Raw genomic sequence first — 72,089 nt, forward strand, 5'->3', positions numbered from 1 at the left:
ACACACTGTCTCAACACAACAAACCAGTCATATTGCCAGTCAAACATTAGCATACACCAAACATACACAGTCACAATATCATCACGTGCACATCGACAACCAGATACACCAGTAGACGACATGTACACCACGTTCATGATGACTCTTCATGATGACTGTTCATGATGACTAGTGAGTGGAAAAGTGCAATGACTAATTGACTGACAATGCGGATTTCCATTGGACTCCAGTTGTGAACAAGCAATCTGGTGATCAGACAGACATTGGATTCAGTTGTATGTGTTGATTGATGTTGCCTGATATCTATCTGTTGGCTGTGTGACTGATGAATGAGTGATACAGACTGGAGTGGATTTGATCAGTGTATGTGGTCGGTGCATTGAATGGATATGTGGAGCAGTTAGTGGTAGTTGTTGTGACAATTGTCAGTGTGACTGACTGTGGTAATTTGTGTAGTTTGAGTGATTGAGTGAATGACTAGTGATTGGGGATGTTGACGAGTAGTAGTGAGTATTTGATTAGTATGTGTGAGTGTGTGTTTTGTTGATGTGTCGTTTGAGTGGTGGTGTAGTTGGCGGCGACCATACCACGTTGAAAGCACCGGTTCTCGTCCGATCACCGCAGTTAAGCAACGTTGGACCCGGTCAGTACTTGCATGGGTGACCGGCTGGGAATACCGGGTGTCGCCGGCTTTTAACAACCCACACACACAATCTATTTCTCAATCGTCAACAACAACAACTACTACATCGATCAATCCCAATGACCGAAACTACCGCCACTACAATTATACACATTGTTCCCATTCACATCTAATTAATATTATTATTTTCATTACTATTCTGGCCACACTGTCTCACACACACACACTTGATCAACTCGCATCACAACTATCCAACACACTGTCAGTCTATTTCACCTCACCTCTACACCATACAACCAGTCCACATGAAACACATCCAACCACACACTGTCTCAACACAACAAACCAGTCATATTGCCAGTCAAACATTAGCATACACCAAACATACACAGTCACAATATCATCACGTGCACATCGACAACCAGATACACCAGTAGACGACATGTACACCACGTTCATGATGACTCTTCATGATGACTGTTCATGATGACTAGTGAGTGGAAAAGTGCAATGACTAATTGACTGACAATGCGGATTTCCATTGGACTCCAGTTGTGAACAAGCAATCTGGTGATCAGACAGACATTGGATTCAGTTGTATGTGTTGATTGATGTTGCCTGATATCTATCTGTTGGCTGTGTGACTGATGAATGAGTGATACAGACTGGAGTGGATTTGATCAGTGTATGTGGTCGGTGCATTGAATGGATATGTGGAGCAGTTAGTGGTAGTTGTTGTGACAATTGTCAGTGTGACTGACTGTGGTAATTTGTGTAGTTTGAGTGATTGAGTGAATGACTAGTGATTGGGGATGTTGACGAGTAGTAGTGAGTATTTGATTAGTATGTGTGAGTGTGTGTTTTGTTGATGTGTCGTTTGAGTGGTGGTGTAGTTGGCGGCGACCATACCACGTTGAAAGCACCGGTTCTCGTCCGATCACCGCAGTTAAGCAACGTTGGACCCGGTCAGTACTTGCATGGGTGACCGGCTGGGAATACCGGGTGTCGCCGGCTTTTAACAACCCACACACACAATCTATTTCTCAATCGTCAACAACAACAACTACTACATCGATCAATCCCAATGACCGAAACTACCGCCACTACAATTATACACATTGTTCCCATTCACATCTAATTAATATTATTATTTTCATTACTATTCTGGCCACACTGTCTCACACACACACACTTGATCAACTCGCATCACAACTATCCAACACACTGTCAGTCTATTTCACCTCACCTCTACACCATACAACCAGTCCACATGAAACACATCCAACCACACACTGTCTCAACACAACAAACCAGTCATATTGCCAGTCAAACATTAGCATACACCAAACATACACAGTCACAATATCATCACGTGCACATCGACAACCAGATACACCAGTAGACGACATGTACACCACGTTCATGATGACTCTTCATGATGACTGTTCATGATGACTAGTGAGTGGAAAAGTGCAATGACTAATTGACTGACAATGCGGATTTCCATTGGACTCCAGTTGTGAACAAGCAATCTGGTGATCAGACAGACATTGGATTCAGTTGTATGTGTTGATTGATGTTGCCTGATATCTATCTGTTGGCTGTGTGACTGATGAATGAGTGATACAGACTGGAGTGGATTTGATCAGTGTATGTGGTCGGTGCATTGAATGGATATGTGGAGCAGTTAGTGGTAGTTGTTGTGACAATTGTCAGTGTGACTGACTGTGGTAATTTGTGTAGTTTGAGTGATTGAGTGAATGACTAGTGATTGGGGATGTTGACGAGTAGTAGTGAGTATTTGATTAGTATGTGTGAGTGTGTGTTTTGTTGATGTGTCGTTTGAGTGGTGGTGTAGTTGGCGGCGACCATACCACGTTGAAAGCACCGGTTCTCGTCCGATCACCGCAGTTAAGCAACGTTGGACCCGGTCAGTACTTGCATGGGTGACCGGCTGGGAATACCGGGTGTCGCCGGCTTTTAACAACCCACACACACAATCTATTTCTCAATCGTCAACAACAACAACTACTACATCGATCAATCCCAATGACCGAAACTACCGCCACTACAATTATACACATTGTTCCCATTCACATCTAATTAATATTATTATTTTCATTACTATTCTGGCCACACTGTCTCACACACACACACTTGATCAACTCGCATCACAACTATCCAACACACTGTCAGTCTATTTCACCTCACCTCTACACCATACAACCAGTCCACATGAAACACATCCAACCACACACTGTCTCAACACAACAAACCAGTCATATTGCCAGTCAAACATTAGCATACACCAAACATACACAGTCACAATATCATCACGTGCACATCGACAACCAGATACACCAGTAGACGACATGTACACCACGTTCATGATGACTCTTCATGATGACTGTTCATGATGACTAGTGAGTGGAAAAGTGCAATGACTAATTGACTGACAATGCGGATTTCCATTGGACTCCAGTTGTGAACAAGCAATCTGGTGATCAGACAGACATTGGATTCAGTTGTATGTGTTGATTGATGTTGCCTGATATCTATCTGTTGGCTGTGTGACTGATGAATGAGTGATACAGACTGGAGTGGATTTGATCAGTGTATGTGGTCGGTGCATTGAATGGATATGTGGAGCAGTTAGTGGTAGTTGTTGTGACAATTGTCAGTGTGACTGACTGTGGTAATTTGTGTAGTTTGAGTGATTGAGTGAATGACTAGTGATTGGGGATGTTGACGAGTAGTAGTGAGTATTTGATTAGTATGTGTGAGTGTGTGTTTTGTTGATGTGTCGTTTGAGTGGTGGTGTAGTTGGCGGCGACCATACCACGTTGAAAGCACCGGTTCTCGTCCGATCACCGCAGTTAAGCAACGTTGGACCCGGTCAGTACTTGCATGGGTGACCGGCTGGGAATACCGGATGTCGCCGGCTTTTAACAACCCACACACACAATCTATTTCTCAATCGTCAACAACAACAACTACTACATCGATCAATCCCAATGACCGAAACTACCGCCACTACAATTATACACATTGTTCCCATTCACATCTAATTAATATTATTATTTTCATTACTATTCTGGCCACACTGTCTCACACACACACACTTGATCAACTCGCATCACAACTATCCAACACACTGTCAGTCTATTTCACCTCACCTCTACACCATACAACCAGTCCACATGAAACACATCCAACCACACACTGTCTCAACACAACAAACCAGTCATATTGCCAGTCAAACATTAGCATACACCAAACATACACAGTCACAATATCATCACGTGAACATCGACAACCAGATACACCAGTAGACGACATGTACACCACGTTCATGATGACTCTTCATGATGACTGTTCATGATGACTAGTGAGTGGAAAAGTGCAATGACTAATTGACTGACAATGCGGATTTCCATTGGACTCCAGTTGTGAACAAGCAATCTGGTGATCAGACAGACATTGGATTCAGTTGTATGTGTTGATTGATGTTGCCTGATATCTATCTGTTGGCTGTGTGACTGATGAATGAGTGATACAGACTGGAGTGGATTTGATCAGTGTATGTGGTCGGTGCATTGAATGGATATGTGGAGCAGTTAGTGGTAGTTGTTGTGACAATTGTCAGTGTGACTGACTGTGGTAATTTGTGTAGTTTGAGTGATTGAGTGAATGACTAGTGATTGGGGATGTTGACGAGTAGTAGTGAGTATTTGATTAGTATGTGTGAGTGTGTGTTTTGTTGATGTGTCGTTTGAGTGGTGGTGTAGTTGGCGGCGACCATACCACGTTGAAAGCACCGGTTCTCGTCCGATCACCGCAGTTAAGCAACGTTGGGCCCGGTCAGTACTTGCATGGGTGACCGGCTGGGAATACCGGGTGTCGCCGGCTTTTAACAACCCACACACACAATCTATTTCTCAATCGTCAACAACAACAACTACTACATCGATCAATCCCAATGACCGAAACTACCGCCACTACAATTATACACATTGTTCCCATTCACATCTAATTAATATTATTATTTTCATTACTATTCTGGCCACACTGTCTCACACACACACACTTGATCAACTCGCATCACAACTATCCAACACACTGTCAGTCTATTTCACCTCACCTCTACACCATACAACCAGTCCACATGAAACACATCCAACCACACACTGTCTCAACACAACAAACCAGTCATATTGCCAGTCAAACATTAGCATACACCAAACATACACAGTCACAATATCATCACGTGCACATCGACAACCAGATACACCAGTAGACGACATGTACACCACGTTCATGATGACTCTTCATGATGACTGTTCATGATGACTAGTGAGTGGAAAAGTGCAATGACTAATTGACTGACAATGCGGATTTCCATTGGACTCCAGTTGTGAACAAGCAATCTGGTGATCAGACAGACATTGGATTCAGTTGTATGTGTTGATTGATGTTGCCTGATATCTATCTGTTGGCTGTGTGACTGATGAATGAGTGATACAGACTGGAGTGGATTTGATCAGTGTATGTGGTCGGTGCATTGAATGGATATGTGGAGCAGTTAGTGGTAGTTGTTGTGACAATTGTCAGTGTGACTGACTGTGGTAATTTGTGTAGTTTGAGTGATTGAGTGAATGACTAGTGATTGGGGATGTTGACGAGTAGTAGTGAGTATTTGATTAGTATGTGTGAGTGTGTGTTTTGTTGATGTGTCGTTTGAGTGGTGGTGTAGTTGGCGGCGACCATACCACGTTGAAAGCACCGGTTCTCGTCCGATCACCGCAGTTAAGCAACGTTGGACCCGGTCAGTACTTGCATGGGTGACCGGCTGGGAATACCGGATGTCGCCGGCTTTTAACAACCCACACACACAATCTATTTCTCAATCGTCAACAACAACAACTACTACATCGATCAATCCCAATGACCGAAACTACCGCCACTACAATTATACACATTGTTCCCATTCACATCTAATTAATATTATTATTTTCATTACTATTCTGGCCACACTGTCTCACACACACACACTTGATCAACTCGCATCACAACTATCCAACACACTGTCAGTCTATTTCACCTCACCTCTACACCATACAACCAGTCCACATGAAACACATCCAACCACACACTGTCTCAACACAACAAACCAGTCATATTGCCAGTCAAACATTAGCATACACCAAACATACACAGTCACAATATCATCACGTGAACATCGACAACCAGATACACCAGTAGACGACATGTACACCACGTTCATGATGACTCTTCATGATGACTGTTCATGATGACTAGTGAGTGGAAAAGTGCAATGACTAATTGACTGACAATGCGGATTTCCATTGGACTCCAGTTGTGAACAAGCAATCTGGTGATCAGACAGACATTGGATTCAGTTGTATGTGTTGATTGATGTTGCCTGATATCTATCTGTTGGCTGTGTGACTGATGAATGAGTGATACAGACTGGAGTGGATTTGATCAGTGTATGTGGTCGGTGCATTGAATGGATATGTGGAGCAGTTAGTGGTAGTTGTTGTGACAATTGTCAGTGTGACTGACTGTGGTAATTTGTGTAGTTTGAGTGATTGAGTGAATGACTAGTGATTGGGGATGTTGACGAGTAGTAGTGAGTATTTGATTAGTATGTGTGTGTGTGTTTTGTTGATGTGTCGTTTGAGTGGTGGTGTAGTTGAAAGCACGTTGAAAGCACCCTTTCTCGCCATATCGCTGTGGTTGTTGTTCGTTTACCTATCATTATTCTTTAGACATATTTGCAATTTTAAAATAGTAATGAGTTTTTTACATGGTAGAATGACAATCCAGTTCTATGTGTGTTATCGAATTGTTTACTGCTTTATATGGTGCATCGTTTCTTTCGTTTGGTTTTTTGGTTTTCCGGTTTTTTGTGTCTCTCCATATGCTCTTGTGCAAATTTGTTTTATTTTCTGTGAATTGTTTCAGTAATGTTTTTATTCCATTTCAATCGGATTGTTTTATCGCTCGTGTAAATTGACGTTAAATTTCTAATTTATCATTGTAATTTGTTCACAGTATAGTGTGCGATCAATGTGTTTGTTTCATGGTTTTTCTGCGGACCTCGACTGATTGATTTCGATAGAGGTTTTTAAAAAATAATTATTTTACTGTTTTGCAATTCAGTTAACCGTAGCAGTAAGTTGGTTAATTTTTATTTTTCTTAGCAACTATAGTCATAATAAAACAGAACCAGATAACCTTTTTGATGGTTTACGTTGTCGTTTTTATTGAAACAGCGGTTGATATTTTCAGCCTAAATAATTCTGAAGTCAATCATGCTTCTGAGTTAGCTATTGTTAATGTCGACTGTTCAACTAAGTGATATCATTTTTACCTTCATGCTATAACCGACAGTTATGTTTGGATTCACCAACTAGACAATGTTAAAACACTTGGATACCAAATAATAGATGATTCAACAATATGAAATATCTGACTTAGTAAGCCTTTAGTTTAATTCATTCTTCAATTCGTCACCTGTTAAATTACTTATAGCACTAGTCCTTTTATGACCGCCCAACGCATATTATTACTGTGTGAATCATGAATACTCCACGCACACACAAATACATACACACTTTATTCCACTAGTTCACTGTGTGTACAGTTTATTTTCTTGTTATAATAAATATCAACTGTTTACTTCACTTTTATAGGCATTATTCATTAAGTACACGTTTCACTATTATAGTAATGCCAATGGTTGAGATTATGAATCACTTGAAGCTAGACCATCATGGAAATCCTGGAAGAACTGGACGGTCGTTTCGTCCTGTTGTGGGACTCCTCAGAAGTGCTCATCCACGATCCCGTCTCCCGTGAGATTCAAACCCAGGACCTATCAGTCTCGTGTGCGAACATTTAAACTTTAGACCACTGAGCCGGCACCCAGTAGCGTTAGTGTCTAACTTCAAGTAATCCACGAAATTGAGTAACACATGAACCACCATTATCTTCAGTGAGTTACTATCTCACAATAGACCCGGTTGAACTCCATTGGTCAGTGCTCCTCACTAGAACTCCAGGAAATACATATTGAAGCCAGTCACTAGCGAGCATATGTTGATTAGTAAGAGAATAATAAAATAAAAAAGAACAAGACTGTCTATCATCATTCCTTGAAAGGTAACATTTTGTAGACAAATAACATCTAGTGCGTCTCATTTGTACTGGTTGTTCGAATCTTCCCATTCATGTTTAAAAGTGAAATTGATCAATCTCTAACTGGCATATGTGCATCCTGTGAGGATTGCCTTAAATCACAAATATTATAAGCAGAGATGGACAGTGGCTAGCAATGAAATCTAGGACACGGGTTACGTTCTATTTAATACTCGTCAACTGAACTTACCTGCATTCCGGAGTCAGTATGCACCCCGGAACTCGAACCCAGAACCATTCACTTCTAATGCCATTGCGTTATCTACTGAATTCAGATAGCTACTAGTTTGTGCAATGCCGTAAAGTTTTGATTCATTTTTGTATTGATTGTTTGGATCTACTCATTAATATTTAAGACTGTAATTGATCAATCTCTTACTAGCATATGTGCATCCTGTAAGGATTACCTCGATATTACTAACAAATTACAAGCATTTTATAGTCATAGATGAATAGTGGCTAGCAGTAGAATAAAGGATGTGCGTTTCGTCCTATGTAGGACACATCAGTTGGATGTATCTGCATATATACATATACACCAATGGTATATTGATTTCATCTTAAAAATTAATCTGAGGAATAGAATCTCAATGATCAATGCTAATTTAAAGAAAACCACAAGGTTTTCATAGCTGATGCAGATGTGAAGGCGCGGATCGGCAAAGCAAGAATAGCATATCTACAATTCAGGAACTGAAAACAACTGTCTGTCAACCAACACCAAAGTCAGAATTTTCAATACAAATATCAAGACAGTTTCAGTGTATAGGGCGGAAACTTAGGGAACTACGCAAGTCATCATCCAGAAGATATAAGTGTTTAATAACGGTTGTCTACGCAAAATACTTCGGATCCATTGGCCAGACAGTATCAACAACAATCTACTATGGAAGAGAACAAATCATATTCTAACGAAGAAAATCAGGAAGAAGTGCATTGAGGAAAGCACCCAATTACATCACAAGACAAGCCCACATCACTTGAAATCCTCAAGGTCAAAAGAGAAGAGGAAGACCAAAGAACGCAAGAAATATAGACAGATATGAAAAGAATGAACAACAATGAGATAGAACTAAAAAAGAGTGGGTTGAAGGATGACGATCGGCGGCCTATGCTCCATTGGGAGTAATCTGGAGAACAATAAAAAGTGAGGCTGATCATCTGGATCTTCAAGCTGACCTAGACGATTTAGTTAGATGGGCTCGAGAGTGTGGCTTAGAAATAAATTATAGGAAGTGTGTGCTAATGCACATCGGTCATGATAATAGTTACCGTTATACTATTGAGGGTAAACCTCTTCTATGTGCTCAAGAACATAAAGACTTAGTAGTAATAAGTCATGATTTAAAAACAACTACGCATTGCAAAGCAGCCGCTGTTAAAGGTTTTCGTGAGTTATGGTAAATTCGCCGAGCGTTCAAATCTTTTGACGAGGAAACGTTCCGAATTTTATATCCTATGTATGTAAGACCACATTTAGAGTACTGTATCCAATCAGCTAGCCTGTGTCTGGTAAAAGATACTAACTCCCTTGAACGTGTCCAGCGTGTGGGAACGAAATTAGTGAAAGGTCTTTCTAGACTCCCTTACAATGAGCGTTTAAAACGCCTAAACCTTTTCCCCTTGTCATATCGTAGGACACGAGGTGACCTTATACTGGCATTTCGTATCTTTAATTATGATTTGGGTGTTAATATGTCTTGTCTTTTTTTCTCCCTCCAGCACTAATAATCTCCGAGGTCATAGCAAGAAGGTTCATAAACCACGATCTAATAAACTTAAAGTGAGGTCCCGTTTTTCTCATCGAGTAGTAAATGATTGGAACGCCTTACCTGAACAAATGATATCGGCCCCATCAGTGAATATTTTCAAGGAGAAGCTGGACCTTCATTGGAAAGCAATGTGTCAGGATTAATACAGGTTCATCAACCTACTATTCTTATTACTGAAGAATAATAGGTGTAATTAAGTACAAAGTATTTTTCCGTAAAATGGGTTTCATTTAATACAGTAAAATAATAAAATGAACAAGTCATTGTGTTTTTATTTTGTTGAAAGTTTATGTTATATCAAAATCACAAACAATAAATTATCCTTTGAAAAAAATATATAAACAAATAAAAGTCTGGACGGGGGGGGTTGTGTGTGTGTGTGTGTGTATGTGTAGATATTCTAAGAAAACATTAGATGTACATTGTTGAAGAATCCCATGATGGGACAAAACAATTATCCAATATACTTTTTAATAAGGTTTTCCATAATGATCTCAATTCAATGGACTCATAATTAAAATTTAAAAAATCTGTATTGATTTTCTTTCTTTTTTGTTGTTGTTATTGATAAATATTGACAACTAAATAACAATTTCTGATGATAAAGAAATAAGTGGACAAAACAAAAAGAAAAAAGAAAAAAGAAGAAAAGGGGTCATTGAAAATATAAAAAAAAGAAAAGAAAAACAGCGACGACGACGACAACAACAACAACAAAAGAAAACTCACATGATTCATAAGCATTCTATGTACAACAAAATTTTCTTTTTGTTGATTGTTTTAATTCTGGTTCTGGAACTGGTAAATTATTTGTTGGTATAATATTAGTTTCATTAGAATTGAATGATGGATGTTTACTAATAAGTTGATATATATCTTTATTACAAAAAATTGAAATAAAAATAAAAACGATTAATATTGAAATTGTAATATTTTTATTAAAATTAAAAGTGAACTTAATGAGTGGATCTGACCCCCTAAATGCCCTGGTATGGCCAAGAGTGTAGAGAGAGAGTCCGCTCAACTTCTCGAAATGCTCTCACATGACCATGCGTATATAGGCCTCTGCCTACTCACTGCCTTCTCGTGGCAGGGGTGTTCTTTACGAAAATGAGAGGACGAAAAACGAATGTTCGGCGCTTTAACCGGATTCCAAACCAATGGTGCACATGGGCTCCGGTATCCTGAGGGAACAAATGGCGTATGAACCAATCGTTGGTCACCAGCTTCCATGTGACTGCATCTCCTTACGATGCTCCACAGCCTTGTGGATCAGACATTCAGGTCGAAGGCTCGGGGAGTGGCCCCGGGCAGTATCACAGCCCTCACACATATCGAGTGGGATTTGTGTGGCGCATATGTATTTGGTAACTCCTTGTACCAATATCTATGTGTTAAAATAAATAAATAAAGGCCTCTGTCAGGGAAGTCCTACTCACTGCCTTCTTGCACCACGGTATTGTTTACGAAATTGAGAGCATAAAAAGTGAATGTCCGGCGTGTTAACCGGGTTTGTGGATATGAAGGGTCAATCTAGGGGAGATGGAAAACCCTAATTCCAAGCCAATGGTGCACATGAGCTCGAGTATCCTGAGGGAACAGATGGAGTATGAACCAATCGTTGGTTACCGGCTACCATGGGACTACATCTCCTTACGTTGCTCCACTGCTTTGTGGATCAGACCTTTAGTTCGAAGGCTCTGTGTGTGACCGCCTAAGAAAATCACCTGCTTCGATTTGGGCACCCGGCCAGTATCACAGCCCTCACACAAATCGAGTGACTTGTGTGGCGCACATGTATTTGATGCCTCTTTGTACCAATATCTATGTGCTTAAATAAATAAATAACCGATAAAAATTAAACTGTCAATAACAGGTTGTGAAAATTGTTAAATTTCACTAAAATCATGAACCGATCTAAGTAAGGCCACTATTGAAAATCTGAAAGTACTCAATAAAAGTTTCGTCCTAGCGTAGGACTCCTTAGCAGTGCACGGTCCATGATCTCACAAGTGGCCATCCAGTGCTTCCGCCGCATGATCTTACTTAGATCAATTCATGATTTCTATGAAAAAAAAATTATACTACTGTGAAAAATTCAATTGAATTTCATTTACTTTTTATTGTTTGATTAAATGCTTCTTCAACATTAATTGAATCTAATGCTGATGTTTCCATAAATGATATACCTTGTTGTTTAGCATATCGAGTAGCATCTTCTGTTAATACACAACGTAAATGTTTTAGATCACATTTATTTCCAACTAACATAATTACAACATCATCTGATGCATATTCTCTTAATTCTTCTAACCATTTGTCTAAATTTAAAAATGTATGCGGTTTTGATATGTCATAAACTAGAATAGCACCAACAGCACCACGATAATAACTAAGAAATAGATGGAAAATAAAAACATCATTTTAGTATATTCATTTAAACAGACCATTGATAGTTAGTAAATAAAGATATTCAATTTGTAATAAGAACAAAAGGAATATAAGATACCGACCTGGTTGAATATCTGACCTACTTGTTCCTGCCAACTAGATATTTGAACATATAAACATTGATACAAAAGGGCACCGAAAACATATGCGCCATATAAATCATTCGACTTGTGTGAGAGATGGGATACTGGCCGGGTGCCCTGGCCGAAGGTGATTATCTTAGGGGGCCACATTCGGAGCCTTCGACCTAAAGGTCTGATCCACAAGACAGTGGAACAACGTTAGGAGATGCAGTCCTATGGTAGCCGGTGACCAACGATTGGTTCATACGCCTTTTGTTCCCTGAGGATTCTGAAGCCCATGAAGACTATTGGTTTGGAATCAGGGTTTTTCAATTCCCTTAGGTGGATCCTTCATATCCACCAACGCGGTTAAAGCGCCAGACATTCACTTTTCGTCCGCTCCATTTTGTAAATAACAATAATGCCGCGAGAAGACAGTGATTGTATGCATGTGGCCATATGAGATGGAGACAGAGAGCTGACTTTGCCCACCCTCGGTCGTACTAGATCATAACCTGCTCAAGAGCGTTTATGAGAAAAGTTTACAACTTTTCACTGTACAACTTACAAAAATGTACAACCAGAGACATCGTGATGGCTGGCGATATGCATTGAAAAGAATATACATTATTCAGATGTCGATTCCTGAACTACTTACATCTAACTGGCAACCACTAATTGCTTATCGTCAGGATCGATCAAGAAATAAGAAACGGAAACTTGTTGAATTACTTTGTGCCGAGAATTCTATATTATACCAAAAGTATAATATTGAATAATGATGATGATAATAATAAAGATACGTTGAATTCCTTAATCTAATTGATCTAGTACTGAAGACCTCCATGTCATTCTGAATAAAATATGGTCAGTAAAAGTTTTCTTTAAATTAATCTTCTCTGTTAATCAATATATATATGTATATATATATATATATATATATATATATATATATATATCAAGCTATAGTTCCGCCTGGGGCCTCCCTAGGGCTACTGCCGGTCCCAAGCCCGAATAAACCGGGAGGGTTGGGCATCAGTCAGTCAGTAACAACGTAGAACTTCGTACGTACGTACATCAGTTCGAGTTGCCACATCACATTAGCACAGAAATGCTGTAGTCGATTCAAATCCCGTAGTGGTAGAGGTAGCAAGAGTATAAGCAGTAATCGGGAAAATTCGTGTTTGGAGATGTTATTTAAAGAGTATAATCCAGTGAAATAAATTTGGAAACAGGAAAAAAGGGACATGGAGAATTCAGAAGATTAGAATTTGGGAGAACACATAGAGTGGATGCACCTGCGCCATTGCAAACGATTTTGAGCCATGTCATTCAGGGTCTCTAACCATCGGTTGCTATCATCTCGCGGTCCCCAACCAGGTGGTCTACACCTACCAACATGACTCAGTCCACTTGTCAGTGACTTCATGGATTTGTGCCATGTTTTGGTCTGGCCGCTCCTAGCTTTCTTCCAACCTACTCCTATACCATTGAACATCGCACGTCGAGGCAGTCGGTCGTTGGGAATACGTAACACGTGTCCCAGCCATCTCAACTGATGAAGTTTCACTACTTCATTAATTGATTTGCCCCATTCCGTAGAAAACTAACTCGCTAAAAAAACGCTAACCAGAAAAAAAAGCTCAGTCAGTGGTGTATAAACTGCAGACCTAATAACTGAATATTTGATAATCAAAATAAAAAACTGAACAGTTAGCTTATGTTTGTAACATAAAATCATGAAAAAGATTACTGACAACTTGGCTAAGTTTTTATTATGATCAACCATCAAAGTAAATGTTATAACTCCCTCTTATTACGACCCAGCTATTCCTAGTGTTTAGTATTCTTGGACATTAATTCATTCGATAAGTCCCCCTAATCAGAACATGATTGAACAGGAAGGAAATTATATTTTAAATAATAAAGGTAGATGGAAGTAGGAATTACAATGCGAAAAACGTTAGTATATTTATGGTTTTTACACGAGAAGATTCTACAGTCTTCTCCAAGTATCCGCTAGCGCTAATTGGTTAAGAAATAGCCAATCAACGTACACCAACACAGTCGTACACGGAACGTGCATTATTTCAATCTATGCCCCCCCCCCTCTAACAGTAACATTAAACTGACTACATCAATAATTTTAAGAATGTTCCAAAACAACAACATCAAAGGTTGAAATGCAGTTAATTTTAACTGAAGTAAGAAGTTTCAGCGAATAATCTGTGCTATGTTTGAAGAGATTATGAGGTTACTTAAATCGGCGAACAGAACGAAGACTCTGCGATACAATGACAAGATAAGTCAACTATTACGATGTATCCCAGCCCCGTTATCTAGAGGGAGACGTCCAGGTACAGAAGAGGGGAAGTATCTTCCACAAGCATCCAGAAACACGGACAGCAACAAGCATACAACTCAAGCGGAAAAATATACAGCATAAAAATATCCTTGAGAAATGTCACAAAATAGAATCTTAAAAGAGATAACGAACCAATGACATTTAAGGTCCTGCCAAGTGGAAAATACAATCTGAAGGTAAAAACTGGAGCAAGAAATTCAAAAATCTAAAATAAGATATCTGCCAACTGAGTTCTGGAGATCTAGCATATTGAACGGTTTATCTTAAAGGATAAAATGTTTTGCCAAGGAAGTTACAAATAAACTAAATCTTGTAAAAACGAATCCAATATTACATTTCAGTCAGTCAGTTAGCCAGCTACAACGTGAGATTAGGCACATAGATGCATCGGTTCAGGTTGCCAGACCTCATTCATTACAACACAACAAGATGATCACTAAATTCATAGAAGTAATTACACTTCAATAGTAGTAATATATAAAATAAAGATTTTGTATAAGGATTAGTTCGTAGAAAGAAAGGCAATAAAATAAGTTTAATATCAAAGTTTAAGAGAAGACAGAAAGTGTATACACGTATGACATTGTGATTGATTCTGAGCAATGTCACATAGAGTCATCAACCACTGGTTACGATAGTCACACTGATCCTAAACAAGTAATCTGCATGTACCAACATGGCTCAGAGTAGAAGTTAGTGACTTCAAGGACTGATGCCATGTTTTCGTTTGGCCGCCTCTCACTTTCATCCAACCATCCGCTATACTAGTCAGCGTTGTGCGTCGTGGTAATCGGTGTTCAGGCATAGAGTAGCAAGTGGTCCAACTAGCTCAGTCGACGAAGATTTACTTGACAGAAATATATAATTTGAATAAATGAGGATGAAGTATTTTAGTATCAATAAAATGAAACACTTTAGCTACATTTCAACAGGGTTATATTGTGCGATCGTCTAAGTATAATGTGGTACGTGCTACTGATATCGATAGATATAAGTAGTATGTATCATCAATCGAAAGTGAAATATTTGGCGGCAGACGTTTAAGACAACGAGAACAGAGAATAGTTGTTGTGGAAAGGAAGGAACAACAAAGTTTGAAACGATTGATTGACATTTTGAAAACGAAGTATCAACTGTATAATTCTGAGATTTGACTAAGATGTTCTGTACTATTGTATTCAAATATATTCGATTATGCCCATTTGTATTCTCGTTCACTACAGTAATATGTAAACCTTCTATACATAAGCCAAAAACTAGTGACTTGAATAAGTAGAAAGAGTTTTATTGAATAAAAAACAATAAAGAACACATATGTACATTTATTTTCAAATACATATATATGCACTTCTACCCTAGAAACAAAGTCACCATTTCAACCAGTGACATGTATCTTCTTCCTTAGGAAATGATGCTAAATCTTGAACCATTGATGTGAATTTATCTTTGAATACATATCTAATTGATCCCATGTATCAGATTGTTGTATCCTGATAAGAATAAATGAATGGTAATTTTTGGGTTCCATTTATGGACCAATATTATGAGTATATTTTTATCATATAATTGTTATGTAACCATCTGTTCATATTCATGCCCCTCTTATTATGAGCTTTATTTTGACCTATGAACTATTATTATACGATTGATCATTCATGAATTATTCCCTGTCTGTTAATCACTACCTCCCTCATTCACAGCCACATCTGGCTAATTCTTGTACAAATGTTGTTTCATATTTTATTGGTTCGTTGTGATCGGTTTGAGTGGTATATAAACTCAGTATGCTTGAAATAAAATGATTCACATCTCAGAGGCTGAGACTTGCGTTCTGGATTCAACTGGCTGGGCTAGTCGGAAAACAGGACCAATCAGGGCTCTAGGTTGTTCTCACGTGTTTACGCGTCTTTGCTCCGATCGATAATAAGCTACCGTCTAACCTGTAGTCACAGTTATAACACAGATATTGAATAACAATGAAATTCAGAAAATATTTTTCATTCTACTTGGAACTTATCAGTTGTCAATCTTTTCACTGAATCCAGTGTAGTGGACGAGAACATGAGTGGAAACAATTGAATATAATTGAACACACAAAATTACAGCATATCTAAGAATTATACAATAAATACTTCATTTGTAAAATATCAATCAATCTTCTCAGATTTCACTGTTCTTGCACATTTTCATACCAATTGCTTTCTGTTCCGGTTCTTTCCTTCTTCACCTTATGCTGTCAGACATTCTAATCCTCAATATCGTTATATACTACTTATGTCGATATATGTAGTACATACCACACCAGTACCATTGACATCGAACAAAGAAAAAACGTGTTCATCAATGATTGATTGAGTTCAAATAACCAAAAGCTTTTACAATGAGCATATATTTTAATTTTGCAGGTTTGTATTACTCTGTTGTTGATATTAAGAACTATAAATGACTAGTCATTATAGAAATGTTATACTGGTTGTTATTATATTGGATGCACACTGCTGATCTTAACCATTGAAATTAATATAACATCCACAAAAAACCTCTTCTGATATGAATCAACATATGCTCACTAGTGACTGGCTTCAAGAGGTATTTCCTGAAGTTCTTGTGAGATGCAGTGGCCAGTGGAGTTCAACCGAGTCTGTTCTGAAATGGTAACTCAATGAAGATAATGGAGGATGGTGGCGCTAAATTGCGTGGATTGGCTGAAGTTAGACATTAACACCATTGAATGCTGGCCGAGTCGATGGTCTAGAGGTTAAGCGCTCGCGTGCAAGACTGACAGGTCCTGGGTTTGAATCTCGCGGGAGGCGGGATCGTAGATGCGCACTGATGAGGAGTCCCACAGTAGGACGAAACGGCTTTCCATTGCTTTCAGGTTTTCTATGGTGATCTAGCTTCAATTGACTCGTGATCTCAACCATTGAAATTACTATAATATCCACAAAAACTCTTGAGTCATACAGATTTCCTTCAGTAAACACACACACACAGCTCTTGAGTACAATAAACGGAATGGTAGTCATTGTCATATATATTTTAAACCCAAAAATCAATTATTTTACGATATTTTATTAAGGGAGTTGTTTTAAAAGTGAACTAATCTGTCTTTAAGCCTATAAATTGTTTTTTATGTCCCTTTATCTGACTCTAGTAAGATCGGACAAATGATCATTATTGAATGATTGCTATCGGAATACTTACTTACGCCTGTTACTCCCAATAAAGCATAGGCCGCCAACCAGCATTCTCCAACCCAATATGTCCTGGGACTTCCTTTCCAGTTCCATCCTATTTTTGTTCATTTTTCTTATGTCTGTCACCACTTCTCGGCATAGATCCGCCTGGAACCCCTCTGGGGCTACTGCCGGTTCCAAGCCCGCATAAAAGAGGAGGGTTGAGCATGGGGTTAGCGATCCCACCCCGTAGAAAACTAACTCGCTAAAAAAAACGCTAACACTGTCGGAATACATCATCCTGACTATTCTTGTATATTATTATCAACTTAATCCATATTAGTGAATAACGGAATTGAATAAGTCGAATACGAGAAGAGGATTTTTGAATACCTATATTTTGTACACTCATTGATCTGGATAGGAAATGAAAGGGATGAAGCGAATAGAGGAGAATGAAGCGAATTGGCATGCGATGGAGAAAACATATGAGCCAACTCCCTTTCATCAAGCGATAATCGATATTTATAGCCGGATAAAAATAGGTTACAGATATATGTGATGAATAGAATAAGAAGTGTACACACACACACACACATACATACACTCATATAAAAACAATCAGGGTTTATAAGTGAATAATTAACAAGGTTAAAACGTAACTCAATAAGAATGGATAAATTGGCCTGTTCAACAAGTTAGAATCGAGTTATATGGGCTTAACATAGTAACACCGATACTACAATGTCAACATTTTCATTCAAACCACATAAGAACCTTAAAGATATCAATCAATATATAGAGGGTTAAAACATTTTGAGAAGAATTACTTTCGTTCTAAAAAAAATAAAGGTCTTTTGTTTAACTGTTAAAACAATTCATTCTTTCAACATATCCACGAAAAGAAAAAAAAGAGGCGAATAACTTCGGAAATTTAGAGAACAAAGAAGAATAAGTCAGTCAGTCAGTTAGCCAGCTACAACGTGAGATTAGGCACATAGATGCATCGGTTCAGGTTGCCAGACCTCATTCATTACAACACAACAAGATGATCACTAAATTCATAGAAGTAATTACACTTCAATAGTAGTAATATATAAAATAAAGATTTTGTATAAGGATTAGTTCGTAGAAAGGAAGGTAATAAAATAAGTTTAATATCAAAGTTCAGGAGATGACAGAAAGTGTATACACGTATGACATTGTGATTGATTCTGAGCCGTGTCACACAGAGTCACCAACCACTGATTACGATAGTCACACTGATCCTAAACAAGTAATCTCCATCTACTAACATGGCTCAGAGTAGAAGTTAGTGACTTCAAGGACTGATGCCATGTTTTCGTTTGGCCGCCTCTCACTTTCATCCAACCATCCGCTATACTAGTCAATATTGCGCGTCGTGGTAATCGGTGTTCAGGCATAAATGAAGATTCACATGAAGAATGAGGTAAACACTGAACTGAATTAATTTTAAGGGATATGTAAATTCAGTTGGATCTGTTGATCGTAGAATTAAATTAGAGTTGATAGGTGATAGCTAGCAATGGAGTCCAGGACGCGCGTTTCATCCTATTTGGGAGTCGTCGGCTAGATGTACCTACATCTCAAGGTTGACGTTCATTCCAGGACTCCACCTTTTTTATAATACCTATGATGTAAGGCGATTCGTACAGGATGCACATATGCCAATAACAGATTGATCAATTGCAGTTCTAAACATCAATGGAAAGATCCAAGTAAACAATACCAAGTGAGTGTAAACTTCACCCCATTGCACAAGAAAATTGGCTATCGGGACTCAGTAGCTAAATGGATAACTCGATGGTGTTTGAAGCGAACGGTACTGAGTTTGAGTCCCGGAGTGAACATCAACTCCGAAGTGCAGGTACATCCGGATAATGTGTCCTAAATAGGGTGAAACGAGCGTCCTGGATTCCACTATTAGCCACTATCCATCTTTGTATGTAATGCTTGTGAATTAAGGCTATATCAAGGCAATACGCACAGTATGCACATATGCCAGTAAGAGACTGATCAATTGCAGTCCCAAACATCAATGAGAAGATTCAAGGACGATATTTTGAAGATTGATTTTAAAAAAAAGATTCCAGGTGGATAAAAATACAGTGAAATCAGAGACAAGTGAACTTCTAAAAGAACTAAAGCCATTTATTAATGTTTCCCTATAGATTTACTTTTTATCCTAAATCTAACAGCATATCGCGATTCTATGGGATACCAAAAATCAAAAAACATGACATTTCTTTAAGACCTATAGTGGATTTCACAAATACTCCTACATATACTTTATCGAAATATCTAAGCAACATACTGAAGCCACTTCAACATAATCTAGTCAATGTCGTGAAGGATTTATATGGATTCAAATTAAAGATCTCGGAGTAATCCATCAACAAGAACCAAATAATGGTAAGCTATGATGTTGTAACTTTATACGCTAACATTCCAATTGGTAGATGCTTAGACGTCGTTAATGACTTACTAGATAATGATAAGACTCTATCTAGCAGATGTTCATTAAGCAACAGTCCCATCATGAAATCCCTCAAATTATGCTTAAATTTAACACTTTTCACTTTCAAAGGGACTTTATATAAACAAACGAATGGAGTAGCCATAGGATCTATAGTATCACCGATTGTTGTCCCACATTGAGTTGCTTATTTGTGTCAGTACTATTCTGGATCGGATATATAGATGATGCATTTGTCATTATTCAAAAAACTCTTAGAAATTTCTCCAAACACATAAACACTTTGGGAAAGGAAGATCAACATAATGATCCACCTTTCTTGGAATGTTTAACTAAAAGGAATTCTAATGGAAATCTAGATGTAGCCATATACCGAAAAATGACACATTCAAATCGGTATATTGATTTTTAACTCTGCACATTTTTTCAGTGCAAAAATTTCTTTAGCCCTATATCTTTTCAGAAGAGAAACCAAGATCATTACCTCAAACGAATAATTTTGGTAGAAATTACTATTAAAAGCATATTGAAACAAAACTGTCCTTCTGTAAATAACAATCTGAATGAAATATTTAGGATTGGTACTGTCGTTTTACCTTACCACTCAGGTACGACAGAAGAATTACAGCAGATATTGAAAATGTACAAAATTAAAGCTTTCTATAAGACAACTAATGTGGTGTGGGTTACTTATATCCACACAAGTAGTATATGACGGTGGTCAGGCATAGAATGTTTTTCAGTAGAAGTTCAATGAGGAAAGAACGGGAACGGAACACAATTGGTATGAAAACACATAAACAATGAAATCTGAGACAATAGATTGATGTTGGCAACAAGAACAGTCAAGTTTGAGATGATGAATTGATATTTTGCAAATTAACTGTTTTACTGTATGGTTCGCAGATTTTATTGAGATGCTCTCTAGTTTCGTGTCAAATACATTCGATTGTCTCCACTCGTATTCTTGTTCACTACACTAACACCAAGAAACGCCTTAGTTAGAATAAGAGATTATGTCTACAGATTGGATTGAGTTAATTATGTGTTATTTACTGAAGAGTCTTCCCGTGAAATGTCGACTCCTGTCAAAGAACACACAAGTTACACAAGAAGACTTCATAATAATCCAGTAGGATTGGAAAATTGACCGGTTAGATCAGCAATAACAGTACAAGTGTTTCACATAATGCTAAGGCCCTCTGCTCTCTATAAGAAAGAAGGCCTGAATATTCATTTTGACCTTATTTATTTTTCACATAATCTGCATACACACACAGTTTCAACCCCACTATTTTAGATTGCAAATGAGTACATTTTTTCATACCTACATTCTGATGCACAAATCAATACAGTGACAGTTTATACAAATTCACCTTGACCAATAATAACGTGAAATTGACATATTCAGACTTATTATGATTTTGTATTCTGCATTGTTTCCTTCGTACTATTTAAACTTGTATTAATTTAATGTCAGTCATTTATTTACTCTGAAGAAGTGGTTTACATTAAGTGACGAAACGTCAGAAACAAACTTTCTACTCATTGAGGTATAACAAAATATATATACTTAATATTATTCTGGAGAATCATTTAAAAGTTTTTAAACTATACATTGGTGCTTCAAAAACTACATCTCCACTAAATGATTCACGATAATACATCAAAATATGCCATCAATACATAGTACCATCGTCTGTTGAAGCAGTAATAAAAGTCCTGTGTTTTTTGTCTTGTTGTTCTCAGCAGTTTAAGAGACGCGGCACCAACCCATGAAGTTAGTGACTTTTGAATTGAGTCGATTGAATAGGCACGGACTAGCTGGTTGGAGACTGAGAGCTTATCGTAATAAATTATTTTAAGTTTGAATGACATGGTTTAAAATAGGTAACCATGTTGAAGCTGAATTCACTCTGTTTTTTTCTTAGACTTTGAGTTCTAAAATTGCTCCCAAATGCCCTGGTAAGGCCGAGAGTAGGGAGAGTCAGCTATCTCTCTCTCTTTCGAAATGCTCTCACATGGCCACGCGTATATAGCTTCTGTCAGGGAAGTTCTACTCACTGCCTTCTCGCGGCATTATTGTTGTTTACGAAATTGAGAGGATGAAAAGCGAATGTCCGACGCTTAAACCGGGTTGGTGGACATGAAGAGTCCATCTTGGGGAATCGGAAAACCTTGATTCCAAACCAATGATGCACATGAACCCCAGTATCTTGAAGGAACAAATGGCGTATGAACCAATCGTTGGTTACCGGCTACCATAGGACTGCATCTCCTTACGTTGCTCCACTGCCTTGTGGATCAGATGTTTAGGTCAAAGGCTGTGGGTGTAGGCCCCTAAGAAAGCCACCTACTTCGATTTGGGCACCCGGGCAGTATTACAGCCCTCACACATATCGAATGAGATTTGTGTGGCGCATATGTACTTGGTGCCTCCCTGTACCAATATCTATGTGTTAAAATAAATAAACAAAGTTCCAAAATTATTTTATACTCACTTTTATTCTGGAAATTTATAACTCCGTCACGTCTTATGGTATATGCGTAATGTTTTCTACTACAACTGATAATGAAACAGCATTTACATCTCTGGCATTTGTCTCCATAATCCTTATCTTGGTATGCCAATGTGATGTGACAATTTCAACCGATATATATTTATACCAGATTCTAAGCTGCTTATGACTGACTGAATCGATAGAGAACCCTGTTTGAAGTAGGTCTTTACTACTTGATACCAACCAACAAAGTGTTTTAGTATCGCTATCTCTCCAGGGATCTAATCTAAAGTATTCAGGTTATGGAGATAGGATGATAGATTTAGACCACTCATTCGGAATTCAGTGGAGTATGTTCTCAACTTTAGTCAATTTGTAAAATATCCATCACTAAGATTATTCACCGTCGTCACGGATACCTATCTTATTTCTGACATGGTTGAACTTTATCACATTACATGTTTTCTCATATATACTTGCGGAATTTATCTCAAATTGAAAAACTAGTTAGGATGGCAATATTGTTTATTTATTCAGGCATAAAGACACATTCCATGCAATTAATTGCTTTTATGAATCGAAATAAAGCCAGAACAAACATGGATGAAGAATAATATGAAGTCACTATAAATCATGGTTTCTTATCAACTGCTTACAGCCATATATGTATTGAAAGTTTACATTGAAACAATCGACATAGAAGAATGAAAAGAATTGGAATGACAAAGATTATCAGAAACAGGCCGGAGGTCATTTGATGTTGGAATCAAACAAAACATAAGGTGTGGGTGATGCATTAATTAAGTGAGGTTCAGAGGCACATAAGATAAATGATTTGATAATTTTATCCCGACCGTTGCTGCTACCTTGACATGGTAGTCGGGCTTACCTATTGTGAAGAACCGATCGAACTATACTGGCTGGAACAATCGTTCCTCAAAGTCCTACCATGTCAGACAGGTTGATTGAAGAGCGGTAAGACTAAAGGTAGCAGACTCAAGGTCCGAGGGCGAAGTCGTACTGCTGACTGTACAGTGGTGTGACGGTAGCAAGGTGTTCCTTTCGGACAACCACCATAATAGCGATGCTGCCTTCCCATAAAGGAAAGATGGAGTTAGAAAATGTCGACCCTAAAAATGCACACCTCGCCTTAATTCACAGATATCCGTCTCCGGTGGTAAGGTTTCAACAAATACGGAGCTAACACGAAAATTACTCATATAAAAGTTACTTATTTAAACACATAAACATTGGTACAAGGAGGCACCAAGTAGATATGCGTCGCATAAATCATTCGATTTATGCGAGAGCTGGGAGACTAGTTGGGTACCCAAACCGGAACAGGTGGTTTCGACCTAAAGGTCTGATCCACAAGACAGTGGAGCAATGTAGGGCGATGTAGTGCCGTGGTAGCCAATGGCCAACAATTGGTTTATTTGCCATTTTTTCTCTCAGGATCCTGGAAAACACCAGTCAGTCAGTAACAACGTAGAACTTCGTACGTATATACATCATACCACTTGAGCACAGAGATGCAGTTGTCGATTCAAATCCCGTAGTGGTAGAGGTAGTAAGAGTATAAACAGTAATCAGAAACATTAGGGTTTGAAGATGTTATTCAAGGAATATGGACAATTGGTTTGGAATGAGAGTTTTCCAACTCCCCTAGATGGATCCTTTGTATCCACCAACCCGGTTAGAGTGTCGGACATTCGCTTTTCATCCTCTCAATTTCGTAAAGAACACCGCCGCCACAAGAAGGTAGTGAGTATGACTTTCCTGGCAATGGTTGTATGCATGTGGACATGTGAGAGCATTTCGACAGGGAGAGTTGACTCTCCTCACCCTCGGCCGTACCAGGGCATTTGGGGATCAACATAAACTAATTTCCTTTTCAGGTACCTCCACAAGAACCCTTCCACGGTGTGAGCAATCACCAGGAAGTGATAACCGCTCTCATATCTCTAAAAGCACTCAAGATCACTATGATAATTTAAAAAGTTATGAAGGGTTTATATAAGATTCCTGAATTATATAGTAATTGAACAGGATTTGAAGAGTATATATAAGTGAAGAATATTGAATGAATAGAAACGATTACTTTATATTATTAACCTTTCAAATCTAAGTAATGTCATCAGTACTAATCAATAAATATGTGAATTAACATTACCCAAGTCATTGGTTATTAGTTGAACAATCAAACTCAACACGATCTCTTTTACAACATTCAATTGTTGTTGTTGTTCTTGTTTTTTCATATCAACACACAAACATACATAATAACACAATAATATTGATGGACAACAGTAGACGTTTACATTTTGCATTATTAGAGATCATGTGTCATTTAAATACATAAACTATTAGGCAAACATACCTGGTTACTATTCATTCATTATACATACAAACATATATACACTTATATAATAAGTAGTAAAGGATTGATCCGCTCATTAAAACCAAATTTGATCTACAATAATAATAATAATAATAATAATAATAATAATAATAATAATAATAATAATAATAAATGATGTAAGAAATTGGATCAAAATCATAACAGATGAGAAGAATAAATGACCTGAGTTCATATGATCAAAATAAAAACCTTGTTTAATGAATACTTAACAGGGTTTTTATTTCTTCGTATAGGTGATGATTATTATTAGTAGTTAGGCTTTAATATAGTCAATCAGTTAACTACAACATAGGATCAGGCACATATATACATATATATACATCGGTTCAAGTTGCCATATCTTATTGATTATAACACATGATCACCAAATTCATAGAAGTAATTACTTCAATGATAGTAATATATATATATATATATATATATATATATATATATATATATATATATAAGGATATAATACAGGGAAGAAAGAATTAGTTCATAGAAAGAAAGATAACAAAGTAATAGAAGGGATTTTGTGGATATTATAGTAATTTTAATAGTTGAGTCGATTGAAGCTGACTCAGTGGTTTAGTGATTAAGTCTTCGCTCACGGGAGCAATATGTCCTGGGTTTGAATCTCACGAGGTGAGATCGTGGATGCGCACTGCCATTGAGGAGTTTTTCACAATGGGATGAAACGGTCGTTCAGTTCTTCCAAATTTTCCATGGTGATCTAGCTTCAATTGACTCATGATCTTAACTATTAAAATTGTAATAAAAGCGGTATACACCTACATCATTATGATCGATTCTGAACCATGTTATACAAAGTCTCTAATGATTGGTTCATTGTTAACATATATATATATATATATATATATATATATATATATATATATATATAATTTATAAATCAATACTTGTGATATTATTAGTAGTATTTGTGTTCCTTGAGTTAATCAGTTTAATTAATTAGTTAGATAGATTTTGCTATCATTCCGGGTAACATCATAATCATCATCATTAAAGTTATGAATCTTTTTTTAAAAGTTGAGATCATAAGTCAATTGAAGTTAGACCAACATAGAAAACCTGGAAGCACTAAACGGCCGTTTCATCCTATTGTGGAACTCCTCAAAAGTACGAATACACTATTGAAATTACTACAGTATCCACAAAAACACCTGATACTAATCAACATATGCACGCTAGTGACTGTCTGGCCTCAAGAGCTATTTCCTGAAGTTCTAGTGAGATGCAGTGACCAGTGGAGTTCAACCGAGTCTTTTGTGAGGTGGTAACTCAATGAAGACAATCGAGGACGGTGACGCTAAATCTCGTGGATTGGTTGAAGTTAGGCATTTACAACGTTGGATGCCAGCTCAGTGGTCTAGAGGTTAAGCGCTCGCGTGCGAGACTGATAGGTCCTATGTTCGAATCTCGCGGGAGGCGGGATCGTGGATGCGCACTGCTGAGGTGTCCCATACTAAGACGAAATGACCGTCCAGTGCTTCCAGGTTTTCCATGGTGGTCTAGCTTCAATTGACTCATGATTTCAACTATTGAAACATATGGAATTATTAAACCAATCAAGGTAGTTTATGAGTCAATGATAACATTGGAATAGATCATATAAAGTACGAATTAATAGTGTGGTGACAGGTGTACTAGTTGTGATAAGACTAATAAGGGCTTGATTCAACGTTACATAATGGGAAATAGGTCAATGATTAGAAACATATAGACAGTGGGATAACATTTATAAAAATTACATTACATAATAAGATAATTGGACCGTGAAAGGTATATTTCAGAAGAAAAAAATGGTAGGAGGGGGTGAAGAAAAATAAACGATCAAAGAGTACGGAAAATAATAATAAATAAAATCATCTATTAAAGCCAAGGGAGAGATAAGGGTGTTACAAGTTTCTTATAAACACAGACTTGGATTGTTGGTTCGAATTCCTATCGCTCCTGCTATATGTAAGAGATGAGATCGAACCCCATAAGGAAAACTAATAGGAACACGACAAAGAACTTTAAATGACTTAATCCTGTCTACTACGTGATCGCTATCGATCAAGTGTGATAGGACCGAGCTACGTATTGTCTTGACAGTACCTTTTCCTAATCACGAAGGGAGGTGTTCACTAACTTTTTGGTTCAGTTGTTTGGTGGTGTGGCCAATATAGCTTTCTCCACAGGAGCAGATGAATTCGTAGATACACATAACTTATCCTTCAGTTGGGGAATCACCACAAATCGGGTCGAATACGATAGACAGAAGTTGGCTGCATTAAATGTTCTCTTCATTGCTCTGGTCAGTCTATCGCGTAGTACATCAACCAGCTACATCTCCATTGAATTGCAGTTTCAAGAAGACTCATCTAGGGGATTTGGAAAAAACTCATTCCAAACCAATGGGGCTCATGGTTGCAGGGTCCTAAGGAAACAAATGATGTATGAACCTAGGTTGGTTACCAGCTACCATGTGATTGCATCTCCTTATATTGCTCCACTGCCTTGTGGATTAGACCTTAAGGTTGAAGATTCTGTGTTTGGTCCCCCAAGAAAACCACCTACTTCGGTTTCGGCACCTGGGCAGTATCACAGTCCGCACACAAATCAAGCGAGTTTTGTGGCACATATGTATTCGGTGGCCCTTTGTACCAATATTTGTGTTTAAATAAATAAATAAATAAACCGATATAATTAACACGTGTTATTGTTTGACAAGTGGATATTTATAATACAGGGTATTGTGTGCAATATTTTCATTTTTAGGAAAAATTCATCATAAACCGACATTAGTCAGGATAGCATTTAAGATCAGACAATAGTTGACAATCATTTCGTTTCGGTAAGGTACCCCAAAGTAGTTCCTATTTCAAAAACTCCAAGGAGTCTATTAGACCTGAATTTGAAATAATCTATCACAATCTCTCTGTCACTTTCATCCATTGTTCATTGCATCAATGTTTACTTCTCCTTTGAAAATGTATTAGATGTTCTTACCACCTATAAGTGTATCTTATTTGACAAATGAGATTATAGAAACTTTATATGTTTAGCAACTTTTGCAACTGAATTCATTAAGTAAACCTACCTATCTGTTGTCACTTTACACTTACACCGTCTAAGGCAACCTTAATTAATTTGAGTAATAACCAACATGAACAGTATATTACTGAGTCATATGACACATGCATTATGGTAGAGCTGATTGGCATATTTTGATAATTATTGCTTTGTTATTCCATGCTTTCTGTTCTCATTTTACTTTCTCTAGTTATAGATGATTACAATAAATTCTTCATGGCGTAGATCAGTCAGTCAGCTACAAAGTAGGACCAGGCACAGATATACATCAGTCCAACTTGCCACACCTCATTAGCATATCAAGATGAACACCAGATTCATAGAAACAGTTACTTTAATGTTGGTAATATACAAAAGAAAGAATGCATATAAAGATATAGTGCAGTAAGAAAGAATTAGTTGGTAGAAAGGAAGCTATGATGCGATTTTAATCTCATTATTATTATTATTTGAACACATAGATATTGGTACAAGGAGGCACCAAATACATATGTGCCACACAAATCTCATTCGATATGTGTGAGGACTGTGATAATGACCGGGTGCCCAAATCGAAGCAGGTGGTTTTATTAAGGGGGCCACACTCTGAGCCTTCGAAATGAAGGTCTGATCCACAACACAGTGGAACAACGTAAGGAGATGCAGTCCCACAGTAGCCGGTAACCAACGATTGGTTCATGTGCCATTTATCCCCTCAGGACACTGGAGCCCATGTGCACCACTGGTTTGGAATCAGGGTTTTTCAACTCCCCCAGGTGGACTCTCTATGTCCACCAACCCAGTTTAAGCGTCGGACATTCGCTTTTCATCCTCTCAATTTCGTAAACAACATTAATGCCGCGAGAAGGCAGTGAGTATAACTTCCCTGGCAGAGGCTACATACGCGTGGTCAGGGCATTTGGAAGCTTTATGGTATAGTCTAAGATAGATAGTGTATACACCTACGCCATTGTGATCGATTCTGAGCCATGTCACCAAGAGTCTCCAACCATTGGTTATGATTGTCACGTGGACCCAAACCAATTAGTCTGCATCTACCAACATGGAGCAGGAAATAACTTTAAACGAACAGTTCTTGACTGATACCTTTCATCGCTGCAACACATGAGAAAAATGTACTATCTAAATAATTTTTAGATTAGAACACTTCAAACACTCTAATACCTCATATTTGTTCTCCCTATTTAATACTACTCTCTATATCAAGCTGATTATATGCTTGTAAACTGGCATGAATTCTGTAATGACTATTAATCAGATGATTGAATATCGGTTAACATAATGAATGACAAATCTAGAAAGTAACTCTTCCATAAGATCATAATACTTTATAGCACAAATCAAGAAAACTGAATGTAATCAGTTGAGGATCACGTTTTTTTCTCTTTCTATTTCAAAAGAAAAAGACAAAACAAAACACAACTTATTTACTTTGATCTAAATTGGTCTACAGGTAAATGTTGTCTTTCTTTTTTTATAAGTAAGATGTTTGTGAATGAAGGTTATATCAAGGCAATACGCACAGTATGCACATATGCCAATATAAGACCGATCAATTGCAGTCCTAAACATCAATGGCAAGATTCAAATAAACGATATCAAGTGAATTTAAGCTTCATCCTATTAGACAAGCAAATGGCTATCAGGACTCAGTAGTTAAGTGGGTAACGTGATGGTGTTTGAAGCGAACGGTACTGAATTCGAGTCCCAGAGTGAATATCAACTCTGAGATGCAGGTAAATCCAGCTGACGAGTCCTAAAAAGGACGAAACGCGCGTCCTGGATTCCACTACTAGGCACTATCCATCTTTTTATGTAATGCTTGTGAATTAAGACTATATCAGGACGATACGCACAGTATGCATATATGCCGATAAGAGACTGATCAATTGCAATGCTAAACATCAATGGGAAGATTCAAGTAAACAATACCAAGTGAATTTAAGTAAGATGTACATTTAAAGTTGTTTCTTTGAAAGAAAAAAGAAAGAATAATACAGATTCCTTTAAAGTGTGCTAACATATCAACTGTTAGTTATTTAGCTTATTGCTAATAAGTTTGACCTGTTATGAAATTTAGGTTTATCATTTTCTACTAACTACTTTCAATCATTATTTAACATATTTTAATATTGTAACCATAATGTTAAGTCATCTAAATTAATGGCCAAATAGTAATTTAATCAATAACTAAACAAGACTAATTTAATCACAATATAATGCACTATTCAATGATTGATGATCTACACTAGACAACTAGTGTAGCAGCAGTATCTGTATCAGTAAATGAAAAAGCAACATCCTGAAATACTGAACAGAAAACACCAATTCAATCACATTTGATGGAGAAAGTCTGGAAGAGGTGAAATCTTTCACATGTTTGGGTAGCATCATCGATGAACAAGGGGATCGGATGCAGACCTAAAGGCGACGATTGAAAAAGTAAGGACAACAATCCTACAATTGAAGAATATATGGAACTCGAAACAACAATCTGTCAACCAATATCAAAGTCACAATCTTCAATACGAGAGTCAAGACAGTTCTACTATACGGAGCTGAAACTTCCAGAACTACCACAATCATCATCAAGAAGGTACAAGTATTTATAAACAATTGTATACGTAAGATACTGAATTTCTACCATTAACATCAGTCCACTGTAGAACAGAACAAACCAACTCCCAACTGAAGTGGAAATCAGGAAAAGACGATGGAGGTGGATAGGATACACCTTAGGGAAATTATCAAACTACATCACGAGGCAAGCCCGAATATGGAGTTTTGAAAGGAAACGGAAAAGAGGACAGTCAAAGAACACACTGAGTCGTGAATTGGAAGCAGACATGAAAATGATGAATAGCAACTGACCAGTACAGAATTTGATGGAGAATACTGAAGAGCGGCCTATGCTTCTCTATGATGGGTAACAAGCGTAAATAAATACGTAATGATCAACCAACTGTAAACAAAATTCAATCCATTTCTCCTTTATCGTTTAATAATACCCTATTCCTAAAATAATAAACACCTAACCTTATCGATATTTTCTGATTGTTTCTTTGTTGAAAATATCACTGAATAATGTCAAGATTACACTTGATAATTTTAAATAGATTGAGCATTTAGTAAAGAGTCAATGAGACCGTTTTTTTACTATTTACACTTGTATTAATTTAATTTCAGTTATTTATTTACACTGAAGAAGTGGATCATATTAAGTTACGAAACATCAAAAATACAATTTTTCCTACTCAACAGAATATATATATATATATATATATATATATATATATATATATTCTTCATATTCCTTTACTTTAATTATATCATCTTTATAAAACTTTTGGTTACATCTAATACCCTGATACGACCGAGAGTGGGTAGGGTCCGCTCTCACTCGAAATGCTCTCATATGGCCACGCGTATATAGCCTCTGACAGGGAAGTCCTACTCACTGCCTTCTCGTGGCATTACTGTTGTTTACGAAAATGAGAGGACGAAAAGCGAATGTTCGGCGCTTTAACCGGATTCCAAACCAATGGTGCACATGGGCTCCAGTATCCTGAAGGAATAAATGGCGTATGAACCAATCGTTGGCCACCGGCTACCACGTGACTGCATCTCCTTACGATGCTCCATTGCCTTGTGGATCGGACCTTCAGGTCGAAGGCTCGGGGAGTGGCCCCCTTAATAAAACCACCTGCTTCGATTTGAGCACCCGGTCAGTATCACAGCCCTCACACATATCGAATGAGATTTGTGTGGCGCATATCTCTTTAGTGCCTCCTTGTACCAATATCTATGCGTTAAAATAATAAATAAATAAACATTAAAACAAAATAACTTAATAATGAGGTAATATCAATAGTTAAGATAATGAGTCAATTGAAGTCAGACGACTACCATGAAAAATCTGGAAGGATTGGACGGCTAGGCAGGATCATGGATGGACATTGCTGAAGAGTCTCATAGTAGGACATTAACACAATTGGATACCGGCTCAGTGGTCTAGAGGTTAATTGTTTGCGTACAAGACAAATAGGTCTTAGGTTCGAGTTTCGCGAGGCGACATCGTGGATGCGCACTGCTTAGGAGTCCCACAGTAGAACGAAACGGCCGTGCTTTCAGGTTTTCTATGGCGATCTAGCTTCAATTGACTCATTATCTCAAGTATTTAAATTACTATAATATCCACAAAAAACACTTTCTGATACTAATCAACATATGCTCACTATTGACTAGATTCAAGAGGTATTTCCTGAAGTTCTAGTGAGAAGTGGTGACCAGTGGAATTCAACTGGATCTGTTGTGAGATAGTAACTCACCTAAGACAATGGTGGATGTGTCGCTCAATTTTGTGGACGGAACGGCTTTTCAGTGCTTTCAGGTTTTCCATGATAGTCTAACTTCAATCGACTAATGATCTCAACTATGGAAATCACTACAATATCCACAAAAAACCCCTTCTGATAATAATGAAATAATTTTTAAAATGTCTAATAGTTAGTTCTATATTCAATGTAGATTAGTCAATCAAACACCTAATTTTTAATATATTACTTAAATACTTAATTAAGTTTGATTACATAAAGATAGTTTATAAAGAAGAAAAGTTCCTTTTCCATAATATCAATATATGATTATCTCTAATACAAGATACTCATTAATTAATTTACATAATGTGATATGAAGATGTAGGTGGTAATCAGTATTATGTCATATTATATTTATAATGTCTTAACAAGTACATATGTGATCAGATTGTTTGAAACGTATTGCACTGATCTATTATACAGTTCTGATACCTTTGGTCTTCTCATTGTATTCATCAAATAGATGTTTATTATGTCAATAATAAGGTTATCAAAATGAAGTACAAAATATTTTCAATAATAAATTACAAGTTACATCATAATTGTAGGGAACTATGAAGATGATTATATATATATCTATAACTCCGCCTGAAGCCCCTCTGGGGCTACTGCCAGTCCCAAGCCCAGACAAATGAGGAGGGTTGGGTATGGGTTAGCGACCTCATCCCGTGGAAAACTAACTCGCTAAAAAAACGCTAACCAGAAAAAATAATTTAAACCACTTAAAGTCTATATACATAGTGAAGATAGTTGTTCATTTGACGAAGAAGAGATGAATCAGTGTCAAAACAACCTACGAAGTAATACAGGGTGTGGGGCGGTGGTAATAGGACTAGGTTAAAATTAAAGATTGGATCTATTACTTTTGAATATAAAGACAAGGCTTGAATTGATGAAATATTAAAGTCCCAACTATGCACAAGTTTCTTATTAAGTTCAAACTGGATCCTGTTCGTCTGATTTTGTGAATAGTTTTGAATGGAATTTCTGGTAGAGATAAATGACTAGAATTAATTAGACATCCGACGCTATATCCACTGATTAATTTGTATTCATATTTAGTAAACCGTGCTAGAACAGATGTATTGTAGACAGTATGACATTTACTACACGAAAATAAGATGGTGGTTGGAGGTAGTAAACAGGAAATCCTGGACCCGGGTTTTGTGCTACTTGGCACTCGTCAACAAGGTGTACCTGTAATCTTGAGGGAACTGGTTCTCCCTGACGGGTTCGACCCCGTGTCACCCAGGAAGCACCAGTTCCCTCAAGGTTGCAGGTACAGCTTGCTGACGAGTGCCAAGTAGCACGAAACCCGGGCCCACGGTTTCCTGTTGACTACCTTCAACCACCATCTCATCTCAACATAGTGCAAGTAATGTCGAGTCATCTAGACTAGTGGCCACATTGCAACTTTGTCGATAGTATTCGATCTGCACTAAGGACTCGACACACATGACATTGATCAACACCCAGCGATCAATTGTGACTATAGGAACATGTTAACCAGTAAATAAACACCGAGATGTTCAATGTCCCAGTTTGTTCTTAATAGATTCTTGGATCATGTATTCATTAGAGAATGAAATTTATAGCTTAGACAAAGAAAAGGTCTTTCAGAGATTTCGGTAATCGTTTCCTGAAAATCTCTAAAGCCTTATACTTTCTGAGATACAGTCCCATGGTGGTCGGTGACCAATGATTAATTCATACGCCATTTGTTCCTTCAGGATATTCAAGCCCATGTGTACCATTGGTTTGGAATCAGAGTTTTCCAACTCCCCTAGGTGGACTCTTCATGTTCGCCAACATAGTTAAAGCGTCGGACATTCGCTATTCGTCCTCTCAATTTCGTAAACAACACCCCCGCCGGAAGAAGGCGGTGATTAGAACTTCCCTGTCATTGGTTGTAAGCACGTGGCCATGTGAGAGAAAACGTATAAAATATGAGAATATTTCATTCTTTCCGGCTAAATTTCATCTAATCTATCAATTTGTTCAAGTGAGATAACTTAAAATGGTTCAGTCAAATAGATCACTGGTGATAATAATAATAATAATAATAATAATAATAATAATAATAATAATAAAGATACAAAGTTTAAATTTAGATGAGATTTTGTTGGAAGGAAGAATAAAAAAGGAGAGAGGATTATTGTACTTTGATCATCTATCTTAATATACTTTAATTCATTAACTAGTCAAAAAAATATACAACCAAATCTTTAAAACATATTACTCAAATGAATCAGTAATCTAAATAACCAAATTTTAAGCGATGTAGTTGTGAACTCAGGTAAGTTGTTACAGGTTTTATCATTGAAAATAAGTATTGTTTGAATAATGGTGGAGAAGATTAGTAGCTCAGGTGGATGATTTTGATGGAGTTTTGTTCTCTGAGCTGGATGGTTTGGTCGTGGAGCTTTCATCGTTCTTCCGAACGACATCATCAGCACAAACTTCTACCTGTTGGCTCAAGCTTTTCGCAAAGTTTTCAATGTTTAATATGGGTTTTCTATCCAACAATAACAGTAGAGGAATATTAAGGTGCATTAAATGATTGAGGTTAAGAGTGCATATCACTAGGTAGTTTGAATATATTGAGATCATCACAATATCTAGAGGTTTGTAATTGACAAATCTATGGGACTGTAAATAGTAAATAAGACCCAAAACAGTTAACCAGCTTCTGCTGTTAAAACCATTAAGTGACTACAAATAGTTAATTTGTCATCTCTTCAGTTCACAAAATCCGTATAGTCTAATTAATTGGTTGTAACTAATTAAAAACAGTATTTTAATCTTGGTAAATCTTAACTTCAATTTAAAAATAATCAAGCCCCTATGTACATTAATTTATTGCTGAATAGTAAATAATATCATTTTTCTAGTCTTGTCTGGAACTGGTCGAATTCTATCAATCAGGTTGCGATATGGCGACTAGTCAAAGTAAATTGACATGGTATTAGTTGCTTTTTTATATTTGTTAGTTAAACAGAAGCTTTACACCTACTGATACTGATCAGCACAGTATACTTGTAATTATAAGGGAACTTGTCTTCTCTGTAGGAATCGAACCTGGACCATACAATTTCACAATGTGAGACGTTACATTACGTTTGATATTAAAAAAGGTACGATGATAACTAAATAACAGTCAGGCAAATATACATTATAATCGACCACAACAAAATTTATGACCGTTAGTGTTTGTAATAAGAAAATATTTGTCGTTAGCTTTTATTTAGAATTGTGGCATTATATTCATCATCGGAAATTTACAATAAATGACATAGCTGAAAGCCGTTTCGTGATTTTCCTTTCAGTAGTTTGTACCAACAAGCGTGACTAAAATAAGTCTTTTATCGTACACTAATATCAGGAAAATAAATTGATAATAACAGGAAAATAGGAACACAATGTTTTGATATGTTTCCGAGCAACTTGTTAGTAAACTGATTGGACCGCAAATGAAATGAGCCATAGTACCATTAATTGTCTCGGAGGACATGATATGTTTCAGTTATGTATATTAAGTTCAGTGGTGTGTACGCCAGATATATGAAGTCAGACCTTCAGGAAAATAAAATATATGCAATTTTCGCCTTTGATGGGTCCTAGAAGCGTGTTTTTTTTTACATTTTCGTCATTCATTATTTTCAAGTTCTACTGAGAAGTTAGCCTTTTAAATGACCTAATTATGTACAATTGTTTAGCTTACAGTAAATAAAGAAGATATCGGATTGGTTCAAAAACTTAAAGTTATCGTATACCTACTAATATTTTGGCAGTAATTACACTACGGATGATCCAGATATGAATGTTCTAAATTAACTTATGTCAGGAATCAACTGCAGTTTATAAATATCTCTCTTTATGGCTTTAAAACAACATATTCAAGTATCAAGTAACCAGTGACGTCAAATAATTCTTGTAGTTACTGGATACCAGATGAAACTTAAGTTCACTTATAAACCTTTAACAGAATAAATAATAAATACCAACACAAACATTGTTCATAAACTTTTGAAACAATTACATTGTTTAAAAGGTCATAACTTTTGACATCCAAAGTCCATTGAAATGGAGGAGCTATTAAGATTATATTTAAGAGAATAATTTCTATTGCGTAAGCTAATCTACGATACTCGTATAGTTGTGTTAATTAATAATAATTTCAATGAGCAGCAGAAATTTAACGTACAACGTTAGATGGTTTAGTGTACACAGTCCTTTGCGTTCATTAATACCTTAAGAAAGCTTTATATCTATATTTAAGGCAATATTATAATCCGTTTTAGTGGTCAAGTAACGGATATGAGGTATATACTTTATCAACCATTAGAAAGTTACTCAAGAAGACGACTGTATTATCAAGCGATGTTAAAATATGACAGTAAATTCAATTATGGACTTTTCATCGTCTATACTATGAAGATATTTTGTACCAATTAAAAGCCAAAATAGAGTAAAAACGCAACTGAGTACAAGACCACTCCTATGAATCACATATTTAAGAGTCATAAATGAGAAACTGGTGATTTTTATCTGTATTCAACTAACGAGCAAACAAAATATAAAAATGATTCTCATTTTAAGGAATAGGTATAAACTTATTTACCACAGAGATTAATGTTTTTTGCCTCAGTAGCGTAAGATCTACTAGTTTGAAAACTCCTTTAACATAAATTTGCCACAAAATCAGTAAACCTCATGATTAAAAAACACCAGATATACGATTACATTTCAGAAGTCACAATGATCAAAACGGAATGGTTACGAGGATCCCCTCAGGCCAGATCCTCGGCTTTAGCATTGAACTTATAAGGCTTCATTCGTCTGCACCTCCACAAATAGTGCTGTATATGCATATACATAAGTAAACAAATTTATGAAGATAATTGTACGCTATGCATATTTGAACCAAACTACAGTTTGTTACATAAATACCGAACTAAATCACAGACACAGTAGCGTAAAATTCGCAAACGATTGACTAAATGTAGCTGTCAAATATCGTGAGTAAGCTCCATTAATTTTAAATACTTTAGACATTTGAACACATTAAAATTTGCATCAAAATTACATACGCAGAAGTTATAGCCCGATATCTCTCCTGACCAGCTGTGTCCCATATTTGAGCCTTAACAACTTTTCCGTCAACTTTAACATTCCTTTGAATCATTATTTCTGAATTTCATCTATTTACTTTGTGGCGAAATCAACACCTATTGTGCTTTTACTTTCAAGATTAAACTCATCATTCGTGAAACGCGAACGCAAATTCGTCTTTCCGACTCCTGAATCACCTATCAAAACAACTGCAAAAGTGAAAATTTGAAAATGTTGACCTCACTTTTGAAAAGTAAACCCATGTGCGAATCCCTTCTTATCATGATTACAAATGAATATTCAAAAAAACTCACTTGGTTATGCCCTTGATTTTCTAAGCCTTCAAAGTAAAGTATTATTCAGTATTCAATTTGTTATTCTGATCTGCTACACACTAATTGATCCCTGTAAAGTTTCTTCTTGGCTTCAAATAGGTGTCAGAACATTTTGATTTGGTTGAGTGTGAGCGGTTTACTCACTCCAAAGTACAAAGACTAGAAAATTTGATAGAGGTCGGTGAATCTTTAGTATTCCATGACTGAAAAGTTCTACGAACACAATTTATCGCACTTAAAAGCGGTCATTCTGTTACATTGACTGTAGGAAACTTTAAAGTATAAACAGAAAGATGAAAGAGTGTCTACTGCTATTAAATTATGTTACTCACTGCTTAGAGAAATAAAAGAGTAAACAAGTAGGAAAAAGCTGGACAGAGATGCTAGAGAGAAAGGTGTTTTCCGTAAATGATAATCCCGCAATTATTGAATTGTAATAATGAATAGAGTGAGAGCGTTATTGGCCTCTTAACCATTTGAATAGAGTCCAACAACATTTTGTTTTTCAAGGCGCGAGAGAACAAAAAATGTAAATGGGGTCGAGAAGAGGTCAGATGAGATCAGGCTTAGTCAACGAGGAGAAGAATGATGTGGGCTTCTGTTGCATCACCCCAAAACTTGTCCTCAGCTGTCAACTTGTGCTCCTTCATAGCTCGACATTGCGTCCTTCGGGGTTTTCAAAGTCTAACTCAAACCGTTGTTGTATCTTCATTCTAAGGACATAAATATGTCCGCTTGAAGCCCTTACGAATCGTCTACCTGTTTTGCAGTTTGCTGCTGTCCATATGGATGAGAACTTATGACCTAAATTTTCCTGAAATAACCTTAATAAACGTCAGATCAGTGGATGTTAAGTGAAGCTCCTTGTGATTGTCCGAATATTAACGCGTTGTTATTTGAATAAATTCAGTTGACTTTCTTGTAGAACGACCGCTATTGCACAAAATCCTTTCATCAGCAAGGGAATAAATATCGAAACTCATTTGTTATGTTAAAGTTAAGAGGAAGGTGTGAGCCACACTGTCATGTGCTTTTGCGAAGTTCAGGAATTGTGCATCCATGGAGAGCTGTTGACATGAGTTGGGAGCGTACTCCCCTTGGTCACAACTTATGTTCTCCCTGATAATCACATGAGCACCACTCACTGTTAATCATCTTGTAAAGACCTATTTGGCCGAAGACATCTTTCACCACCACATCACCTATAATTGTGGCACATAGGGTCAGTTGGTTTCAACAATTTATAATCACTATAACTAAACTGCATATTTGCAACTAACTTCTATGCACCATCAGCCGGTAGGTATGAATATAAATAAATAGTCTGTGGCAATGCGGAACATTGAGTCTAGAGTATGACACTTGCGAATACACTCATGTTTAACGGTTTGTCCTTAGCTATCTGTCCGAAATTCACATAATTATCACTCACGTATTTATTTATTTTTATAACCACTCGTGTGTATTAGTAGTACTACTAAATTCTACCACGGTCAAGTAAAAATGAGGTTGAGAAAATTTCCCCGTATATAAAAAAGCGTATCAAACTAACTGGAACATTGGTTGGAGTTCTTCTCCACGATAATACTTGTTCTTTCAGTTAGCCTACTAATACAGATGCAACCAGAAGGCAACTCATATGGACAACTTACCGCCATACTCTTCATTTGATTTCATAAGTTAAATCAAAACTAATACCAATTTTAACAGTTCTACAATATTGATTGCTTTCAATACTTATAAACAGAAAATACTTACTACCTACAAGTTAAGTTATTAACCAACGCCAATAACACGCAACTTACGTTTTATTATTATTATAATCTCATTTTTTATAGCCCGAATAGTCTTCACCCAAATTTTATCTTAAGGGTGTTAAGCAAGAAAGCAGATATTTTAAAATTATTATATGCATTTCCCAACCAGATGTTACCGCGTTCTTTCTGATTTATATTTCAGTTTATCGATACCCGGAGGATTCTTATTAGTCTTGGTAACCTCTGGCGCGCGACAATCCCATCCAATTTGGTATCGAACCAACGTCACGTTGATTCTGTCGGAAGAGCAGTGTAGTGGCATTGGACCCTAACGCGAGACAATATGGGAAATAGACATCCAACATCTACCACGGAGAAAAACCCAACGATGAAGAGGGCGGGGAGAATGAACCGAATCAATTGGAGTTGATCGAATGGCATGGCTCGGCCTCACAGGCGTGGTCTCTGTTGAATGTTACCTTATATCTTCTATTCATATTAAATATATTGTTCTATCTCTAGCTTAAGCTTGTTCTACACCATGTAATGGTGATTGTTACGATACTATTAGTTGGTGTAGACGATGGTATGACTTCCACGTAAGATCTTTTAGATTAGGCAGTTATATCTTGACAAGTCTACAATTTTAGGATTTGGTCTGTTATTAGAGTAGTACCAATAACGAAGTAGACCATAATTCTACGAATTTCTCAGTAATTAATGGAGAAAATCGGTGTATGCTTTCAGTATTATCACTGACACTACAGAGAATTTAAAAAATTTTAATCAAAAGGGCAAGTCAAGCAAACAAATATTTCCTTCCAACTAGTTTTTCATGAGAGCCCTTGTTACTTGTACAATCAATGGTGACCAAGTGTTACAGGAGTACTGAAGACATTTGTTTGATTAACAACGCTCATACCGAATACTGGTAATTTCACTGTGTTTTCGGATGCAATTATTCTAGTCAACTTCTAAACCTTGATGCCTGAATTTGAGTTTGGGTCTAATGTTATTTTTGTGATTGTAAGTTGCATGTAGACCGATCTACTCTGTTATAATGACGGAAGAGAATTAAATCTTAGACGTAACACCGACGCTCAGTTAATATTCAGAGATAGCCTAAAGCTGTCATATACTTTACTAGCTTGTTATCTTATCTCAGAAACTGTTGTAACGTGTGACTTGCAGGTTTTGATAAGCAGCGTTTTATTGATCGATCGATTACAGTGACACGGTAAACACGTAAGGACGACCTAGTGCCCTGAATGGTCCCACTTCGCTGTCTATCCTAGCCAGTTGAGTCAAGAACACAAGTCACAGCCTCTGAGTTATGAATCGTTGTATTTCAGACATACTCTATTTATATACCAAACAAACAAACCACATCGTACCATAAAATAGGAAACAACATTTACAAAATATTTAACAAGTGAAATAAACATCGACCAATAAGAAATGTACATTTAAGGTCCAAGGCCACCATAGACTTAACATGATAATTATTGGCATATTTTTCCGACTATCCTAACAGAAACACCTCTTCACAAATTACTACATATGATTTGTTGTATGTACCATCTGTATGAGAATCAGAACGGTACGAAAATGAAAGGTATGGAGATGAAAAATTCTGAGGAAGTGTCGCGAGCTGACTACTCAACACCATTTTGATGACGCACGACTATTCCACTCTTTATTCGGCCATAAAACCCCTTTTTTAAATGAACACTAATAATGAATTGGACTGAAGAATTGCTTTGCTGCTCGTATAAAATAGTCCGATACAGAATTACAACAAGTGGTAAATGTTCTGTCCCACTTAAATATTTGGTCTTGCAAAGCGTACTGATAATCTGAAAGGGAATAGACATGGTGTACGGTTGTGATACTGGCAACTAAAGCAATGAGGACAGAGCATAAATCTCGACAACGAATCCCCTCAGATTTAATATTTCTCCCCGTGTCTATCTCTTCCGACGACAGACTATACTTATCTTATAGCCTTTTGCTCGGTATCGAGTCTGAAATGTGGTATGTGACAAACGCATCAACATAATACAAAGGAGTAAAATAATGGGTCCGACACGGGTACTGTGTGATAATATATATATGAAGTTTATGTTAAAGACACCTTTATTAATATGTCAAAAGGTTTACACTTACAACAAAACAAAAGATATACACAGAAGATAAAGTAAATTTTGTGTTCAAAATTAGGCTGAACAATTTCGTGCTGGTAGTTTCCCTCGTTTTGGTTACAGAAGAAATAAGACTAGTGTTTCAGTGAGTTCTTGTTCAATTGTGGAACAGACCAGATGGAGAGCGGGGGTAAATGAATACTTGAGCCAGAATTTTCTGACGTTATCAGGAGGTTTTCAGGCAACACTTAAAAACTCACATTGTTACGTAGTTGCGTTGAGGAACGCATGTAAATTTAAACTGAGTGTAGATATAGCTGTTTTGTTACTTATGGGGATAGCAAACACAGACTCATCTGGAAATTATCCACACTTCTTAATTACTTACTTATACTTGTTACCCATCGTCGGGGAGCATAGGCAGCCCAACGACAATCTGCATCCCACTTCATCCTGGGCAATCTTCTTCAGTTCTTTCCGGTTGCTATTTATCATTTTCATGTCTGCTTCCAATTCACGACTCAGTGTGTTCTTTGGCATTCTAATTTTCTATGTCATTTCAGGACTCCATGTTCACGCTTGCCTCGTGATGTAGTTTGATGATTTCCCTAAGGTGTATCCTATCCACCTCCATCGTCTTTTCCTGATTTCCACTTCAGTTGGGAGTTGGTTTGTTCTGTTCTACAGTGGACTGATGTTAATGGTAGAAATTCAGTATCTTACGTATACAATTGTTTATAAATACTTGTACCTTCTTGATGATGATTGTGGTAGTTCTGGAAGTTTCAGCTCCGTATAGTAGAACTGTCTTGACTCTCGTATTGAAGATTGTGACTTTGATATTGGTTGACAGATTGTTGTTTCGAGTTCCATATATTCTTCAATTGTAGGATTGTTGTCCTTACTTTTTCAATCGTCGCCTTTAGGTCTGCATCCGATCCCCTTGTTCATCGATGATGCTACCCAAACATGTGAAAGACTTCACCTCTTCCAGAGTTTATCAAAAGTGACTGCGTTGGTGTTCTCCGTGTTGTACTTGAGGATGTTACTTCTTCCTTTGTTTCTGTTGGAGCCTATTGATTCAGAGACTTCTGTTACAACGGTTTTAATCACTTGCATTTGTTCGTGTATGCGGGATGGAACAGACAGGTCATCTGCAAATTTGAAATCCTCTAACTCATGCCGAGCTGTCCATCTCACAACTGAAACATTAAACATAAACCCATTTAAAAAGTGATTAACCTCAAAATCTATCACGTCTCTATTTAAAATGTTGAAATCATGCTCTCAAACAAAGGAGACTCAACTGACATAATTGAAAACAGCGATCATTAACAACCGTAGTAGCCAAATTCAAGAAACAAAATACTTATTTAACGACAGTGTAACCATTACAAGAATACTCATAGGCGAAATAAGGACAAATAAATTAAAGTGAATAACATCCAGTATAACTCCGCCTGGAGACCCTCTGGGGGCTACTGCCGGTCCCAAGCCCGGATAAAGGAGGAGGGTTGGGCATGGGGTTAGCGTCCCCATCCCGTAGAAAACTAACTCGCTAAAAAAACGCCTTGGGAGTCAGAAGGTCTTCATTTAGAAGAATTATGACGCCTCATGATGAAAGCCGAATTCCTTCGGAAGTTACGAGGCCGATGCCCCTTCTGACAACCAGAGCGACCATTTATTTAGGTACATGGGATGTTCGTACAATGTGGGACACCGGGAGAGCCTTCCAAATTGCTGCAGAAATGAGAAGATACAACCTAGAGGTACTTGGGATCAGTGAAACACATTGGACACAAGTTGGACAACAACGACTAACTACAGGAGAGCTCCTGTTATACTCCGGCCATGAAGAAGAAAATGCACCACATACACAAGGAGTTGCATTGATGCTGTCCAAACAAGCACAAAATGCGCTTATAGGATGGGAATCTCATGGACCAAGGATCATCAAAGCCTCGTTCAAAACAAAGAAAGAAAGTATTTCAATGAACATCATCCAATGCTATGCGCCTACCAACGACTACAATGAAGACGCTAAAGATCAATTCTACAATAGGCTGCAGTCAATAGTCGAGAAGTGCCCAACAAAGGACCTGACCATTCTGATGGGAGATTTCAACGCCAAGGTTGGAACGGACAACACTGGATATGAAGACATCATGGGACGACACGGACTGGGAGAAAGAAACGAAAATGGTGAGAGATTTGCAAATCTATGTGCCTTCAATAAGCTGGTCATAGGCGGCACCATATTCCCACATAAACGCATACACAAAACCACATGGACTTCACCGGATCACACCACGCAAAACCAAATCGACCATATTTGCATCAACAAAACGTTCAGGAGGACTATAGAGGACGTGAGAACCAAGAGAGGAGCTGATATAGCATCAGATCATCACTTACTGGTCGCCAAGATGAAATTGAAACTCAAGAAACACTGGACAACGGGGCGGACAATATCACAAAAGTTCAATACGGCTTTTCTTCAGGATACTAACAAACTCAACAAATTCAAGATAGTCCTCAGCAACAAGTTCCAAGCCTTTCATGATCTACTCAATGGAGAAGGAACTACTGTGGAGAGCCACTGGAATCGGATCAAAGAGGCAATCACTTCAACATGTCATGAGGTCCTGGGTCACAAGAAGCACCATCACAAGGAATGGATCACTGTTGATACACTGGATAAGATTCAAGAAAGAAGGAACAAAAAGGCAGCAATCAATACCAGCCGAACAAGAGCAGAAAAAGCCAAGGCACAAGCTGAATACACAGAAGTAAACAAACAGGTGAAGAGGAGCATCAGAACCGACAAACGTAAATATGTGGAAGATTTAGCAACGACGGTGGAAAAGGCTGCAAGAGAAGGAAACATGAGACAATTGTATGACACAACAAAGAAACTCTCTGGAAATCGCCGCAAACCAGAACGACCAGTGAAAAGCAAAGAAGGCGAGGTAATCACCAACATTGAAGAGCAACAAAACAGGTGGGTAGAACACTTCAAAGAACTCTTGAATCGACCAGCTCCACTGAACCCACCCAACATCGAAGCAGCATCCACGGACCTCCCAATCAATGTTAGCCCACCAACAATTGAAGAAATCAGCATGGCCATCAGACAAATCAAGAGTGGCAAAGCAGCAGGATCGGACAACATCCCAGCAGAGGCACTAAAAGCAGACGTAGCGGCAACTGCAAGGATACTCCACATTCTCTTCAATAAGATTTGGGATGAGGAACAGGTACCAACAGACTGGAAAGAAGGACTTCTGATCAAAATACCGAAGAAAGGCGATCTCAGCAAGTGTGATAACTACAGGGGCATCACTCTTCTCTCAATACCGGGAAAAGTCTTCAACAGGGTATTGTTAAACAGGATGAAGGACTACGTAGACGCCCAACTTCGTGACCAACAGGCAGGATTCCGTAAGGATAGATCGTGTACAGACCAAATCGCAACTCTACGGGTCATTGTGGAACAATCAATTGAATGGAATTCATCACTCTACATCAACTTCATTGACTACGAAAAGGCATTTGATAGCGTGGACAGAACAACACTATAGAAACTTCTTCGACACTACGGCGTGCCTCAGAAGATAGTCAATATCATAGAGAGTTCATATGATGGATTACACTGCAAAATTGTGCATGGAGGACAGTTGACAAAGTTGTTCGAAATAAAGACCGGTGTCAGGCAAGGTTGCCTACTCTCACCCTTTCTCTTTCTCCTGGTGATCGACTGGATCATGAAGACGTCAACGTCTGAAGGGAAGCGCGGGATACAATGGACATCTAAGATGCAGTTGGGTGATCTAGACTTCGCAGACGATCTGGCCCTTCTATCCCAAACGCAACAACAGATGCAGGAGAAGACGAACAGTGTGGCAGCAGCCTCAGCAACAATAGGTCTCAATATACACAAAGGGAAAAGCAGGATTCTCCGATACAACACAGCATGCAACAATCCAATCACAATTGACGGGGAAGATTTGGAAGATGTAAAAACCTTTACGTATTTGGGCAACATCATTGATGAACAGGGTGGATCTGATGCAGATGTGAAGGCGCGGATCGGCAAAGCAAGAGCAGCATATTTAGAACTGAGGAACATCTGGAACTCAAAGCAACTGTCAACCAACACCAAGGTCAGGATTTTCAATACAAATGTCAAGACAGTTCTACTGTATGGGGCAGAAACCTGGAGAACTACAAAAGCCATCATCCAGAAAATACAGGTGTTTATTAACAATTGTCTACGCAAAATACTTCAGATCCATTGGCCGGACACTATTAGCAACAACGTACTGTGGGAGAGAACAAACCAGATCCCAGTGGAGGAAGAAATCAGGAAGAAGCGCTGGAAGTGGATAGGACACACATTGAGGAAAGTACCCAACTGCGTTACAAGACAAGCCCTCACATGGAATCCTCAAGGCCAAAGGAAAAGAGGAAGACCAAAGAACACATTACGCCGAGAAATGGAGATAGACATGATAAAACTGAACAAGAATTGGATGGAGCTAGAAAAGAAGGCCCAGGACAGAGTGGGTTTGAGAATGCTGGTCAGCGGCCTAAGCTCCATTGTGAGTAACAGGCGTAAGTAAGTAAGTAAGTAACATTCAGTATAAAAGTAGATGCTTGTACACCACATAGATTGGTGACCGAGAACATTTGAAGTGAATTGATGTCTCCTGAGTAGTGCACATCCACGATCTCACTCATGACATTCGAACCCGGTGCCTTCAGTCTCGCACTCGAAAGCTTAACCTCTAGACCAGTGTTTATGATTTGTTTCCAATTTATTATTCAGTCTCCTCGAATCACAGCCACTTTTGATGCATCCATGTATGATTATCTTTCATTTTATGGTGAGCTGTGGTTTAGTATCCATGTATATAGTTAGATAGATTTCCATACTGAAGTTGAGTAGTGACGTGTTATTTGTGAAAACATTCAAGCTTGAATAACAATGAAGCAGTATAAATCCAAATTATAAGGTATTTACTAGTATATATTACTTTGCTATCCACAAAATTTGTCCAAAACTGAAAGCTACCTAGATGGAATAGGTTAGGATATCCATGTGTAATAAAAGCATAAGACATCTGTAATATAGAAGACTGGTTAATTTTATGAAAGATTTATATAACTTTTTAATTCCCTCAAATTTTCAAATGAACCTAATTGTAGGTAATAACTAGCATAAAACCTTGGTACAAGGTTTTCTGTTGATTGGTTCATATTTGTATATTGAGGACAGAAGGCATATGGTCTGTGTTAGCCGCTTTCTAGTAAAATTCTGAGAGTATCTAGTCTTCTTTTGAATGAGTAAACTGGAGGGGAGGACACCAATTCTTCAGGTAACAGGTTCCAAGAAATGATGACACGGTGTGAAGACCTGTATGCCACTGGCATTTTCTGTGTTCTTGGCTTTTGTACCTGAATGGTATGTCCTCTGAGTTGTCCTCATCTGGTAAGGAAAAAAGAGAGGTTATATCAGTTTCCAGATCATTTCTTAGTATTCGAAACATCAAAATCAAATCACCTCTTAATCTGCAATGGGACAGCGTAAGGAGATCTAGCTTCTCAAGCTGCTTTTCGAATGGTAAACACCAGCGTTCTCGAATTACACAGGAAGCTCCCCCTATGTATTTTTTTCAAGATATCCGAGTCAACCTCCAAACAATAAATGAAAAATCCAATCACTATGTTAAGGTTATTAGTTTTCTTTTCACAAAACTGCATGATCGATAAAATGTGACGAGTATCAAAAACTACACAACATAAACTTAGTGATCAACCAATGATTGTGTAGTGCACCATGTCAGAATTCTTTATCCACTGTCAGATTCAACTATAATTTTATCACATTGAAGAAAACACCAAGTGGTACTAAACACTATTTCATTAATATGGGTTGAAATTCATTCACCTATGTAGGAAAATAGTAGCTTAGTAGAATAAGAGACAAAGTGCACACCACTTACTGAGATATAAAACTGAAGAACGATACAGAGAAGAAATTCGGTTCCAACTATTTCATTTCATCAAATTGTCGAAGTTGTGGACAACCTAAATCAATCCTTAAAGTGATCTTGATAAGTTTCACCTACATATTAGATTAGAAAATTAGGAGTTAACGTAACAAATCAGAATTGAAAGTAAGGGATAAAAATTATGGTTAAGGTTTATTTCACGAATTGAAAGCAGCTGAAATTCAATAATGGTGTGCAGTCATATGAATTACTTATCATTTACAACCTATGGAGAACAGATCTTATCCATTTCTACAAACGCACAGTCTTCACTAATCAACAAACGTTTACATTTCTTCAACTTGGAGAATGAAATCACTCAAACAGAAATGTTTTCACGATGCACAACACTTTCTATTGTTGTGAACGAGAACACAAGTGAGGACAACCAATAAAACATTACGGAATATCTCGGTAAACTCTGAGAACCATACAGTAAATACTCCATTTACAAAATGTCAATCGATTGTCTCTGACTTTATTGTGCCTTCGTCTCGACAACAATCATTCCCTTCAATCTTGTTAACCTTTTATCATCAGGCATTTCACTTTCCATTGGCAGTTGATACATACTTATTATATTTGTCGACAACAGTCACACACACCACAATATCTATCTCCAGAGTATACAGAATTCATATATCTATCACCAAATACTGAATAGATATTTCACTAGATAACGGATATTTATTCTTACTTCACAAACAAACAAACAAACTTAAAACTAATTCAACTTACGTAAATTGACTAGTTAACACATTAAATAACAAATCGGTAAACTATTTACAAGTACTTAGTAGCATTTATTGATTATTGTAGTTAGAAATTTATATATTTTTTCTTTAGTTTATTTAAGAAATCAATCTGCATTTTCATCATGGACTACTGAACTTCTTTAGATAAGCATTGAAAGACATGAAGTTTTCAATAGTTCGTTCTTCCTAAAAGAGACTATTCATCAGTGTACATTCATGAATTAGGAACTTTGATCTTACGGGGAGCCCATTTTTTAAAATAAATATCTTTTGTATCAGTATGTTACTAGGGCGATTTCGAAAACTGTGTGTAAATCTACACTAAATTGGTTGGGTTTTGCATACAAATATATCACCTTTAACCGGATGAAAATAATCAGATTCAATGTAAATTATTCCGTCCAACTTTATTCGTTAGAGCATTATAAAATGATGATAGACAATTGTTCGCATACGGCATACATTGAAAATCGGATATATGAATATTTATCTAACATAACATATTTTAATCAATACTACCTTGTGCAATATGATATTGATTGGTGGACAACTTAATAGAGATACCCGACCGTTGCCGCTACCTGTATGTGGTAATCAAGCCTACCTATTGTAATGAATCAATCATTTCTTAAGGTTATGCCAGACAGGTTGGTTGAACAGCGGTATGTCTAAAAACAGCAAACCCAAGGTCCGAAGGCGAAGTAGTACTGATGACAGTACAAAGGTGTTTCCTTCAGACAACCAGCATAACGACAACGCCGCCTTTTCACAGTCCTTCTTTTATATATTACTACAATTGAAGTGACTACTTCTATGAATTTGGTGTTCATCTTGTTGTGCTAATGAAGTGTAGCAACTTGGACTGATGCATATATATGCCTAATCCTACATTGTAGCTGACCGACTAATAGTATTTTTAGGTTAACATTATATTTCCTCACACTTTTACAACTCAGTAACTGGAAACGGGACACCAGCAAAATGTCCAAAATGGAAAACGCATACCTAATGGTTTTAAAACGGTGATTATTTATTAGACAATGAATCATATCTGTTTACTTAGAGCTAATTTCACAAGAAAGTTTTTAAAAAATTTTCAATTATAGATTATTTTGAGGTGATTAGCTTCTAAAACAGAGAACCAATGGGTCAAAGGCATTTTTGAAGGCAAGATTCACGTGACTGACTTACTCAAGTTACCGCTGAGGCCTGTGGTAAATAACATTAAGGCAGCGTACATGCAGACCAGTACGAAGCTAAGTGCATTTTTCATTATATATTTTTAAGTCATTAAAACAATCCTTCCGGAGGCTCACCTACGGAAACCTTGTTATGACTTTTACTTAATCCAAATGGTCAAATTAGGTCAACTCAGTATTAGTCGAGCGAATTCAGTGCAAGCTTATGACTTGCATTTACAAGGAACTCCTCGTTCACGGAGAATAATTGCAAGCCCCGACGGTGACGAAACACTTCGGCAAATTATTTCAGGCCAGGATTCCAAACTCGCTGGCACCGTCATTGTAGTGAACCTGGGGCCCGGACACCTAAGGGCAATATAGACCCACTATTGCTCAATTTCGTGCAACCTAAGTGTGTCTCTTGTTATTTCAATTGAAACAGTTTCGTAGTCTTCATCAGTTTAAATATAAACTTAGGCGTATATTTGTAAAATGAGCATGGGTCATCAAGTTTCGAAAAGTTAGGTAACGTGATTCACAATGCTAAAATGACGCTAATACATTCACTTATCTCCTGATATTTTGCTATTTAGTTATTTTATGTTATGTTTCGCGATATTTGTACGTGTAAATTACCTCGTTGAGGTTCGTGTTATCATCATGACCAATCTCTAGAGACTTTGAATGATATGTCTCGAAATCTTTCGCAATGGCTTACGCGTATTCACTCTTCATTTTCCCTTATATTTTAATTTCTTCATAGATATTTTTTCTCTCACTAGTTTGTAACTTTTTAATGATTAAATTCATGAGCCAATTCAAGCTAGACCACCATGGAAAACCTGGAAGCACTGGATGACCGATTCGTCTTAGGATAGGTCTCCTCAGCAGTGCGCATCGACGATCCCGCCTCACCGGATTTGAACCCAGGACCTATCAGTTTTGCGCGTGAACGCTCAACTGTGGACCACTGAGCCGGTTGGCATCCAGTGGTTCACGAAATGGCACCACCGTCCACCTTTTCTATAATAGTATCTTGGATGCTTAATCTTTTCTATTATTATGACTCCTATCGATAACTCTACCACTCTAAGATCTATGCAAACACTTTCATCTCGCTGTACTATGAAATACACCAACCTGAACTGATGTACACGTGTTACCTTTGAAATTGCTCGAATTGATGTACATACACGTACGAAGTTCTACATTGTTACCGACAATCCATAGTCGGATATAAACCCTTAATCCTGAAAGGTTATTATTCATTTTGTCACATATATCCTTACATAGTACAATCAACATTATATCATAGAAATAATTCCATCATATCATAATATTGAAAAGAAGAGGAACAAAAAACAACCCGCAAAAAACATTAGCCTGAATTGCATCAAATTACAACAGAAAGAAAGAAAAAACTTTTATATCTAACATGTATACATACAGATGTGAATGTGTAAAGGGAAAAACACCCTTTTTTCGTTCTTTGTTTGCTTGAAACAAAAAAAAGAAAAGAAAAACAAACAGGTTACACACAGAAACCTTCCTGTCAAACTTATCAGTAATCATTATTAATAAATTATTATGAATATAAGGGAATGACAATCAATTGAAAGGATATGAAAAATAATAATAAGCTTTTATGCAACAGAAAGAAACAAGCAGGTACAATAGCGCCATCACACACACACACACATAAATCATTCTATAATAAGCCTATGCTTTGAAGAATTTTACATATCATGTAATTACTATCATTTAAGTAGTATTAGTAGTAGTAGTAGTAGAAGAAGAAGTAGTAATATCAACAACATAGTTAGTTATACATTCAAATCAAAATTTAGCGTCATATGTTCATTTGTCAATCATATGAAAACATGTTATATCAAGTGTCAGAATAATGATTTGAAAAAGGAATACGAAATTATTGAAGAGAAAATAAAGGAAGCAAAATCGAACGAGTACAATCGGATAAATAAATATACATATGCATATATGCATAAACACTTTGTACGACATATGGTCATCCATTTCCTTTAAAGGCGAGAATAATGTAAAAATATGAAGACAATGGAAGTTTAATTTATTGGAAGCGCTTGTTCACTACTGCTACTACTACTATCATTCAAACTTTCACTTTATCATATGGTAGATATTCATGGTCAAAATGATTTATTCTATACTTTCTCTTGTATTAGGAGATGAGTGACAACGCTTACCATTAATAATGTCGTTAGGAGAGGTATATTTATATGTGTGTGAGTGTATGTGTTAAGTTCAAGAACGGTTGATTGTTGTAAACAATGAGAATTATTGTAGACAAACCTTTGTGCACTTTCGACGAAAACAAATATAAGAACACTCATTTTATTGTATACGGTAAAAAGAAGCCAAGGAAAAGCACACACACACACACACACAATAATACATAAATATAAATACAGATGAGCGCACTTAAGTTTATGTATTGGTTACAATACAAATCAAAATAATGATAAACATTACGCTACACATATGCAGCGAAAAAGAAATTTTAAAAAAAAGCAGAACTGAACAAGGAGAAAAATTGAAGAAGAAGAAGAAAAACAACAAGATACAGCAAGACAAAATCATTCGAAAGTAATATGTATGTATTATGTAGCAGCTATAAGCGCAACTACAGATATACATAAAGGAGAAAGGATTCACCAATACAACCTAACTATCATAAAATTGGAAGCGATTATTGAATAATAATAATAATAATAATAATAATAATAATAATAATAATAATAATAATAATAATAAAGAGATTTTATATTTTGTATGTCTATGAATGAGAAGTGAAAAATCCACTATCTAGCCATGTACAGAATTCAAACAATAAAACTATGTACAGGCACATGAATACACAAACAAGTACATATATATATATATATATTAACCAATATAATTATGGAATTACAATATTGGTCACAATTGGACCCTGGGATAAAGGAAGAGATTGTATATGCATAGCAATATCAGCGCCGGCAATAACAGTAGTTCTTTTATCAATTCCTTTTTGCTTTTAAATGGTCTTTTTTTTCTTTTTTCTTTCTTCTATAATGAGCCATAGAGATAATATTCATTCATGAAAGCGTAAAATGATTTAGAACAATAACAAAATAACAATGATATCTTTTTGAGAGAGAGAGATATGAAGGAAACAATAATAACATGACTGAATTCACTATCCTTAAAGAAAACCGTTAAACAGTATGGGGATGTATATTAAAAAAAAGCGTATTCTTGAGAGAATTGTCAATCGGTTAAAAGAAAGAAAGAAAGAGAAAAAGAATACAAAAACAAAACAACATCCTCTTCTTAGACAAGAATTAATCCATAAAACAACATTGATACTACTGAAAGATGAAATGTCGTCGTTTCTATGCTCAGAAAATATTGTGTAACATATTACAAAAAGAAAACCACACAAAATAATACAAGTATAGAACAAAGACATAGGATTACACAATAATAATAATAATAAACAATGGTAGTCAAAATAATATTCAAGAATAATGTTTGTTTGTTTGTTAGTGTGTGTGCGTGTGTGTATGAGTAAGTGAGTAAGTGGAAACACATACACACACACACACTTTAAAAACTCCTAAACAGAAAAAAAGAGAAAAGAACAGTCCTTTGTAATTACACTTTTTTGTATGTTTACCTATATACTTAATTCTTCGGTATTGAACAATGAGACTTTACACATAGGACATATTAGATGTATGAATGTAGTTGGAATTATGACGTAACAAGAAAAACACATACAAAGAGAGGGAGAGAGAGAGGAAGAAAGAAAAGAACAAACGAGAAAAATTGAAAGTGGAGAAATAGAAGGGGGTCATTCTTTCATATTATAAACTCTCTCATTTAATCTTCATCTATCCTTTAATATGTACATGTTGTATAGAATAATAATGAGAGAATAATGAAAAAGGCCACTTTGAAAGACACAACTCTAATAGGGGTAATGATGTATTTGTGTATAAATGATAAATGGGCACACAAAAAAATTATTTCAAAAAAAACACCAACACTATTTCACCGATCTCTATGAAAAGAAAGAAAGAAAGAAAGAAGGGAAAAACAACTCGATATCATTATTACATCATCCATACACGTAAATTATACAAAATGAAAAGCTGTTTCGTAAGGAAAACAAAAAAAGGAAAAAAACGACACAAACGGATAAAGAAATAATGAATTATCAAAAAGACTTATTGCTGGGATAAAATAAAATCAAGAAAAAAGGGGGAAGGGGGGGGACAGAAACACAATAAATAGATAAATCCTGAGATTTTTATTTCTAGCAAAAAAGTTTATTTATCCAATGAATTTTTATCCGGTCATTATTAACTGTCTTATCCAATATGTCGGTGGTTACTACATTGTTGTTATCAGTAGTAGTATCCAGTAAATGCTAAAACGACAACATAAAGGTGAGGAGGCCAGAACAGGACATGAAATAATTCATTATACGACACGATTATGTCACAATTATAGGTATTGTAATGTGGAAAAAAAACAAAACACGAAAGGAACAAAACGAGAGAAAGGCGAAGCAAATATCATGTGTACAAACACATATACATTATTATAATACAATAGTAGCTATAGCAACAATAATAATCATAATAATACACCGTTCAAATTATTCAACGGAAAATATCAAAATGTATCAAAGCAATAATAACACATCGGAATTACATACACGTATAAACACACATACAAACATGAGCATCATCGTCGTTACCATAACTCTTTTCTGGATGAGACAGACACGGATACCAGACGATAGTAGAAATACTAGATAAACTGAGATCGAAGACGTCGATTTTTAGACCGTTGACCAAAGCAGCCACAACAACTACGTACATTAAAAAAAGAAAATATAATGCTTCCATTGAAAGTAATATCACGTACACAGACAATGAATAGAATAATAATAATTGATAAATAAATAACAATAGTGATGTTAATAATGATAATAATAACAATTATTATGTCCTCAATCATGACTAACTTCAACAGGCAACTTCTGCAGTTCTAGTGAGAAATCATGACTACTGCAGCTCAACCATATTGAGTGCACGACAGTCATCCTCCACAGTCAATAGATCAAGGTTAAGCAACGTTGGGAATTAATTGAAGTTGCACAACAACACTTTTGGATGCCGACCCAGTAATATAAAGGTTGCGAGTTCACTCATAAGATCGAGCGTTGTAGCTTCAATTCTCATATGTGTGGTCGTAGTTAGGAGTCCCATACTTGGACAGAATGGTCATCTTGTGCTCCCACATTTCCGAAAGATGACTAGCTAAAATCAGTTGGTGACCTACCTCTAAATGCACTGGAACGACAGAAGATGAGGAAAGTCCGCACTCCTCTAAATGCTCTCACATGGTCACACATATATAGCCACTGCCAAGCTAGTCCTAATCACTGCCTTCTCGAGAAGGGGCTGCTGTTCACGAAATTGAGAGGATGAAAAAGCGAATTTTCGGCGCCTTAAAGCGGATGTTAGACATGGAGGATCCATCCAGAGAGGTTGGAAAACCCTAATTCCAAACCAATGGTGAACATTAACTACCAGAATCCTGAGGGAACAAATGGAGTACGGACCCCCCCCCCATGTAATCGCATCTCACAATGTTGCTACACTGTATTGTGGATAAGACCTCTAAGTTAAAGCCTTAGGGAGTTAGCTCCTGAGAAAACCACCTGCATAGATTTTGGCATCTTAGTAGTATCCCACACCTCACATAAATTTAGTGATTTGTATGACGTATATATATTTTGGTGCCTATTTGCCTTTCTCATGGGGGGAGGGGTTCTGTCATATCAAAATAAATAAATAAACTGAGAGATGAAGACAAGGATACGCATCTGTTGCTGAATGAGCCAGCAATCCCGTTGCCTATTGAATAAAATATAAATTCCAACTTACTCTATGTAATTTTAAAGTTTACCATGATATTAGCATTTATTCTGCCCCAAAATGCACAATGGTATGTAAACGTGTATGATGAATATTTCAAAAGATTATACGAACACATCATACATATACACATACATACAGTACTGAGGAGTTCCATAATAGGATGGAACGGCCGTCCAGTGCTTCCAGGTTTTCCATGGTGATCTAGCTCCAATTGACTCATGATCTCAACCATTGAAATAAAAGGATAAGTTTAATAGTAACTAATTTTATTTCGAATAAGTAGAAGAGATGAGATTTTCAGTTGATTAAATAAACTTTCTGTAATAATATCGATGTTAAACGTGAAATATTAACTAAGAAGAGGAATGTAGATGAACTAACACAAAAAAGACTACAAATTGGTGAACAAAACAAATAGGAAAATTATCTCAAACCCATACACACAAAGTGTTTAAATCATCAGTATAAAGATTAAGTGTTTTCGAACTAAAGATTATTCTAAATTATGAGATCGTCCTTTCAACTCTCTTCTCAAGAAAGAAAACATTGCAAACTTACCCTGATTGACTTTGTATATCATCTTGTTCAGCGCCAACTACATTTTCAGGTGATGATTCTGTTGTTGTCATGCCAACTCCCATGCCTAAATTGTCATCAATATCTCGAGCCATAGTTTCTTCTGGACCACAGCCACTGTATAAACCGGTTATATTCCGAATATGTGTACCACCGGCATTTGTACCGGATACAGCACCACCGCCACCATATGGCAAACCACTAGAGTTTGAAGTGGGCATAGCACCACCGCCGCCAACACCAGTAGGTCCAACATCATCTACAGTACCGTCATTAGGTGAACCAATTTTATTAGCACCAAGAAGACCGGTATGCATAATAGTTTGATTTGTTGTTTGCTAATAAAAAATTAGATGAATGCATACAATAATGAAAATTTTAATGGATGTACACTTTGGAAGTAAACAAAATTAAAAACATTTTAATGTAAATCTTAATATATATGTATAAACTAACCTGACCAAAATAGGAAGGTAAATATTCATCAACTTTATATCTTAATTCATTTGGTGATGTACCGCCATCTTCATTGATATAACTAGGTACATTATTTGATTGTCCAGTAGGTGGCCAATGAGATGTACCAGGATCTAATAAAGGTGTTCCAGTTAATCCCATTGCATGATGACCACCATTAACACCAGGACTTTGTTGATTACCATTCACTGGATGATGAGTAGGAGAAGTAAGTCCAGATGTGTTTTGTACACCATTATTCATACAACTAGCATTCCCAGCAGGAATGTTAGTCAAGGGTGGATTTACTGCCTGTCCGCCAGATGTATGTGTAGACCCTGGAGGCTAAAACCCATAGGGAAGATGAATAACAACAATAGTAAATGATACGTTATTAAATAGTGAGTAGTAAGAAAACTTCAAAATATGTTGAAGACCGTCCGATAAATGACTCGCATTATTATATTCACAAGTGAATTTCGATGCAGATAGAAACTCGTCGGATAAATTAATGATACAAACCAAAGTCTTTGGGTTATAACGCTCGATTATCCATGTCCATACGAATAGGATGTTAATTTGCCTTAGACGAATATCTACACTAGATCCCGTTCCAGTGTCTATACCGCAGGACTTTAACACAACTCAGATCAAGAACACGTGATTAACCTGGCTAGAACGTAAATATATTTCCACACCAAAAACCGACACAATCCAACAACAATCACAGTGATAATAAGGGAAAAGTAATGTATAACTCATCTCGTACCTGTCAGACTGTCTATAAGTTTAACTAAGCAAACAACCAATCATTATCATTCTCATCCACATATCAATCGGTGAAATAAGAATGTTTTTTTATCAGTGTTTATCAAGTTAGATGATTGTAGTTAAAAATGTATATAGCGAGTGCAAATACGAACCGTAACACGACAAGTTGTATTTGAGATGATTTAAAGGGGGAATAATATTATCAATATATGGGGACTTGTGGAGATTGTAAAATCGTACCGATTTAAATCACGAATTGATCTTAGATAGATCTCTTTCGAAAATGTGGGAGCACTGGATAACCGTTCCTTCCAAGTATGAGACTCCCAAGTAATGCCTAACTACGACCACACATCTGAGAATTGAACCTACAACCGTCGATCTTATGAGTGAACTCGCAACCTTAATACCACTGAGTCGGCATCCAAAAGTGTTACTGTGTAACTTCAATTAATTCCCAACGTTGCTTAACCTTGATCTATTGACTGTGGAGGATGACTGTCGTGCACTCAATATGGTTGAGCTGCAGTAGTCATGATTTCTCACTAGAACTGCAGAAGTTGCCTGTTGAAGTTAGTCAGCTATCGTTTAATGTTTAAGTGTTTATGCACAGGACTGAAGGTCGTGGGTGTGCGCGGCTAAGACGTCCCATTTTGGGATGAACGCTCTTCCAATACTCCCAGGTTTTTAATGATAGTCTAACTAAAACTAGTCCATGATTTCAATTATGAAATTTATTTGTTATATATTCCTGAAAACCAGTAGAAAAGTATAGTCCTCTAATTGTAAACATGAGGTAAGAGGTAAGAAAACCTGTAGACTGTTGGTCTCAACTAAGTAGTGTGAACATCCTCATACATTCACGTCTAATAGTTAGTGATTCTATGAACTAAATATATATCTCAATGTGATGTGACCTCAACCTTCTTCCAACCTACTTCTCCTATGATGGACAATTTCTCCAGTTTGAGGAGATATGAGCAATAATATCCCAATGAATTCAATTGATGAGAATTGTCCTGCCTAATATATCGACTAACCAATTTATACCTAGAATTGAGCGTTACTTTTCTGATTGTTTGGTCAAGCATGATGAATGCTCTAAAGATATCTATGATACAAATAATGGCAACTTGCATATACTTCCGAAGATCTAAGATCAATTTTCACATTCACTAAGTCATACAAAACGAATTGATGTGTGACAATACTTGTGCTATGGTAGGTACACGGGTGTCTCGAACTTGTGACAGATGGCACCCAATGTATGTCGTCAGTCAATGACCCAAACTCTCATCGGTTAAGCCGGAAAACTAGACAGCCAAACTAATTTTAAAGAATTTCAATGAGCTAGTAATGTTACCAATAATGAGTTTAGGTCTTAACCTTATCTCTATTTTTACTTCAAGTATTTTGATGGTATGAACAATCTATACACAAAATAATTTAATCATGACATCTACAGGATAGAATTCTGACTTATTATCAGCAATTTTAGTAAATATAATAATCCTATTCAATTAAAATTGATACATACATATGAACATTTACTAATCCCTATTAAAGATGATGACATTCACTGGATGACATGAACTATGCGTTAACCGGTTTAGTGCAAGTCATCCATCCGAAACGAAAGTCATTTATAGGTACTTTCTAAAAGTAAGGATAGATACTCTAACATTTATTGCTAGATGTTTGGTGGTAGTTGAGTTGTAAACAGAATAACTTAGTGGTAAGGTCTCAATATGTGAAGCTGGGAGACAAGATCTCGAATCTCACAAGGAACATCAGCTCCCTCAAGATTCTAGGTACGCCATACTAATGGGCACCAAATCTACATCCAGAGTCTCCTGTCGAGTACTTTTAATCCAGCCACTCAGGTTTTTGACTACATTACAACTAGCTTGATCGAATTCGATCAGCACTTAAAGACCAGACAAACTTAACATTGGTCATGACTTAGTAACTAATCAATCCTAACATTCAATATATACATATATAGTTTACTTTAGATCCAGGTAACGGTCGACTGCACCAATCGAATTCCCAATCACATTCCCAACCTTTTCTTTGCATTAAATCAGTAAATCCCCAACGTAAATACTCATAGTTAGGTTCTTCAAAAAAATCTAAACTTCGAACATATCGTAAATAGGTAGCCATTTCTAAAAGAAAACATGAAAAGAAAATTGGCATAACATAAACAAACAAACTATTGACCTGGTAGATAATTGAATTGAATTTGAGTTTTCAAGTGTGTTACAACAACTTTCACACTGAGTTATTATTTAAGTAAATATGAATCAATTCATGTGCTTTAAAACGTTGAGTTACACTTTTGATGTGAAAAAAAAGAGATGAAAGCACAGGGATTTCAACTGTCGAATTGTCACTTTCAACCTGGTCTCAACTACATCCTCATTAATTGGTTAGCACAATGAATGATTTTCATTTATTTAAAAACTATAAGAGTTTATGCATTCTGATTTGAGTCAAACTTTAATTGTATGAGGCCTAGTGAAACTACCTGGATGCTTAAATCAATGTATGTCGAGTGGGGTTCGAACTAGTAACCTATAAGTCACTAACAGACAAGTCCTCTAACTGATAAGCCAATTTTCAACAAGATAATACTACAACTAATCTTCACATAAAAATTTTGGTTTACAACCCCCAAATTTCCTGATACAACTGAGGTGAAGATTTTTTATTCAGAAAGATTTTAGGAAGATGTTTTATGCACAGAAATGGACGATTTGATTGTTTTCTAGACAATGGCATAAGTGAATCAACATTAGACTTAGATAAAGCAGCATTACATAAAATGAAATTATATAAGCGGATAGGTAGTCATTAAAACCATGCTTCTTCTTTAACAAAGCTTATTACTGTCGGTACCATCACCACATTATACATCAAAAAAACGAGTCTTCATAGGTTGATGTAGTTAAGACATGCATTATGTATGCAAAACAATCGCCAACCTCCATGCGAGAGTCGAGCTGGTGTGAAAGTAGACAGGAATTAGGCTGAAGGTGATTAAACCAAGAGGCGGTGTCCGTCCATGAAGGTGGTTCTCTTAGGGGATAGAGTCCCCGGGCCTCTGATTTAGAGGTTTCATTCACCAGGCAGTAGAGCAACGTCAGGAGATGCAGTCACATGGTGAACGGTGATCCAAAATTGGTTCATACTCAATCTACTCCCTCAGGATCCTGAAGCTCATGTGTATCATTGGTTTCGAATAAGGGTTTTTCAACTTCCTCTATATTTACCATTTCGTCTAAGGTGATGAACATTCGCGTTTTGTCCTCTCAATTTCGTGAACAGCAGCCCCTTCTCGAGAAGGTAGTGAGCAAGACTAGCTTGGCAGTGGCTATTTATGTGTGACCATTTGAGAGGGCGAGCGAAATCTCCTCACCCTCAGACGTACCAAAGAATATGGGGGCTGTAACCAATGGTTGGAGACTTTGAGTGACATAGCTTAGAATCTATTACAACAGCGCAGATTTATTCACTCTTTATCTTCTCTGAAATCACAAATTTGAGAACTTATTTACATTTTCTATTCATTAAATTCACTCCTTTTCAAATCATATTGTCTATGGTTATTCTTTTTTTACTTTAGTTAGTACTGTTACTACTCCTAATACTCTGTGATTGATCTAGATGATTTTATCGCATAAAGTGAGAAATTGAACTGATACACATATATCCCGGTTCTAAATTCCTTATAACTGACTAACTGACTGACCGACTGACTAACTTTTATAACATGCTATCATTCGTATCGCAAGTTTAAACCTAGAAGTAAATCAATACTTGAAAACAAATATAAGCTAAGAATAAAAATCATCAAACAATACTATTAAGAAAACATCTTTGATAAACGTATATTGACGTTTCACCATTATTATTATGATTATTATATCCAAGAAAAGAATAATAGTTGACAAGAAAAACCCAAGGAAAGCAACACACTTAGTTGGAATGTCATAAAAAGATCATAGAACACCATGATACATAGGCATAACCTAAACAATTTGATTAGAATGAGAAAAGTGTACAACATTCAGTATAGATTTGTACTAGTTCACATCTATCATAGAAATGAATCATGAAAAAAATATATAAATAATAGAGAGAGAAAAATAGATATTTGAAGACAAGATGATATACGCTTAAATGAATCGTTTGAACAAATAGCGAAGAATAACTATCAGAAAATAAACGATTCTTTGACTAAAAAAATATTCATACATAGATTAGTGTTACCACTTCCATACGACTTTCCTACTCACCACGTTCTCACGGCGGGGGGTGTTGCTTACGAAATTGAGAGGATGAAAAGCAAATGTCCGACGCTTCAACTGGGTTGGTGGATACGGAGAGTCAACCGAAACGAGTTGGAAAACCTTCATTCCAAACCAATGGTGCACATAGGCTGGCTCTAGTATCCTGAGAGAACAAATGGCGTATGAACCAGTCGCTGGTCATCGACTACCATATGACTGCATCTTCTCACGTTGCTTCACTGCCTTTTGGGTCAGACCTTTAGGTTGAAGGCTCAGGATGTGGCCCCCTAAGAAAACCACCTGCTTCTGTTTGGACACCTGGACAGCATCCCAGCTCTCACACAAATCGAATGATTTATGTAGCGCATATATATTTCGTGTCTCTTTGTACCAATGTTCATGTGTGTAAATAAGATAAAAATAAATAACTTTCATATGAACTCCATGTTAGACAGAAAGATATCATGATGAAGAAATTTCATTGTAGATTAACATAACATATCAGAAAGAACTCTGCTGTAAGTCATATCAGAACCAACTATTCGGTTATAATGTGAACTGGGTTAGATAACGGTCGAACGAAGATATGACAATAAATCATGAAGTCACTGACTGTTGCTCACAGCTATGTTGATGAATCCAAATTATCCAGTCAGAGACCACAATATAAACTACGATCAATGATTAAAGACTTTGGATGACATATAATTCAGAAAGATTCACAATGGTACAAATCCATTCACTCCTTATCATCTCAATCTGAAATCACAATGTTCCACTGTCTTTTTTTCACGAACCATACTTCATTAGTGTTATTGCTACTACATTACTTCGATATTTTATTTTTACCATTCATCTTATCATTTTCACCTCATCATGATACTTCGATATGACAGCTTGAGCCAATACATATTTAGTGAGAGGTTCTATGTTTCTGATACATGTGTCTCAAAGCTCTTAGCCATATAATCCTTATGATCTCGGTCAATCTACAGTGAAACGTCATGGACTAATAACCACCACCTAACTTATCCAACCAGTCCCAATATCAATAAACAACAATTCACATAATGCAAGTAGCAAGACTATCACACTAGAACTGGTAGTTCAGCATAATAACACTCATACAATTTACAAGGGGGTATCAAATACATATGCGCCATATAAATCATTTAATTTGTACGAGGGCTGGGATACTGCTCGGATGCCTAAACCGAAGTAGATGGTATTCTTAGGGGGATACACCCCCTCATACAATTTAGATCTTCATTGTGTTCAAAGACACAATACACGATTTCAATGTGATTTACACGGTATTCCTATCAGATTTCAATAGTCTTACGGAGATAATGATGATGTTTAAAATTGAAGTCTTATATTTTTCCTTTATTTAGAACTATTTGAACTGATGTATTTTACACCGCTTGTCAAAACATCAAAAAACAAGAAGATTGAAAATGAATAAACCATAATCAATAAGAACTTGTCATTCATTTAACTGCTATTATCACTCCAGTACTATACGTTAAAATAAGAGATATTTAGCAACAAAAAGTGTTAAGCAGCTTTGAATATAGATAAGTGTAGACCTACATGAGTATTACATAATCATTGAATTCTATTGTACATTTTAAATATATGTACTAACAAAAGGTATGATTACTCATGACAGTCAGTCAGTCAGTAACAACGTAGAACTTCGTACGTAAGTACATCAGTTCGAGTTGCCACACCACATTAGCACACAGATGCAGTGGTCGATTCAAATCCCGTAGTGGTAGAGGTAATAAGAGTATAAGCAGTAATCGGGAAGATTAGTGTTACCCATGAAAAGAAATTATACTATAGCAATAAAACTATATTATATGATATAACATGTCCTATTAATTACATCATTCCAACATGGAAAGACCGTAAACACACACAAGAAAAAACATTATCTTAGTATATATTTTACCGGGGTAACCATGACATAAAACATCAATAGGAGTTGCACGTTTTGTATCACCAATTTTCTGATAACGTTCACGTAGATTTTCAGCTTTTAAACCTTGCCAAGGTAGACTACCACGTAGAAAATATAAAAACATATGACCTAAGGCCTCTAAATCATCACGTCGAGATTGTTCTGAAAAAAAAAACAACGAAAAAGGAAACACTAAAATCAAATAAGGTTACAATTAGGCAATGATGATTCGCAGTAATGCTTGATCGTTCATGAAATATCGATGATGATAATAATAAAAATAGTAATAATAATGATAATATCAACTGACAAATATTGTGCCAGGTTAGTGTAAGCAAATTGGATCGGATTCTATGAATCTAAGGTGACCCATACTGACTTTGACTACCAAATTAAATTAACAAGTATGTAATACTAGTCAGTCAGTTATGCACAACGTGAAACTTGGCACATATATGTATTGGTTCAGGTCATCATACCAGATTAAAACAGTAAGATGAAATTATCAAAACAAATACCAGAGTGTTAGAAGTAGTAACAGTATCAGTGATAGAAGAAAACATGGAGTCACTTAAGAAGCAACTTCCTCCTAATGGGTTGACAAAAAACTCATCCAAAATAAAACTCAATACATATGATAAATGGGAACTGAAGATAATTGGAGGAGACCAAATATACAAATTCATGAACGAAAGCTGTAACGGAATATTTGGAACCACAAAGAAAATGAACATTTATTAGGAAAAATGATCACACTTCAAGCAAAACCAAAAACAAACGTGATCGGACTCAAATGTGCGCTCATTGAGTTGAAAACCTATGGGACAAAAGGGTGGCTATGAAGATACATTCAAACGACCCATAACTCAAATGGAAGATGCAACCCAAAAGACTAAAACAAATATATAGTCAAGCGAATCAAATCATAACAATGAACATCAATGCCCATCCGAGGTCTTTAAAAAACATCGTTCCAACGCAGAAAGGAATTGTCAATCAGTGTACAAATAGTCGGCAATTATCTGGCAAGAAATACAGCCAAGAAAGTGTAAAATAGAAACAACTATAACACCCTGGTAGTTGTCCCGTGTTATAACCCATTGATGTTTTTAGAAAAATCAACCAGTTTTACCAAACCAGGAGGACTGGAAGGGACACCACAGGAAACAGTATCAGTAGTGGTAGTACAAATGATTAAGTACATACGATATTCTTCAAAAAGATTTTAGTTAATAAATTTATAGTTTACTCAAGACTTAGAAGGAACATAATTTCATATGACATTATCACCAAAGAGCAACTAAACAATAATAATTCAGTCAAATTACGTTTTTATCCAAAGTTTAATTCCAAACTTTGATGCAACCAAACATATTTTAAGTACACGGACACAAGATTAATTTTGTAGATTCTAAGCAAGACACGTAACGGGGGTTTCCCCGCGTGGGTCCGAATCCCATCCCCATCGCTAACTGTTATAACTTGTGACCGCTGATTAGAGGGCAGTAACTTATCGATCGGACCAAGGATGCGTAAACACATGCGAGCAGCCTAGAGTTCTGATTGGTCCTGCTTTCCACGTAGCCTGCTTCGGTTTGGGCACCCGGGCAGTATCACAGCCCTCACACATGTCGAATGAGATTTGTGTGGCGCATATGTATTAGATGCCTCCTTGTACCAATAAAAATAATTCCACCTAGCCCAGCCAGTTAAGTCCAGAACACCAATCCGAGCCTCTGCGATATAAATCATTATATTTCAAACATACTGAGTTTATATACCAATCAAACAGACCACAACGTACCAATAAAAAATGAAACAATATTTGTACAAGATTTAGCCAGATGTGGCTGTGAATGAGGGAGGTAGTAATTAATATACTGGGTATAACTCAAGAATGGTAAAACGTATAATAATAGTTTATGGGTGAAAATAAAGCTTATAATAAGGGGGAATATGAATATGCATAGTTTAGTTACTTAATAATTATACAATAGAAATATACGTTTAGTATTGGTCCATAAATGGATCCCAAAAGTTACAATTCATTATTGTTGTCGGGACATAACACAGAACAATTTAAAAAGAAGCTTGATACGAGATAGCTAAAATTTGTAAATTAAGCACCAAACTGAATGCTTGAACACCGATTACCATGACACGCAATGCTGACTAGTGTTGAAGACGGTTGGAAGAATGTTAAGGTCGATCAAACCAAAACGGGGGATCAGTCCTTGAAGTCACTAACTACTATTCTAAGCCATGTCAATAGATACAAACTACTTGGTTGGAGTCCGCACGACTATTGTAGCTAATGATTAGACTCCGGGTGATATGGCTCAGAATCGATCACAATGGTGTAGGCGTATACACTCTCTGTCTTCCCTTATACTATGATACTATGAGATTAAAATCGCTTCATGTCTTTCTTTCCATGAACTAATTTTCTCTCCCTGCACTATATCCTTATATGCAATCTTTCTTTTATACATTACCACCATTGAATTAACTACTTTAATGAATTTGGTGTTCATCTTGTAGTGCTAACGAGATATGGCAACTTGGACCGATGCATATATGTGCCTGATTTCACGTTGTTGCTGACTGACTGATTATTTTTTAAACCACGATAAACCTTTATCATAAATAGTAAATATACATTTTTTGAAAATCAGTTAACCAACTAAACATCACCAAATGATTTAATAAATAATATTAAACTCTTAAAGTAATTAAGCATTACAAAAAACTAATTAATTAATTTCAAAAGGGGTTTTTATGGATATTATAATAATTCCAATCGTTGAATTCATGAGTCAGTTGAAGCTAGACCACTATGAAAAACCTGAAAGCACTGGAGGGCCGTTTCGTTCTATTGTGGGACTACTCAGCAATGCGCATCCACGACCCCACCTCGCGAGATTCAAACCCAGGTCTAGTGGTTAAGCGCTCACGCACAAGACGGATAGGTCCTGGATTCGAATCTCGCGAAGAGGGATTGTAGATGCACACTACTGAGTACCACAATGAGACGAAATGGCCATCCAGTGCTTCCAGATTTTCCGTAGTTGTTTAGCTTCAATTGACTTATGAGCTCAACTATTAAAATTAATTATGTATATATAATATTTACCTTTGCCTAAATGTGTATTAATACTCATATAACGTGCAGTACCAGTAAGACTTTTATGTTCACGATAAGGAATGTGTTTTTGAGTTTCTGGATCAATATATTCTTTAGCTAAACCAAAATCAATGATATATATAGTACGATGTCTATTATAATATTGACGTCCAATAAGAAAATTCTCTGGTTTAACATCACGATATATTAAATGCTTTGAATGTACATATTCAATACGTCGAAGCTAAATGAGTTTTAAGAAAAAAAAAGAGAGAAAAACAATAATAATAATAATAATGACCGTAAAGAGAAAGAAAAGTTTTAAAAAAAAGTAGGAAGTAGGACCAATTGAGCAATAAATAAAACTGAAGTTCATTCACTAGATTCTTTCCATATATAAATACATAAATTACTAGTTAGTTAGTATAATTATAGAACAACTTAAATGCCAAAAAATAAGACGGATACAAGAAATGTTTGATTTTTTGGAAATAGAAACTATGTACAAGTAAATCATATAAGTACTTTTTTAATACTAAACATAGTGTATAGCATTTTACAAACTGTACAGTATTTCAGATATATTCTCTCAATGAAACCTAAAGACTCTCAGTAAATTGGTCAGTTTAGTTCATGTAAAGTCTGGCACAAGCATCAGTCAGCAACAACGTAGAACTTCTTACGTACGTACATCAGTTCGAGTTGCCATACCATATTACCACAGAGATACAATTATACATTCAAATCCCATAGTGGTAGAAGTAATAAAAGTACAAACAGTAATCGCGAAGATTAGATTTCGAAGATGTTAGTCAAGGAGTATAATCCAGTGAAGTAAATTTGGAAAGAAAACAAGTAAAGGGACATGAAGAATTCAGAAAATTAGAATTTGGGAGAACACAAAGAGTGGATGCACCTGCGCCATCCTGAGCCATGTCATTCAAGGTCTCTAACCATCGGTTGCATCGTCTCGTAGATTCAAACCAGGTACCCTACACCTACTAACATGGCTCAGTCCACCTGTCAGTGACTTCATGGATTTGTGCCACGTTTTGGTCTGGCCGCCCCTAGCTTTCTTCCAACCTACTCCTACAACATAAAAACATCGCATGTCGGGGCAGTCGGTGGTTGGGCATACGTAACACATGTCACGGCCATCTCAACTGACGAAGTTTCACTACGTCATCAATTGATTTGCCATCCTTACCTAGTATCTGTTTCCTAACAACTGCATTACTTACTCGGCGGTACCAGGATATACGAGCAATGTTTCGAAGACACCTATGATCGAATACTAGTAAGCTATGAATATCATCTAGTCTTACCGGCCATGTTTCACTGCCATAAAGTAGGACGGAACAAACTGCTATGCAGTAAACCTGTTCTTTGGTTGGTAGACGGATATCTTTCCTACGCCACAAATGACGCAAGTTGGCAGAAGCTAGTCGAGCCCTCTGTATCCGTGTTGAGATTTCGTCACACACCAGACCACAAGGGCAGGTGAGACTCCCAAGATAATTGAAGCGGTCGACACGCTCAACTACTTCACTCCCTATCATTAGTTCGGGTGTCGATGCAACCCAATCCTGAAGTAACATTTTGCATCTCGAATGGGAGAGTCGCATCCCGAACATGTTTGCATTGTTGCTTAGAGTGGTCAAAAGACTCTGCATTTTGTCAACGTCTTCACCAAATAGGACACAAGTGTAAATTGATCCTAGCTGTCATATCAGATTAACATGACGAGATGAAGATAATAAGATGAATGGTAAAAAAATATAGTAGCAATAATATTAATGAAATACTAAACATTGGGAATATAGTTCGAGAAAAAAAGAGTGGAAAAGTATGTAAGAAGGAACATTATGATTTCAGATTGAGAGAATGATAATGAGTGAGTGGATTTGTACCATTGTGAATCTTTCTGAATTAAACATCATCCAAAGTCTTCAATCACTGATCTTGGTTTGCAGTGTAAACTCTGACCGGATAATCTGAATTTATCGACATGGTCGTGAGCAACAGTTAACGACTTCATGGTTTAGTGCCATATACTGCTTTGGTGACACTTAACACAATGAATGATTATGTTAACTTCATGATTTCAGGAAACTGATGAGTTACAGATAGGAAGAAATGCGCGTCCTAGACTTAACTATTAGCCCCATTCCATCTATTCTACTGACTTTACTAGTTGTGGAATACTTTCATTTTATGTAGTGATTATTTGTGGTTGGAAGTGAAAACAACTTACTTACATGGTTAGTCCTTTTAATCATCTCTTTTCATATAATAGACTTATTAAGTCCAAAAATAAACTTTCAACAAAAAATGAATTCATGATAATTAAATAGTTCAATTTGTTATACTTCTTAGCAGCATATGAAAATGAGTATTTGAAACACATGTTAAGATGAAAAGAACGATTAGGATAATTAAAAAATATAACCATATTCGTTAGGAATGTTAAACACTTTCTCCAACCACTTAATTTTCCCCAGTTGGTCGGAAGACAAGTCATTATTAACCGAGTTGTATGGGACACATGTTATATATGTGAATAGCCACCACAAATCCTCATGAGCCAATAAGACTAGTAAATAAGTAAGCTAGAAAACCGAAGGTGCTAAAACTAGGGAGTGGAACAGTTCATGAAGTCAGTAATTACTGATTTACAATTGTGTGATGGCTAATGACACTATTCTGTTTGCAAAGAAAAGTATGCGGACAAGGATTCGTACACGAGATCGAAAGGCTGAAGGTTGTGTTTTAATTACTAAACCATATATCTAATAGTCACAGAAAGGTTGGAACTAGTGAGTTGATGACAAAAACCTGAATACCTAAGTAGCTGAACCACTATATGTTGACCAAGAAGTGGAGTAAGCTTATGAAGTTATTGACTGTTGGATCAAGTCCTTATGACAAATCCGAAATAAGAAGCTGAAAATAACTAATGACATGGCTTAGATTCTTCCATTAGAGCAGATACACTACTCTTTGTATTCTTCTACATCTTGAGCCCCAATTTTATTTCGTACTTTTTAGGAATGACAAGACAATCTATGTATAAATAAATTCTAAAATAATCAAATGGAAAACATACCAGCTGGATTGCTATCATCAGTACAGTTTTCAAAGAGAACTGACGTTTACATGATTCAAATAGATCTTCTAAAGATGGACCAAGCAATTCCATTACAAGCGCATTATGTCGGCCTACAGGTCCAAAATAATAAACCATTGGAAATCCAACAACACCACCACTTAGAAGTATACGATAGAATCGATACTCTAAATGCAATTGGGGAGCACGAGTTTTCATCGGTTCAAGTTTAATGGCAACATATTCATTGGTATACAAATTACGACCTAAACAAAAGTTTCGAACAAAAACGTCAAAAATGAAAATAACAATTACTTTGATGATCTTACAGAATAATAATTTACAACAAACTTTAAACAAACATCGTTAAAAATCTTTTTTCTCCAAAGAATGCTTACTTACTTATTTACGCCTGTTACTCACAATGGAGCATAGGCCGCTGACCAGCATTCTCAAACCCACTCTGTCCTGGGCCTTCTTTTCTAGCTCCATCCAATTCTTGTTCAGTTTTATCATGTCTATCTCCATTTCTTGGCGTAATGTGTTCTTTGGTCTTCCTCTTTTCCTTTGGCCTTGAGGATTCCATGTGAGGGCTTGTCTTGTGACGCAGTTGGGTACTTTCCTCAATGTGTGTCCTATCCACTTCCAGCGCTTCTTCCTGATTTCTTCCTCCACTGGGATCTGGTTTGTTCTCTCCCACAGTACGTTGTTGCTAATAGTGTCCGGCCAATGGATCTGAAGTATTTTGCGTAGACAATTGTTAATAAACACCTGTATTTTCTGGATGATGGCTTTTGTAGTTCTCCAGGTTTCTGCCCCATACAGTAGAACTGTCTTGACATTTGTATTGAAAATCCTGACCTTGGTGTTGGTTGACAGTTGCTTTGAGTTCCAGATGTTCCTCAGTTCTAAATATGCTGCTCTTGCTTTGCCGATCCGCGCCTTCACATCTGCATCAGATCCACCCTGTTCATCAATGATGTTGCCCAAATACGTAAAGGTTTTTACATCTTCCAAATCTTCCCCGTCAATTGTGATTGGATTGTTGCATGCTGTGTTGTATCGGAGAATCCTGCTTTTCCCTTTGTGTATATTGAGACCTATTGTTGCTGAGGCTGCTGCCACACTGTTCGTCTTCTCCTGCATCTGTTGTTGCGTTTGGGATAGAAGGGCCAGATCGTCTGCGAAGTCTAGATCACCCAACTGCATCTTAGATGTCCATTGTATCCCGCGCTTCCCTTCAGACGTTGACGTCTTCATGATCCAGTCGATCACCAGGAGAAAGAGAAAGGGTGAGAGTAGGCAACCTTGCCTGACACCGGTCTTTATTTCGAACAACTTTGTCAACTGTCCTCCATGCACAATTTTGCAGTGTAATCCATCATATGAACTCTCTATGATATTGACTATCTTCTGAGGCACGCCGTAGTGTCGAAGAAGTTTCTATAGTGTTGTTCTGTCCACGCTATCAAATGCCTTTTCGTAGTCAATGAAGTTGATGTAGAGTGATGAATTCCATTCAATTGATTGTTCCACAATGACCCGTAGAGTTGCGATTTGGTCTGTACACGATCTATCCTTACGGAATCCTGCCTGTTGGTCACGAAGTTGGGCGTCTACGTAGTCCTTCATCCTGTTTAACAATACCCTGTTGAAGACTTTTCCCGGTATTGAGAGAAGAGTGATGCCCCTGTAGTTATCACACTTGCTGAGATCGCCTTTCTTCGGTATTTTGATCAGAAGTCCTTCTTTCCAGTCTGTTGGTACCTGTTCCTCATCCCAAATCTTATTGAAGAGAATGTGGAGTATCCTTGCAGTTGCCGCTACGTCTGCTTTTAGTGCCTCTGCTGGGATGTTGTCCGATCCTGCTGCTTTGCCACTCTTGATTTGTCTGATGGCCATGCTGAGTTCTTCAATTG

The 72,089-nt window shown here is 36.8% G+C and overlaps 2 protein-coding genes across 4 annotated transcripts in view; both read right to left on the bottom strand.

Annotated features, from left to right (window-relative positions):
* Nucleotides 1–9,846: 9,846 nt before the first annotated feature.
* On the bottom strand, nucleotides 9,847–38,132 carry RAB11A_1 (Ras- protein Rab-11A; the record flags this gene model as incomplete). 2 transcript variants are annotated; one of them, XM_051217807.1, is made up of 6 exons in its annotated part: nucleotides 37,927–38,132; nucleotides 37,780–37,891; nucleotides 37,661–37,744; nucleotides 11,909–12,031; nucleotides 11,757–11,858; nucleotides 9,847–10,515 (listed from the first exon to the last, which is right to left on the bottom strand). In XM_051217807.1, the coding sequence occupies exons 1-5, from the start codon at nucleotides 37,964–37,966 to the stop codon at nucleotides 11,837–11,839; spliced, it is 381 nt and encodes a 126-aa protein (XP_051064231.1). In that variant the 5' UTR covers nucleotides 37,967–38,132. The 2 variants fall into 2 exon arrangements, with proteins under 2 accessions (XP_051064231.1, XP_012793627.2); XM_012938173.3 differs by having other exon boundaries at nucleotides 10,385–10,515; nucleotides 11,757–12,031.
* An 8,906-nt stretch (nucleotides 38,133–47,038) lies between these two features.
* Nucleotides 47,039–72,089, bottom strand: part of CSNK1G1_1 (Casein kinase I) — a 33,186-nt gene continuing 8,135 nt past the window's right edge. The window contains exons 3-10 of one of the 2 annotated variants that reach the window (XM_051217809.1): nucleotides 70,171–70,436; nucleotides 67,074–67,308; nucleotides 63,932–64,102; nucleotides 59,690–59,847; nucleotides 56,909–57,253; nucleotides 56,435–56,790; nucleotides 47,921–54,801; nucleotides 47,039–47,403 (exon numbers count right to left, since the gene is read on the bottom strand). In XM_051217809.1, the coding sequence (XP_051064233.1) occupies nucleotides 54,741–54,801; nucleotides 56,435–56,790; nucleotides 56,909–57,253; nucleotides 59,690–59,847; nucleotides 63,932–64,102; nucleotides 67,074–67,308; nucleotides 70,171–70,436 (1,592 nt within the window). In that variant the 3' untranslated portion in view covers nucleotides 47,039–47,403; nucleotides 47,921–54,740. Of the gene's footprint in view, nucleotides 54,802–56,434; nucleotides 56,791–56,908; nucleotides 57,254–59,689; nucleotides 64,103–67,073; nucleotides 67,309–70,170; nucleotides 70,437–72,089 lie in introns of both variants that reach the window. The other variant, XM_051217808.1, reaches the window with a different exon arrangement.

This window comes from Schistosoma haematobium, chromosome 7 (genome assembly GCF_000699445.3).
Source record: "Schistosoma haematobium chromosome 7, whole genome shotgun sequence".
NCBI classification, from domain to species: domain Eukaryota; kingdom Metazoa; phylum Platyhelminthes; class Trematoda; order Strigeidida; family Schistosomatidae; genus Schistosoma; species Schistosoma haematobium.